This window comes from Medicago truncatula, chromosome 8 (assembly GCF_003473485.1).
Source record: "Medicago truncatula cultivar Jemalong A17 chromosome 8, MtrunA17r5.0-ANR, whole genome shotgun sequence".
Lineage (NCBI taxonomy): Eukaryota > Viridiplantae > Streptophyta > Magnoliopsida > Fabales > Fabaceae > Medicago > Medicago truncatula.
This window is the reverse complement of record NC_053049.1, coordinates 29,055,722-29,123,650: the sequence shown is the minus strand read 5'-3', so window position 1 is coordinate 29,123,650 and position 67,929 is coordinate 29,055,722. Positions and strand designations below refer to the sequence as shown.

The window sequence follows — 67,929 nt, the reverse complement described above, 5'->3', positions numbered from 1 at the left end:
ATATATAAATATATATAATGAGTCTAAATCTTTTTAATTTACCTTAATTATTGAATCCTTTAACAATTGATATATTTTTATTTTTTTTGGTACAGAACAATTGATATATTTAATAATTATAATACTATACTAAGGACCAAAGAAAAATTGAAAATTATAATTATTAAAGGATTAGAGTACCTACACTACACTAGTATCTCTCATAGCTGAAAGTTCATCCTTTAGTAATGGCATTTGAAATCGACAAAATTGTGTGATAGTTTCCAAAAAAGGTCCTAGATGATAATATCAGGTATATAGCTTCCAAAAAAGGTATGTATCTCTCATAGCTTAAAGTTTAACACTCACTCTCAACTCCAACTTTTATCTGATGAAATTAATGTATGTTCAACCATTTTGTGTAAGTTCGATTCTCAAAATGTAGATTCACAATAATTTAAATCAATAAAAAATAAATATTAGAGAGGATGTTCAAAAGAGAGTATAGTTAACATTACTCTATCAGAATGCAAATAAGGAGCGCTTCAAAAAAAACTTAAAAAGTCCCGAACTTAATTGAAGTGTTGTGGTAGATAAACTTAAAAAATCCATACCCAAAACTATTCGTATTCAAATGCAATTTTTCGAGCATTTAATTGGTAATTAGTTTTATTCGAACTAAAACTTAAATTTGTCTCAAGATTCGAAACAAATCATATTTTTCATACCCACGTAATAGAACAAAATAGATGCTCAAACTAGGTTTCAAACCTCACTAAGCTTTACAAAAGTTATTAACTTGTGCTAAAGCTGATAGGTTGTGTTCATAATTCATCATCAATTCATGATGGTAGTTGCCATATTAACACCTTCCCATAAATACTTACCCCTGCAAAATCAAAGTATGATCGAATCAAAATAATGCAGTTTACTTTTACTATTACTTTATATGGTAAAAAAGTAATAATAAATAAATTTTGTTATTATTATCATTATTACAATAGGCTATAACATGAAGGAAACGGCAACAAATATCACGATCTCTTTTATTAAGAAAATATCTTGGACGAATCCGATCGAGAGGCAGTCCATCAGTTGAATAATATGAAAGAAAGATATGATAAATATTTGGGGATGTTTATAGAAATGGAATTGTGATTTGAAAATTGAAAATGCTAGCTACATAATATTTAAAATATTGGTTGACCGACACTAGCATGCCACTCTCTGTTTTTTTTTTTTTATTATATATATGTTTTATTGTATAATATTATATCTAATTTAATTAATTTTATTTTTGTTTAATAAATATTTATGTTATCTGAATTTATCTAGACTTCAGCTTCAACATTCATGTTGTATGCATTTAAATTTAATAATGATTTTATAAAAGAATTGGGTTGATAGGGAAGATTTATCTGGAGAAAGGTTTGGCCAAAATTGATAGTTAATTTTTGAGTACCATTTAGTTTAATGGTATAGATTTGAATTTTAAATTGGAAAGAAATATTGTTATGAAGGACAAATTTGTAAAGAAAATGGTCTGACAAAAATTTGCAGGTATTATTGTTACTTTTAAATTTTAATTTTAATTTGGAAAGGAATTGTGTTATTAAGGACAAATTTGTAAAGGAAAATCCCTTTAACCGGTAAAGATTTTGAGACTGACCAAATACTAGTATGACAAGATATAAAGCATATAGAATGACAAACTAAACTTTCAAAAAAAAATAAATTTGGTTTAAATATGCAAACCGTCCCTGTAATTTGGGCTAATTTTGATTTTCGTCCCTGTAAAAAAAAAAAATTTAATTACATCCCTGTAAAAAAAAATTTGTTTTAAAAATGTCCCTGACCCCACTTCGTTGGTGATGTGGCATGGGTCTTGCCACGTGGCAGTTGCTGACTGTGCAACTTCTGCCACGTGGCAGTCCACATAATAAAAAATTAAAATTATTTTTAAAATTTTTAAAATTATTTAAATTTTTTTTAAATTAAAAAAATATGAAAATAAATTCAAAAATCATTAAAAAAATCGAAAAAAAACTTTTAAAATTAAATTTTCGACCATTAATTTTTCTAAATTTGAAAATTATATTTTTTTCTTCATATTTTAAAAAAAATTAAAAAATCATTTCATTTTTTCAGAAATATCAGATTTTATAATTTAAAAAAAAATAATTATATGATAAAAATAATTTCATAAAATAATTTTAATTTTTTTAAATTTTTTCAGATTTTTTAAAATGCTTTTTTTATATTTTAATTTTTTTTTAGATTTTTAATTTTTTTTTATATTTTTAAAACATTAAAAATAATTTTAATTTTTTAATTATGTGGACTGCCACGTCAGCGCCACGTGGCATGAGTTGTCCAGTCAGCAACTGCCACGTGGCCCAAAACGTTGCCACATCACCAGCGAAGTGGGGCCAGGGACATTTTTAAAACAAAATTTTTTTTACAGGGATGTAATTAAATTTTTTTTTTTACAGGGACGAAAATCAAAATGAACCCAAATTACAGGGACGGTTTGCATATTTAAGCCAATAAATTTTCAATATGTTTAAATTTGTATTTATTTAATTTTTGTATATTTTCAAAACTTAACTATTACGTTTAAATTTTTATTTTTAAAAAAATTTGTTAATATTTAATTAGATTGTAAATTATTTTTATAATATTATGTTTTATTAATTATTTTTATTCTAACCCAGCCTTTAACATGTGATATAATTTGTACAAGATGGACATGATAGGGTAAAATCTAATCTTAACCCTGCCTAAGGTATTAGAAATAAGGAACCCTGAAATTTATATGGGTGCCTGTCAGAATGCCAGCATGTTATGCATCCTTCGACGTGAAAGAAAATATTCTAAGAACCAAAATTGAGTTAATTCAAACCTCCAATACTGCCTTCTCTGCAGCTCTAGCTTATCCAAATCCTCAGGCACAATAGTATCTGATTATGCAGTGTCTCTAAGACTCTGCAAGTGATAACGGGATCATTAAGCATACTATAAGTAGTAAATTCCAAGTTACGAAAGCATGATACTAACGCACATGTAGGTAAATAGCATATTAAACCCCATATTATCATATCATAGGTAGAAGAACACCTTCAGATTTGGAGTCTCTGGATATGTGATGCCTAGATGTGTGATCATACCAGGAGACCTGCATGGAAGTTGTGGCCGCTCCTGCGGAATAGTTCCCCTATGAATTTGAAAAATGTGTACAAAGTAACAACAAAATGTGTTTTTTGGTAGAGAATATTTTTTTGAAATAAAAAAGGAACAACTACTTGAAACATAATTAATTACCACTAGTGAATTAGTGAATATGAGAAACAAATATACCTGTAAAGAGTCAGGAACTCTATTTGCCCAAATAAAGTTAATAATGGATAATACTTGGGCAAACACACTATTATAAATCAGTATTGTCGTTGGGCAGCACAGAATTTACCATTTTTTTACCAACCTTTAAAATGAACTATGTAAAAATCTTCCAAATAAAGGAAACGATATAGTTAATTAGTAATTACAAAATTACAAACTACTTAACAAATTTAAAGCGAACACGAAAAATTTTACCTGATTCTCAATCACTGTATTCACCCTTTCAGTCTACGAAGGTATGTACAACATAAGAATGATTCAAATTAGATAGGTAGCATATTGTATATTCATATTTCTATGCAAACTAGTTGTTAGGAGTATACACTTAGTACTATGAGCAGTATCTGATCACAGATACAGTTATTGTTTCTAGAAGTTTCCATGTATTCTAAATAAATGTATCTACACCACTGTTGTTAACGGATATCATGATTCTGATTTACAGAAAACCTTAGTTTTCGTTTTCTCCTTCTGTTTTTCTTTATTTTAAAGTCTCTCTTTGTTGTTTACATTCTATAATACATAATATTTATTTTGTAAGAACGACATATATCGTCATTCAAATGATAATTATTATTATTAATAATTTTGGTGTAAACCAGGTATGCTCCGAGACCACTTCTAATGATAATTAAAAATCATGCCAAACTTCAAGATATCCTTCTTAATAGCTCAAAACAAGATGTCCACATTAAAATTGATAAGCCAGATCATGAATTCAAACATACCAATATTGCCATTGCACGTTGCACGACGCTCAAGTCAGCATGTATATTTTCAACAGTACCTTGAACATTAGCAACCTGTTTACAACTTTACAAGAGTATTACAATGTTATCCACAGATTTCCTTCCTTACGTACCATCATGTTTATATATTGTAATATGACATTGCAAAGTTAGACTTTCAATTCCATTATCCAAGACTGGAACACAGCTTATTTTGAAGACCTCAATAGCATACATAACTAACTTGTAAAAGTATAGGCATCAACTAAAATTCTAAAGTTCGATATTTCTAAACTGTACCATCCTTAGTGACTAATGCAATTTGATAAAAGTCACTAAGTCAAAGCCTTCCAAGTGATGGTTTATAATTCTAGGATAGAGTTAAGAAATGAATGCTTTGTGATGTTAAGGATTCTAACTTAGGCTATTAAGCGACTCTGTAACCGAACAGGGTGAAATAATTACAATTCAATGAGAGTTATATGGTAACAACTATCAAGTATTTACTAACAATTAGGTATACAAAAAAACCAGAGAATAAGTTATATGGTAACAACTATCAAGTTTTACTAACAATTAGGCTATTAAGCGACTCTGTAACCGAACAGGTTGAAATAATTTCAATTTAATGAGAGTTTATCTGTCTTATTGTACATATATTCACTAATATAGACATCCATATCAAGACTAGAATTTTCAAAATCAATAACTTCTAAAGGAAACCTGATCCAGTTGTCTGCAAAGAAATAGTAAGTGCTAGTCCATATAAGTCCACGCAGATAACAAAAAATGCATGTATATAAGTGCATTTTGTCATGTATGTATCTAAAAATCTGTTTGGTTACAAGTGCAAGTATCAAATCAGTATGTATAAAAGACGTATATCATCCTCAATTTGTCTTGTAATCTTAATTTGTTCTTGCATTTTGTCAACCAACTTCTGAATTCTCTCAGTCAAGTGCTTCTTGGCATCCTGCCATCAAAATCACTGAGAAGTAATTAAAACTTAAAAGAGACATCAATTACAACACAAAGTTAAAAGATGCGAAAATCGTTCTTAAGAAAGGTTCCATAATTTTTGGGCAAAATCTGAAAAAATAAATAAATATGGATAAATAAACATATATTGAAATATAAAAAAATGAAGAATTAAAATTGATAATGTACCATAATTGGATTTGTTAAGTCATTCTCATAAATCTAGATATCAAATTTTAGGATTTCATTTGGATACATGATGCGACTATGAAAAGCTGGAATTTCGGTACATCAAAAATTTTCTCTGAACATTATAACTTTAAAAAGATTATTTTTATATTATCCAAAAAGAATGTCAACATTATCGGAAAAATGATGATATTGTTGGAGTTCATCTCATCCATCCTTCAAAGTAGGATTATATATGCTGATTTTGAATTTGATTTGGTGCAATCCACCATCCATTTTCATAATACTCCATGGGTTTTGGAGATCATCTTTGTATGTTTCTACAAATTCGGGATCAACTTCAACACGGTCCTATAGTTTTATAGGATATTATTAGAGTGAGTAGAAACAAGGTATTAAAAAACAATTTAGAATAAACATGTAACTAATTAATGTGATATTACCTGAATTGATAACTTGACAGCTCTAAAATGATGAATTGGAGGTTTTTGATATAAGACCATCCTCAATGGTTTACACCATTCAACACCATTCAACACCCACTTTTTCAATTCCCAACACGCCACGTCATTTTCTCTCTCTTATTCAACACTCATTCAACTTTTACTCTCTCCAATGGTTTTTCATTCAACACTCTACCCTATCATTTTTTATTTTTTTATTCTTATTCAATTTTTGTTTTTATAATTACATAAAATTATCGATTATAATTAAATTAAAATAATACAATTAACTCTTTTTTTTATTATTTTTGGAAAAACAAAATTTTGTAAAATAATTTATTTTTATTTTCTTAATTTAAAATGCAAGTACAACAAACTAAGCACGCGACACAAAAAATAAGATTAAAATTTCACTTAGTTTGCTAATAGAAAGATAATAATAAGATGAAGATAGTGAAAAACTTGGTTTTTTTCCTGTGTCCAAATCAAATGAACCAAGTCTCTATTTATAGAGAAAAAAAATCATGAATTTTGGTATTTTTTTAAAAATTAATTTACAACGAAATAATTGAGGTCAAATTATTAAAATGATAAGAATCCGGACAACCAATTAAAACGCGCCACGTGCCCCTATCTATCCAAAACGCGTTTTCTCTCTCTCCGCCTTCTGAACAGTCACGCGCCTTATCGGTGCGTGTGATGCACGGGGCGTGTGATGCACGCACCCGTTTTCAAGCAATAGCAGCGCGCCGCGTGGCATCCGTGACAGTATTCAATTGTGTTGAATGCATTCATCCTCTCTCTCATCCATCTCACCATTCAACATGCATTAAACACACCATTGGAAGAAAAAACCATGTTGAATGCTTCATTAAACAAACCATTGGACATGATCTAATGTGATTATATCTGTCATTGTTTGTTTAATGTAATCAAAGGTTAAAATTAATGTTGTTGTTGGTGACACAATTGTAGTGTGTAGCAATGAGTATTTATAGCACCATAATATTTAATAGTCTAAATAATAAAAAATATAAGAACTTAATAGTTGATATGTACTTTCAATTGAGTGTATAGAACTTGGTGTTTGTTGTTTTACTATATGAATCGAATATATACTGTTGCAATCTAGAATTTGATGTTTTTTCATGTAGTAATGTAAACTACTTTAATATGTAGGTTTATGGTGTACATTATTCAATCTGATATAGGAATCGAATATCTACTTTTAATATGGGACGTCATAAAGATGTGGTGATAATTTAATAACTTGGTCTTATAATTATAGACATATGTGTTGTTTAATTGGCTTAGACCAGTAGATGCAATGAACCTCAATTATGCATATAATTGATCAGCTATGGACAATTTAGCAAATATCGGAGATGTAACTTTAACTTAGTGTTTATTTTGAAAAATGGATGTGTTGCGATTTGAATATTTAGTCTACTAACAAATAATATCATAGGACAGGGTTATTGAAAAATGGAATAGGAAAAAAATATTGAAAAGAATTTGGGTCAATATAAAGATTTTTTTTTTTTGGTTACTGTCAATATAAAGATTTGAATAGATATTGAACATGATAAACAAAGTAGTCTAAAGATATTTTGCATAAATATCTTTGAATAAAGCAATTAATTATATATAGTTGTGATCGAATGGACGTTAAAAATACTGAAAACTATTACAATATTGGTTGCCATGATTGAGTCACATTTGAATATTAATCGATCTTTAAGAAGAATATCATTGAGATGCACAAATTTCTTCCAGCCTTTTGTGATTTTGACAATTGAATTTTCCTCGTTATTCTCACTTGGATAATATATTTTGCAAATTGAAATGTTGTTTGAAGGTCCACATAATCGCAATTCTTGATGAATACTTTTTTCTTAAAAATGTGCCGAATTCAACTGGTGTATATATATATATATATATATATATATATATATATATATATATATATAGATTTACTAGAACACACCCACTAGTTTTTATGTGGGAGTGTTTGAGCAAGCTACACCTTAAGGTGCATTTCACTACTTTTTAGTTATAAAACACATCTTCAAAAAAATAAGTGGGTGTATCCTAGCTAAATGTCTATAGGAGTTGCTAACATACACCCACTTATTTTTTAGAAGGTGTGTTTTAGCAACATTCACCTTAAGGTGTATTTAACAACTTTTTAGTTATATCTTTGCTAAAACACACCTTAATAAAAACTAGTGGATGTATCATAGCAAACTCCATATATATATATATATATATATATATATATATATATATATATATATATATATATAATAATGAAAGCAGGGTTTCTAGTTATTGAAGTAGTTTTGGTATGAAAACGTGGGAATTATAATTTTGCACAGGACCGTGAAATATATTTATATGAAATACACTTTGGCCTAAATAAGAGAATGATATAAGTCCATAATCATTGATTTGATAAAATTCACCAATTGTTTCCATCCTCTATAGAGATTAGGAAGTGGTAGACACTTGTTAAATTGGACTTGGTATTGATTGCCCAATCGATCTATCAAAGTCCACATTTCATTTAGTTCTATTGGTTAGTCTAGGGTTGGATTTGTTAAAACATGGTCTTAGCTAAATTTGAATATTATTTGTTCTATTGATTAGTCTAGGGTTGAATTTGTTTTTAAGAATGTGGCCGAATAAACTCATTATGATTAGCCTAGTGAAATCTTAAAAAACTTTAGCATTGTATATCCAAAAAGTGTAGTTTAGTTAACAATACATGGTGACTTTTGGTGAGAAGATTTTTGGCAATAAGATAATCAATGTTTGACCTCCACAAAATGCGATCAAAGGTTCGAGGAGGATTGAGAAATTTCAAGCTTGGCATATTATATAAAAAATTATGCTAAAATTAAATATGATTTTTTTTCAATGACTTTCTTCTATAAATTACTCTATCCGTTTCACAATACGTGTTGCTTTTGAGGAAATTACACATATAAAAAAATCAAATAAATTTTGTTATGTTTGATGAAATTATGTGTTTTTTCTATAAGAGAAATGATATTTGTACAACCACTTTTTGACAACTTTTGAAACAACCCTCTCTCTCATACTCACATGTTTTTTTTATTATCCCTCTTTCTCTTTCTCTCTCTATTGTTTTTGTCCAATAAGAATAAAGAAAAAGTGGTTGTCACAAATGTTGTACAAAATTGGTTGTACAAATATCACTCCTCTTTCTATAATACCCTTACCCATAATTTATTATTTCATTCTATTATTTCTCTCTCTACAATAAATAGGTAAGGGTATTATTGATAAATCAATAATTAATGTTGCATTGAAACTTGAAAATGACAAATAAAGTGAAACAAAATTATTCTCCAAAAGCAACATGTATTGTGAAACGGAGAAAGTACGTTAAAATATGCTTTTGATCATTTATTTTTTATTACAAATTTATTTTGATCTTTTATCTTCTTTTTCATTTACCAAAACGAACTTCTGCTATTTCAATTAATATGCGTTTAGAAATACACACAGGAACCAAATTTTGCAGAAGCTTGCATGAACAAATGGATTTACTGAAATTTGATGTTTATTTACAAATATTCTTTTAAAAATGTTTATTTACAAATATCAATGTTCAAAACACAAGCCACACTTATCTTAGGTGGAAGATGAGCACTCATTTGATTGAGCTAAGAGATTAAAAGAGTTAAAAGTTAAAAGTTTGAGTAATAAATAAAAATACTTATATAACAATGAAGATACTATCATTTTCTGTTAAAAATTGCAACTTATCTTAGTCAAATTAGTAATAAAAAAAACATAGGCAATTCTTTTTTTAATAATAAAGCATCATTTTTCATGTGTAATTAGACGCATGTAAAACAATCTTTTTATTGCGATAAATTGATAATGCATTCTAATTCTAATAAATATAATTTTTATTAGATTAAAAAATATTTCTTTTAAATAAAAATTAGATTAGAGAGATTAGTTGAAGAATTAAGTTAATTATAATAAGTAATTATATTATACTCCCTCCGTCCCTTTTAATAAGTAGTTATATTATACTCCCTCCGTCCCATATTAGATGACATAGTTTGACTCTAATACACATACTGATGCATATTTTTTTATCTTTAATTATCTATTTGAAAAAATTATGAAAAAATTATATTTTAAAAATATTTATCGAGACAAATCCAACAATATCTTATATGATATTATTTATCTTTGTATATTAATAGAAAAATATAGTCAACATATGTCAGGTTAAAAATACACATTGTCAAACAAGTCATCTAATATGAACATAGAGAGTATTAAACCGCCAAATTGGGCCATTACATTCCACGTGTTCCATAATCCATTATTAATAAATATAAACTATAAAAAAAATGATTATTACTTATCTTCTAAATAATTCACACTTTCCATTTTCAACATAACTAACTAACAAAACTGCTTTTCAATTCTCGTTTCGTTCTTGTCATGGATTCCATTTAATCCACCAAACACAGCAACCGTGAACAAAATGTCACCGAGAATGACGACGTTGCTTCCGTCGTCGGCGAGTCCTCACCAAGAAGAGACGTTGTGTCAAAACAAGTTGGTGGTTCTGGTAGCGAAGATTCTGTAGAATGTGGAATCAGAGGTAGCTGTAATCTAAATGCTAGGGTTTTGAATAAAGATGATTTTTAGAAAAATGATCAAGATTTGCATTAAAATGACGAGTTTACTTCAAACACTAAAATGACATACCTTATCCCTTTTTTATTATATTTATAAATTTTAGAGATAAAACATTTTCCAATGAGTAATACTACATATTTAAATACAAGACATACAAGTTTGGTTTAATTGCTCTAAAAAAGTATAATAAGAGTTTGGTTTATTTCTTTTTGACAACTGTTTTGCTCAAAAAACTGTTATCACATGCACATAAGAGTTTCGAATTTTTTTTAAAATATATAATTAGTGCTGACAAACAAATTAGAATAAGGAAAATGTTAACATGTGTTTGGACGGACATGTTTTTATTTGAGAAATAAAACTTATTATATAACTAGAGTACACTCTTATTATCTTCATTAACATGGGAAATAAGGGATCAGGATCGCCTGATGTAGGCATTTCATGCAGTTTCACACGGCAAACGATTTTAATCGTTGATTTAAAATCTGATGGTTTTTATTATGCAATTAAAAATTGAGCTATAAACTATCTCAGCCATTCAATTAAGATCAAACTATCAAAATCCACCACTACGTCCTAGTTACGGCAAGAAATCCACATAAAAAAATAACCTAACATTAAAGATTAGTTGAGAAGTTGAAGATGGAAGTTAATTAGTCCAAAAAGAAAAATTGAAGATGGAAACATATGCATATTAATTAAATAAATGATTATGTTTAGTTGAGATTATACAAAAATGATGGAAGTGCTACCGCTAGATGAGGTGGCTAGTTTGGTATGTAAGCTCGTGAGTTGTTTGCTTACATTGGTCACCAAATCTAAAGTCTATGATTTTCTGTAGTGGATATTTCAATCCATCCATTCTAGTAGCGTAACGTGGCTGATTGATTCTAGAGTGCATCAAGTTTATAAATGATAAAAAAATTAAATTAAATTAAATATAAAATTAGTTAGTTTTTTTGTTGTTGAAAGAACCAGGTTATTTTGCTCACTACTTCTTCACATCTTCTACATTATAAAAGCCGCTCTATTTAGTTAGAAATTAGCTCACTCATATTGATACCGAGGAGAATCTTTGTATTTTCTTTTTAATATCTATCTATAATTTTTTTTTTCTTACACAATATGGGAGATTAGGAGGGTTACTTTTTATGATATTAATATAATATATGTCTCACTTTAAATATTACTCCATCCGTCTCAAAATAATTGTCTCTTTATCCATTTTTCTTTTTCTCAAAATAATTGTCACTTTAAAATATCAATGCAGCATTTATTATTTTTTCCCATTATTATACCCTTATTTATTGAATTTCATTCAACCGGACTACTCCACTAACTACAATTAATAAGGATATTTTAATAAATTATACAAATTTTACCATCAAATTCAACACAATTAATCATTTCCTTAATAATCGTGCATAAACCTTAAACGACTACTACCTCCGTCCCTAAATATAGGAGTCTTTTGCAAAAATTGCGGAGATTAAGAAAGTTGGTTGTAATATTAAATTTGTATAATTACTATTGTTTTTACAATTTTATCCTTAAGAGAAAGAGTTAATTTATGTTTTCAACATAATACTTATTGTTGATTGAGGAAAAAGATGCAAAATAAATAAGAGTAGGTTGGTAAAGAAATAATTAGTGTACTTGGAAATATCAAAGGAGTCTTATAAAAAGGGACAAATTTTTTTCTCAAAAAGGTCTTATAATTAGGGATGGAGGTAGTATTATTTAGAGACGGAGGGAATATTATAGTATACATTAATTTATTTCAGCATATTTTTATAGGTGTTTCACTTTCAGTTGACAATTTATTTTATATATTTACAGAGATGAGTGGTTCTAGTTCTAGTCAAGATAGAGAATAAGATGAGTTAGATGTAGAAGTTGTATTTTTTGATGATGAGCCAGACTTAGAGGTTGTATTTTTCAATGGTGGAGGTAAGATGGATGCAAAAACATGGTGGTTGGTTCATAGTACTTGAGCTCCATTGTTTCAAAAGGTTGTGTTTAAGCTATTTGCGCAAACTTATTCATCTTCATATTGTGAAAGAAGTTGGAGCACATATTCATTTATCCATTCTTTAAAGAGAAACAAGATGGCAGTTGCGAGAGCTGAAGAATTAGTATATGTCCATCGTAACCTTCAATCAAGAAGTACACCCCAATATCATCAAGAGGAAACTAAAATGTGTGATGGTGCAAGAGATGAGTAAATTTTTGATCATTTGATGATAGTGGATTTTTTGAAGTTGCTAACTTGTCTTTAAATGAGCTAGATTTAGAGGACTGTGTTTTTCAATGATGAGCGACTTTAGGATATGATTTATCATTTTGTATTTGACTATTTTTCTTAATATTGAAAGTACTCAATAAAGATAAACATATAAATTTTGCTTCTTATTTCATACTATATAAATCTTGCTCATAATTTGCTTTATTATTAATATATAAAAATATTTAGTGGTGTATGTGCCTCATGTTTTTATATTAGTGATGTAGACGTGTTTGTGTCATGTTTTGTGTTCAAGTCTATGTTTCATAGGTAGTTAATCTCCTTTGAGTTTGTTCTAGATCAATAAATCCAATTCCAATTTTCATAATACAGGATCGAGAAGGAAGAATCAAATAGAGTGATAGAGATAATTAGATTGGTGTTTTATTGGAAAATGAGAAGAAAGAATCAGAGTGATAAGATAATTAGAGTGTTTCCTTTGACCTCCCAAATTCCAATTTCAACCAAAATCAATAAAAAAAGTTGAAGGAAAAACTCCATCACCCTATGGTTATAGAAAGAATCATAGTGAAAAAAAATTGGAGATTAAAAAGTTTACCATTGTGTATGAACTATACCATGAATCACAAAGGCATAAATATAGAGAAACCCGATGGTTGTACGCTGATAGAGGAGATGCAAACAAAATAGATGAAGTTGGGCTGGTCTAATAAGTTTAGAGGTTTAAAAGCAACTTTTCTATTGTGAAACCTTTTACAAATTATAAAAATCATGAAGTCTTTATCAAAAGAATTTCATGCATTCACGTTTATCAACAAAATTAAACTTTTTTTAAGTCTTTTGTAACCAAAATTTTGAGGTCTATAGGGTTAGTTTGGACTTTTTAACCCTTAGATCGACCTTGAGATGAAGAATACAAGGGATCGAAGGCACACCTTAATAAAAGTAAGATCTCCACCATTTATTTTAATTGGATGGTTATTATATACTACTCTCATCTCTCACAATAACACCTCCTATAACATACATACATATAAACACTTCTAATTGAGCGAGATAGTTAAATGACTTTCTATGTGCCTGTTTGTTATAGCTTTTTTTTAAATAGATTTTTGTAGTGTAATATGTTTTTGTTATAATTTTTTGACAAAGAAATTTTTAAGGAAAACTTCAAATGAAAGATTTGTTTGAATATATTATCTTACAATGTTATTTTAAGTACTTCATTATTTTGTTATAATTTTTTTTGGATAATAAAATTTTAATTTTAATTTTTTGAAAGATGTCATTTTAAAATAAATATGTGATTTTGTCTATATAAATCCAACAATGAATATTTAAATTAATGAATTTAAAATCTTTTTTAACTTCTCTCAAAAAAAATAAAATCTTTTTTAACTTATACCAAACGAGCTTAAAATAACTTTTACTATTTTTTTGTAAATTCCAAAATATCCATTTTTAAAAATACAGAGAAAAATCCATTTTTTTTAAATCTAAAACAAACATGCCATATATTTTCAACTAAAAATCTATTTTTCACCTCTAACCAACTTTTTTGACTCAACAGCTTTAACTATTAATTATTTTTTGTCAAACTTTACAAGTAGGTCATATCTTTTTGTGGAATACAAGTAGGTCATATTCTTTGTTGACTGGCAAGCAGTTAAATTAAGAGTGTCTTAATTGAGCAATAATGCTTTGGTCATTTCCTCTTTTTTCATTACTCCTACTACTTTAGCTTTGCATTTACGATCAACAATATGGGCGAATTCTCCCACCCCATGTTAATGTTAATTAAATTCTTCTTTTTCGATTGACCAGCTAGTTTTTTGAAGAGATTAATTTTAAGCCTAATTATCATTATCATGATTCATGAGTTATAAACGTGAATAATTTTCTTCCCTGTTGGTACTTCTGGCTAAAACACGCTGTGATACGGAATCTGTGTAGTTTTGACTAAATGCAGTTCTATCATTCGGAGGTTTTTGGTCATCCAATTATTAGGTTGGATAGTCAAATTTGAAGCTCGTATTTTAAAAATTAAATAAAAAAGTAAAGTATGATTTAAATTTAGATTGTCTGTGACAAGAAACACCTAATTTGGATTCAAAACAGTAGAGTGAATCGTTATATTGAGATGAGAGGAGTCACACAAATGAGTTTGAACATCGCATCTTCTTCACCGGATCTTAAGGATTAAGTATATAATTCTTCTAACATATATGATCGATGCTCAACATATATCTACTTTTTAATTCAATATGGGACTTCAAATTACACTTGACATATATTCCACATGACCAAACTATATATACATATAAAATGATGGGTAATTTGACATATGTTGATGTGTCAAGTGTGAGTTATAAGTCTAACATTAAATAAAATAGTAGGTGTTGAACAACATATAAGTGAGATGACTCGTATATCTAAAGTTTTAATGTTTGAGGTAAGATGTGATATGTCAGACTCACTTGTACGGTTGCTCTTTGCCTAATATGTTGATCCACGCTAATGTTGGCTTCCCTGAAAGTCTCAACCATGGTATCAAAACCCTGGTTCAACTCGGAGGGGAAGCGATAGTGGTTCCAAATGTTGGATCAAGGACGCGGAGAGTCTCACACTTAAAGAAGAGAATGTTGATGTGTAAAGTATGAGTTATAGTCTCACATAAGATTGAAGAATAGATGTTAAGCAATATATAAATGAGAAAATTCATATACCAAATGTCTTAAAAAAATTGGGAAAAATATTTTAACAATTTCATTTGTGAGGTTGATTTTTATCCAATATGTCGATCCACAACAGTGTTGACTTTCCCGAAAATCCCAAGAAGACAGCAGATGAAATAACACACTATCTATAGCATATATTAGAGCATGACATTAGATAGTATGTTTATAACTTCAATATATTTAACTATTGAATCAAATGTTCGGGAATGCATAATCTATGTTCTTTTTAAATAAATCATTTTTAAAAACATAATTCTAAAATATTTCAAAATATTGTTTTCAGTATTTTCAAAAGGAATTTTCTTTCTTGGACAGTGTTATTTACACCTTGAGAGAGATAGAAATAAAATAATAGAAGAGAGAGGAGTGATGAATGTGATAAATAAGTGATGGAGAGAGATAGAAAGAATGAGAGATATTAGATGTGTGTAGATTTTTGGAGGGATGTTTAAAAATCAACATTCTTTCCGAAATTCATTCTCTCTAATAAGTTTTTATTTTCTGTCACATAGCCCTAGTTATAATTAAAAAGAAAAATTCATGGTTAAATTTCATTTTACTCACATAGAAATTAAAATTAAAATTAAAATAAAAAACATTGGTAGAAATAATACAGACCTAAATATGAAGATTTACATTATATTGTTCCGATTTAGATATAAGCAATATACTTCTAAATTATATGCACATATATATTGTATTTTTTTTTTTTGTTGAAAAGGTATATAAATAATGTATCATACAACAACGTCACCAAAAAGGATTTTTGAAGGTAGCTCAGAAATCATGGAATAATAAGTTTTCACTATAACCAAATCTTCCACACAAAAGGAAAGAAAAGTTCAGCTTCTTCAAACTTCAAACGTATAAGTTTTAAGGAAATTTTCAGTGTAAGCTTATTCAGCAAAATCAGACACTTTCCTGCTTAAGAATTTAAGACAAGAAGACGAACCAAAGGACAAAGGAGAAACCATGTAATCAAAGTACACAAATATAATTTAACCTCAATAATTGTTATATATAAGCTCTAATAATTTCTTACCCTCCCCACAGATTAACACATGATTAGTCTAATAATTAAGAAACAGCTCCAATTAAACAAAAACTCCTCAATATAAAGCTCATATATAAATACTAAAAAGTGAAGAAAATTTACACTTCAAAAATATTACAAAATAGACTTATAAAGGCACTATATATATAATAAGTAATATTATGATAATAATATAATGAAGCAATTAATTATACAAACTTTATAACATGTGCTGCACTAAATAGGCTTTGTAATAATCAAACGTTGAATATCTTGGTAAGAGCTTGCAATGCATTAAGTTGCAACCTCAACTGCAAGATATGCTCCGCCGTCCGAAGAAAAAGCTGGTCCGCCTTTAACCCGTCGCCTCCTGGAATTATCCGTTGCAATTTCTTCATCTTCCTTCCTACTGCTACCTCTCTTCTCCTTCTTCTCTTCAACTTCATCTTTAGCTTTGATAAATCTTTGCAAGCCATCAAAAAATTTGTTTGAAAAAATATAAAATATATAGGTGCCTTCACACACCTAATGATATAAAATGAAATTAAATTATGATAAATAGAACAATGTGAATATGATTTTTCGAAGATATTGAGAGAGCAAAGTTGGGAGGGGAAGAAGATATATAGTTGAATGGAGAATGAGAAATGGGGAGGGATATATAAATGGATGTTGGAAAAAAAGGAAATGGAATTAAAGAGTTGTAGAAATGGGCCATGTGAGCCGAGCCGAGCCGAGTTGAAGAAAAAGAAGCTGAATAATTTTGATTTGGTTTTGCACGCATGGTTTTGTAGGACTTAGTTTGGCGTGTTTAGGGGTAGTGGGCCCAGCTAGTTTGGCGTAGGGCGCCCCACACACGTGTCTGACAGCTTCTCAATCTTCATACTTGGCTTGCGCCAGCCATCCCACGTCAAAAATTCAATACTATATTTTGTTTGTGACTAAAATTCACTTTTAGATTAATAATTGAAACGATTATAATTCAAATTCCGGCTCATATATAATTATGTATTAGCTTTATCAATTGAGTTATATTCAATATTCTGTAAATCGGGTGTTAATTCTCCGAGTTTATATTTTTAGATATCGAAATCGTGTTAACTTGGTGGTAAATTCAGTTTCTGATAAAATCGAAAAGTTTGACGAGTTTGATCGAGTTAACACTCGATAAACTCATGTAAACTTGAACGAATTTATTGAGTTTTACGAGTTTACATCTGGAAAAAAATAAAAAAATTGGACTATTTTTTTGGACCCATTTTTTTCAAAACCCAAATTTCTTTTCTGCAAGCCCAAAAACTTAAACGTTTACCAAATAGTTACCTTTAGAGTATTTGCTAACTTCATGAAATGAAATGTTTCTTTTTCTTTTGTCTTTGAGTTCTCAAACCATAAATAGGGGAAATTCCGATTGCGACGTCGGTGATTGCGACGCAGTTATATATTAGCTTATATATGTCATCCATATAATAAATTTTATATAATTTTAATTTTAGGTAAACTCGTACGAGTTCTCGAGTCGAGTTTACGAGTCGATTTACCTAAACAAAACGAGTTGTAGTAAACTCTCGAATTGTAAAACCTTGGTTATATTTATAGAGACGTTGAAGTATTGAACCCTGCATTTATGATCTAATGAAGGTTTTTTTTAATCTTTAAATATAAATCTATATACACCAATGAAATATAAAACTCCAAAGGTTTGGTCGTGTTCCTTAAAAAAAATAAAAAAAAAATGTTCTTGTCATAACAAGGACAATTCTTCAATTTGAGATGTTTAGTGTAAGTTTTTGTTGTATTTGGAGAGAGACAAATATAAATTTGCAAGTATTATTTTAGTTGAAAGTATTCTTTATATTAGATTAGAACACCATCCTTCTCGTTAAATTTTTCTTGTAAAAAATAAATAAATGATATGCGGTATTTTTTTTTCAATTATAGGAGAAAGTATTTTTTTTTTTCAAAATTAGGTTTTCACGAACCATTTGTTCTTGGAGGAAGTTTATTAACTATTTTAGTTCGATCATTTGATTAAGTATTTTGGATAAAGAGGATACCCATAAACCATAACAAACTTATTTCTAATGTTCAGTTTAATGAGTGTAAAAGAGCTTTATTTGATGTGGGTCCGCATAAGGCATCTGGCGAAGATGGTTACCCTGCTATCTTCTTCCAACATTGTTGGGATAAGGTTGCTTACTCTTTGTTTAACTTTGTCAAACAGGTTTGCGTAAATCCTTCTCTCATTTCTTTTATTAATAATACCCTTATTGTGATGATTCCTAAAATTGAGAAACCATAATTTGTTTATCAGTTTAGGCCTATTTCATTATGTAATGTTATATATAAAATTATTTCTAAAGTGATTGTTAACAGGATTAAACCTTTGTTTGATCGTATTATTTCTCCATACCAGTTTAGTTTTATTCCAGGTCGTAACATACACCGCAACATTATTGTGGCTCAACAAATGGTGTATGTCATGTCTAAAATGAAAGGTAAAAAAGGATTCATGTCTATCAAAATCGATCTTGAAAAAGCTTATGATCGTCTTAACTGGAATTTTGTGGAGAAATGCTTAGAGGAGTGTAAGTTTACCCCACAAGTCATTCAAATCATTCATCATTGCATTTCGTCTCCATCGTACAAAATCATGTGGAATGGTGAAAAAACTGATACATTTTATCCCACTAGAGGAATTAGGCAAGGATACCCCCTTTCCCCTTATCTTTTTGTCATTTGTATGGATAGATTGTCTCACATGATAGCCGATCAGGTAGAAGCGAAATATTGGATTCCTATGCGTGCAGGCAGGTATGGTCCACAAATATCTCATTTACTTTTTGCTGATGATCTTCTTCTTTTTGCAAAGGCCTCAATTGAACAGGTTCATTGTGTTTTGCACTGCTTTGATACTTTTTGTCAAGCCTCTGGTCAAAAGATAAATAGAAATAAAACTTCTGTATATTTCTCCAAGAATGTTGATACCCAACTTCGCGAGGATATTTTACATCACACAGGGTTTAATCAGGTCAATAGCTTGGGCATGTATCTTGGGGCTAATCTTGCTCTTGGAAAGAGTTTGAGAGGCAAGTTTAATCATATTGTTAACAAAATTCAGAGTAAGTTGAATGGTTGGAAGCAACAATGTTTAAGTTTGGCAGGTAGGATCACTCTCGCTAAGTCTGTTATAAGCACAATTCCCTACTACCATATGCAATATGCTAAAATTCCCAAGACAATATGTGATGAGATTGATAAAATTCAGCGGGGTTTCATTTGGGGAGACTATGATCAAGGTAGGAAAGCCCATCTTATTAGTTGGGATGTTTGTTGCCTGCCTAAAGTTGATGGCGGTCTTGGATTTTGACAAACTCATAAGATGAATGAAGCTTTTCTCATGAAGATCCTTTGGAATTTGATTAAAAATCCGGAAGACCTTTGGTGTAGAGTTCTTCGCAGCAAATATGGACGTACTAATGACCTCATTGCTAGCATTAGCGCGCAACCTTACGATTCTACTCTTTGGAAAGCCTTGGTAAATATTTGGAATGATTTTAAAGGTCATGTGGTGTGGAATATTGGGGATGGTCGTAATACTAACTTTTGGCTAGATAAGTGGGTTCCTATCAATTGATCACTTATGTCTATAGGTAACCAGGCCTACATGGATACAACTCTATCGGTTAGGGATGTTCTTAGTCCTTCTAGAGATTGGAACATTGATTTCCTCATAAACAACTTGCCAACTGACACTGTTAATCAAATTCTTGCGCTTCCGATCCCTAATGATGATGATGGTCCAGACACTATTGGGTGGGGTGGAACCAATATCCACCATTTCACAGTTCAAACTGCTTATTCTTTGCAACATCAGGATTGCCCGACTTTGGAGGGTGACTAAAAAAGTATTTGGAAGTGGCATGGGCCACATTGTATCCAAACCTTTATTTGGTTGGCTACGCACGAGTGCATTCTTACAAATTTCCAAAGGAGTAGATGGGGTGGTGGAATCTCTCCTACTTGCCCGTGTTGTGGAAATGAAGATGAAACTATTCTTCATGTGCTTCGCGGTTGCATCTATGCTACTCAGGTATGGCTTTACATCGTTCCATATGATTTTATAACTAATTTCTTTTCTTTCGATTGCATGGATTGGTTCTTCAATAACCTCAACAAGAAAGACATTGGGACGAACACTTTAAGTTGGAAGACAACTTTCATGACGACATGTTGGTACTTGTGAAAGTGGAGGAATAAAACTATTTTTGAAGCTGATTTTATTAGGCCGAACAACCCAAATTCTTTAATTTGGAGATTTGTCCAAAATATTGAAGATTGTAACCTGGAGCATGTTCATATTGGTCCAAAGTTGAAGGAAATCATCTATATAGGTTGGAAGCGGCCTCGAGAAGGTTGGATCAAGCTTAATAGTGATGGTGCTTGCAAGGATATGAGGGTTATTGCTTCATGTGGCGGCCTTTTTCGTGATTCAGACGGTAGATGGATCAAAGGCTACACTAAGAAGATTGGAGCTTGTGATGCCTTACATGCTGAGATTTGGGTGCTATATTTGGGTTTGTACATGGCTTGGAGGGAACATTACTCTCATCTTATAGTGGAAAGTGATTCAAAGATTTTGATCGACATGATTTCTGATAATTTCAAGTTCAATGGGAATATTCCTGTTAGTTTACCGGATCTGGAAGCTGCTGAAGATGAGTTGGAATGTTCAACTCAACCATACTTGGCGTGAAGGAAATATGAGTACTGATTGGCTCACTAATTTAAGCATTTCTACAGATCATTTTAATTTTCTAGTGTTGGAGTCTCCTCCTTGTGATGTCAAAAGAATCATTTTTGATGATTTATCCGAAGCTTGCATGCCTAGAAATGTTCGATTAGCTTCTTAATTTTATTTTTTTTGGGTTTTGCCCTCTCTTGTACCAAAAAGAAAATAAAATTGCACACTTTTATATACATAAATATATTCTGAATATTTACAAACAAAATGAACTCAATTTTTGACTCTATCTCTAAACAAACCCTCTTAAATCTTAATCCAACTCATCGAAATTTTATTTTATGAAAAGAAGATTACAAACAACATAAATCGAGTGCGGCATAATAAGCTAAATTCCCACAACAAAGTGAACCAAAATTTGATTATGTGAACTATCAACATTTATTGTTCGACACATTTTGAACAAAATTATAGGAGGGAAATATGACATAGAGTATATTGTCCTAAAAATAAAATTATTCGCTCCTGTCACGGGGATCTGAGCGGTTGCATCATAGTCCAAGTCATCAAATCGTGCGGTTCATGATTTTTTATGTTTGGACCCACGCGTAAAATTTGGTTCCCCACGTGTGGAATCACATGTTATTGTTGCTTAGTTCTAGTGTGTACTCCATCCTGTCCAGATATATGACCTTTGCTAGATACACCCACCATCATATTCTTTCATTCAAATTCTAAATATATTATTAAGAAATAAAAACAGAAGATGAATTAAGTAAGATCCTAGATTCATAGATGAACTCAAAATCTTGAGACCATGCTTCACTCAATCAAATCTCTAAAGCCTTCATCATTGCATGCGCACACATTATTTTATACTTACATAGTACTATATAATATATGAGATGTAATATGTACCAATTATTTCTTTATTCTGAGTCAGAATTAAAGACTTTTTTATTCATTTAATCAAGGGAAAATAAGTTTTTATCCTTACAAATATGTCAAGTTTTAGTCATTCAAAAGTTTTTTATCTCCACTTTTGATTCATTTTTAAAAATAAACATTTAAAGAATTAATATTTTTTTTAATAAAATTTTGCAGAAAAATTTATAATATTATAAGAATCTCTCAAAAGAAAAATTAGAAGTTTTTAACAAAACATGAATTAAATATGAATTTTTCTATTTTTGGAGATTAAAAATTCATATTTAGTTAAAAAATTCTCATTTTTTTAAGTGATTAATATTATACACAATTATGCACAATTTCATTAATTTTTTTTTTACAAAAGTTGACTTAAAAATAGGACCAAAAGCAGTGATTGAAAATTTTATAGAGACTAAAATGAAAAGTTAGTGTATTTACAGGGACCAAAAACATATTAAACACTTTAATCAATCATGTGAGTCGATGATAGACAATTTATCAAGTGTATCAAATCGTTACCAACTAATAAAGTGATAAGTAGAGTATTGTATCCATATGAATTGTCGTTTCAATTAAGCAATTCACGTTACTTAATTAAAGCAAAGAATAAAATAAATAATACTATAAAATAAAGTAAATGGGAGGAGTTTGTACAATTTGATATGTTTGCTAGAGTAACTTGTTTTTAATTGTAGAATGTTAGGGATGCTTAGGATTCTTCAAAGCCCCTTTATTGAAAACATATCAAATGATGAGTTCGTGAGGTTCTATTCAAGGATTGGTTAAATGACTCATTTAAATGATGAGTTCGTGAGGTTCTATCCCTTCCAACAATTGAGTCGCACGAGATTCACACGTGATTTAAGGCGATATACAGTTGTAGGATTATCAATCCTAGAGTGGTTTTGTACGCATTCCTAGCTTGTAGCGTGGGGTCTTACTCTCTTAAAAGTAATTGAAGCATATACTTAAATTAGAGTTCCTAAATTTATCTTAAATGTTCTATCATTTATGAATCTTAGAAGTACATCGGCATATTAAAATTACTTTGCAACGTTCAGATTAGGATTTCGGTCTTATTCTAAGTTCATTCACCGTTTTCTTAGATATAACAATTTCCCTAATTTGAGTGGGTTATCCACCGTTATCTTAGATACTTCCTAATTCGAGTAAGTATTCACCGCTATCTTAGGCAAGTCACCTCCTTAATTCGAGTGATTATTTACCGTTATCTCAAATATGTCCTAATTTGGGTGAAAGTATTAAAACATTTGCATAATAAAATTAAACAGGACACATAAAAGAACTAGATAAAAAAAAGACTTTAATTAAATAGATCCAACAAATAAAATAAGGTTCATCTTAAGACTCTACTCAAATAAGGATTAGTTACTTGTGGTAACTAAAGTCAAATTAAAAATGAAATAAAACATACCCTAGAGACTAGAGTGAGGAGAGAGACTCCTCCCTTCAAGCTCCTAGTGCGTGCCTTCCTCTTGAACACTTCGTTCTGAATGAATAATTGTGAATGAGAGGAGTTGTATTTATATGCTTGTTTTCCACTAAATTTGGGCTGAAAACTGTGTTATTCCATCGAAAAGTAGCAAAAAGCAGTTATTCTCCGAAATAGCACACATGGGGCACGCAGATTACACTTGGGGGCGCATATGAGCATTTTTGCGCATTAGGGGACGCCAATGAGTGTAGTTTTGTGCACCCAGGGCTTCCACACATAATCACCTGTTTCTTTGTCTTTTTTGGTGTTTTCTTCCATATAACTTGTCTTAGGACTTATGAAACATAATTCTTCCTTCTTGTAATGTCTTCAAAGATCTCTTGAATCTTCACTCATTGTCTTCTCAAATTCTCATAAGATGTTTTGGTTTGCCGATTTTCTTGATTTTGCTTTGAATTACATCAAAAACATCCTAGAACTGTTTAGTTTCTGGAAAAATATAATTACTTGACTAGAAATGAAAAAATTACAAAATTTCCCAAATACCATAGGCAATTATTCTAAAATTCCTCTAATTTAGATGAAAACTAAATAAAAATGACTGAAAATATACTTAAAATAATGTAAGATGAGTTGTCATTAGTTGACTATTTCTCCAACTTGCATAAGATTAAGGTCTCTTTACACGACTCACTATTATGTTTTTCATACATATAGAATTGATTGTTTGATTGAATGTTTATATCATATTAATCAAATTTTACATAAATTTAAAATCATTTGATATACTCCATAGTGAGATACATCATGATTTACGTCATTTAATAAAAATGTTTAATTAATATGTTAAGTTTGACACAATTCAATAACTTACTAAATGAATTTATATTTATGAAAAAATTATATATATGTATGTATTATTTTCACTATACCTTCAAAATTGTTTTGATACTATTTACCCTCTATATAATCAAGTAGAAGAATTGAAATGTTTCTCTTAGATTTGCAATTAAGTTTGAGGTTGCTTTTAGAATTAGCAACAATCTAAGTTAGGGGCGGATACAAGAGAACCAAGAGACATCATCAAAATAAGACTCTCAAAAAGAAAAAAAAATGAGAAAAATGAAGGAGAAAGGGACCAAAAATTTCAAATATTGGTCCCTTCACAAAAAATTAATGATCTCTTTGTACCCATTGTGAATTTATTTAGGCACAAGTGTTTGGTAGTTGCGGAAATGCTGAATAGATAAAAAACAGTAGTAGAAACGTAACTCTAATTTAACATTATGTTTCCAAATTATCCAGCCCTTGCCTAAGCCAAGTTAACTTGTGGAAGCCCTCTAAAAGTGTGTGTATATTGTATGTACTTTGATTCTTGTTTAGAATGCTCTCAAATTGTATGGTCAAGTGGCATGTGCATGTCGACAAGAGAGAATACAAGACTCAATGTTTAAGAAGTAGGTTTAGTTAGAAAAAGATTGTGCTTTAGCTATTATCTCCGTGATACTTTCTTTGGACTTATTGACTTGAAGTGTGGTGAACCATGCTGTTATGAGCAGAAAAATGCAAAATGAATTTTTTTTACTCCTGCTTAATTTTAATTTATCTCCTTCATTTACTCTTGCATTGGCTAGCCACTCAAATAAAAGTAACTAATAATAGAAACACTTTGGATGTATATGCAATTTCGATGTCTCATATATTTAGAGATCGGAATGATTATTTACATATGTGTGCTATTGGCTAGCCAGCTTTAGATGCACCGATGCACAAAGACAAAGAGCAAACCATGCTTAATTACTTAGGTTGAGCCACCTAGGTATATACAAAGCGGTCCCCTATTTGAAGTGAAATCTAGCAAAGTTTCAGGGTTTTCAAAGGCTCATTGAACCCACTCCATGTGATGGTTGACGATGACGTTTGTCCATGTAATTAAGCTACGTGATATTTCAACTTGGAATAATTTGTAAAAGAAAAATTGATTTGGAATAGTCAATTGTGTTATTGATAAATAGTTGATTAATATTCTACAAGAATTTGAAATTCAGTCTTATGAATGCAGCAACATTAAATCCTCTTGAAGTTAATGGTAGTGCTATTCCTAGCAAAGCATAATTTCACAAACTTATCCTGAATCCACTGCCACCTTTGGATCTTATCTAGCACAAAGCATGGATGATGGGATAAAAGAATGATGTCATGCTACAGTTACACGCCAAAAAACTACAAAAAATTCGTGATGTTTTTGCTAATATTTTTTCGCTAGAAGCAGCATTACCCTTTTAGGTGATTTAGATCTTTCCCCTTTTTAGTTGTATTTTTGCCTCTTTGGTACATTTTCACTATAATTTATCTTGAAATTAACTTTAGGGTGTAATGCTGCTTTTAGCCAAAAAAATATTAGCAAAAACATCACGACTTCCTTGTAGTTCGCGTGTGACTGTGGTATGACATCATCCTTTTATCCTACCATCCATGCTTTGTGCTAGATAAGATCCAACGGTGGCATTGAATTTGGGATAAGTTCGTGAAATTATGGTTCGCTTGGAATAGCATTGCCCATAGTAAAAATATCTTAGAATATATAGTCAAACTCTTAAAAGTGTAAAAAAAAATACAATAAAAGTGTCTAATATGTTATTTTCAATATAATTTTTTTTCTTCTATTTAGAGCACTAATTAGCAAGATCCGTTAAATTAATGGAGTATTTTAGAACAAGTATAAGTCAACTCAAAAGTTGCTATACATGAGTTATAAAAGATGAAAATAAATAAAGAAATAAATAAAGCCGTTAAGACAAAGATGAAATCCATTGCATATAGATAGATATAGATTGAGCAAATAATCATTCTTTGAATCAAAGAAACATGGAGGTCTTTGCTCCTACTAGCTAGCTAGAGATCATGCTAGCTATAGCTACGTTGTAGTACACTGTCATATTTGCTCGTGGGCTTGAATAAATGCACATTGCACAGCAACTTAACTTGGGTAAACTTGAGTTGCAAAGAGCTTGAAACGTGGCTTGTCGCACATCACTTAGTGAATGCATAGTAGTAAGTAAATTCTTACACTGTGTGATATCTATCCACTTAAACAAAACTTGAATAGTTGCATGTACAAAATCATTGAGAACTTCACATAGATTGCTTTGTCTGTGCATGATTAGGTTCAACTCGAACTGCGTGCAACAAACAATATCAATACGATTTTTTATAAAACACTATAACGTAATTTGATTCATGTAGCATCCTCACCTAATAAGATAAAGATTGATTATTGTTGTCGTTTATTATAAGTTATTTCAGATTGTATAGTTTTTATTAATTGTTGTCGTATATTTATTTGTTGTGAAGTGTGAACCTGTCTGCAACGTGAAAAAAATGATATTCAAGATAAATAAGTGATAGACATGTCCATAAATATAAGTACATAGTACAAAGCTTAGTAGCAAAATACCATGCAAACAATAGTAAACAGACATGTCCATAAATACATGCAAGACATCAATTACTACGTACTTGTTATACAAAGAAAGCTTGGTGGTACAAAATGTTTGTGAGTGAAGTGAATGTCTTAAATGGTGAAGCTTTTTAAAGATGAGAGGTGGAGTGTGGCTAGATTTGGCAGCGTGTTAACCGGAAGTATGGCCTATAGCTCATGGTGTGTGGTCCATTTGGTGCATGTTGAGTCAGTTTTCATAACAGGGCTTTCAAGTGTCTTGCGGTTTTCTAGGCATTGTCTCCCTCGTGGCAATCAAATTATTAATCTCTTTCTGTGATGAAATGCTTGTGCAAATTCACCACATATCATAGAAAAGTAGAAGAGGGGAAAAATATGATATGATATGATATGATTGTGTTACATTATTATGCATGTATATTCATGGATGGATACTGGTTATCTTATTTTTGGACCATGATAACAGTTATCTTATATAGTATATATTGATCGATTATCTAGCTAGCTAGGTGCATCTATTTCTATATATATTTGGATGATGATTTGACAGAGGGCCATATGCATTGAGTTGGTTTGCAACAAGCAGTCCGTTGTATCAATGGTTGTTTGATCAAAATTAAACGGTTTAAATTTTAAATTTGTATTTAGATTTTAAAACAAATTAAAATTTATATTGATATTTAGATTGTTTAATGTTGATCGAACAATTATTAATATGATTTATTGTATTTGTGATTCCACGCACTTTAAATTTCTTATATATATAGGTTGAATCATTTGTTTGGTTCAAATCCGGATAATGGAGAAAAAACTATTTCGAAAAAAGGTCGAATCATTTGGTTGCATTTTACAATAGATGCAGGATACAATCCATGTGCCATGTGGTTGCTAAGGTTATTGATAATGACTATTCATGAGCTACCAAATTAGTTAAACTCTCCACTGAGCTGGAAACTTGAACTGATTTATTGTGAGATGGATATATTTGTTTGATATGCATAGATTAAACTATAAAAATACCTGATGGGTCATGCAGCTGAAAGAGAAAGGAACAATTATAACCTATGAAACACGAACACGGACACCAGACATGACACGGACACCGACAACAATTTGAAAAAATGATATAACTCAGTGTAATTATAGGTGACATGTCGGTGTCAGTGTTCAACACTGGAACACACCTAATCCAAGAAGTGTACGTGTTTCATTGATTTTATCCAATTAAATTAGTGATGGAGTTATTGTTTATGTACTACTTTTGTTAAGGGTAATCCAATCCTTAACAAGGAATTATAATACAGTCGGCTAAAATCATAAATCATCTGCAAAAGTGTTGAATTTTTAGCACAAACCTAATAAATGGAGTGTTGGGTAAAATAGACTTTAGTTGTCAAAGTTTGGGAGAGTTAATGAGTTGGACTTTAGTGCCAAAAGCTTAAGGTACATAATCCAAAACCTCAAATCAATTTGAAATTCACCTCATCTTATTTGTGTATACTTAACTTGTCCTAAAACTACTCATCAATGCAGGACTTGTTATTTAAAAACAAAAACAAAAAATACCACAGTAACCTAGTTTTGTTGAACACCAAGAGCAAACTTTTACAATATTCTATACAAAAATGATAAACTGAAATTTAAGTTGTTAAAAATTACATTAACTTTTTCTTCTGTCAAAAAACAAAGAACATTATTCTGCACAGGTCAAAAAGGCCAAACAAGTGAATGTCATTGACACTATTAAAGAGATGTGACTAATTACGATGATAGATTTAAACATCAAAGTATAATATGTTCCATTTTCATCTCATGATATTTGCACTAAACAATGTGTTTGTGAGTGGTGTACGTGTTTGGTGAGAGTAAGCAAGATGTTGGCAGTGATTGAGAAGCAGGGAGCTGATAGTGTGTAATGCTGTTAGTATAGCCTAGAATTGATTCTTAGCTGGACCTTGTGGTGGGAACAGAATGCACATGCTTGCACATGTTTCTTGTTCTAAGTTTTCAAGATTTTGGTACCATTGCTTCCCTTCTCGTTTAGGCCTTTATACAGTACAGTCCAATGAGTCAGATTCAACTTGGATTCCAATAACAGAAGATTATTATAATTATAATAATAATGCCCTATATCCAAAGTAACTTGAATTTGTCACCATGTCACCTCTAACACTTGATTTGAAGCCATGTTCCTTTGCCACAATTTGACCTTTATGTGCCAAACAAATACTTGTGCCTTCTAGCCAGCCTTACATACCTTTTCTAGCATAAATACACAGCGTGAAAGGTTGTTATAATTAATAGTAGCTCCAAATTGTTAAACACTGTGTAGAGTCCAGCTCTGCTCCATTTACTATGAGTCTACTTTTCCAGAATGTTGCATAGATGTCTAAGTGTCACATAAACTTTTTAATAGACAAGATTAAAACTTTAAAGATGACTATTTTTTTAATTTAATAAAAAAACAGATTGATTGAAACACAATCCTACTCGTGAACTTGGAACCTATTTTGATCTTCCGTCTCACCACGCCATCTTGACGCTCCCTTCTGCTGCACTGTTTCGCCACTTCGTCCTGCAATGCAATCTTGCGCATCATTGACTAATTGAAACACAACCCCTGTTTTTTCACCCAACTAGCTGTGTCGTCTTGCCTCACAGCCTTCCGTTGGTCGTGCCATCCTGCTTCGCCGGTTTCCCAAATCGCTATGCTTTCCCCCTTTTTCATTTCATTTTTTCCCTTCTTCCTGCTGTGGTCTTGCTACCTTGTTAGCACTTTCTTCCTGCCATTTGCTTACTTCTAGTCACAGTAAGAATTAATTTCATTTGACATTAGCGACACATTCTTCCTGCCCTAAGCATTGTTCAGACTTCAGAGACGACTTTGCAGTGAGAACAACACTGAAACTGAGAAACGTTTTCACTCTCTTTTTACATTAGAAAAATGCTGATTTTTAAAGTTTTAATCTTGGCCGTTGAAAGTTTTTTGTGACAAGTGCAGACATTTGTGCAACAAACTGGAAAACTAGACTCATTAGTAAACGAAGCAGATCCAAACTCGCGAATAGAAGCACTAAAGTATAAAGTTTGCCAAAATCAAGATTGCACACAATGATTCTATTTAATTCCTTGTTGATCTAAACATGCACTATATATTGTTCTGTGTTGCAGTGGACACAAGGACTCATTTATACATCACAATCAAATCAAGTTGTGCATCTTGTATTTTAAAAAGAGATTAATAACTATCAATACAATCTAAAAATCTCATAACCAAGATTGATTAAAAAAACAAAATCACTTGAGTAGGCCTAGTTAATTCACTTGAAATATATGAATAATACAAGCTATTTTGAAATATATTAGTAATTAGCCATTTAGTAAATAAATATAAAATAGTATTCATGCCAAAACAGAAGTTAGAACAAAATGCAAAAAGAATGTAAGGCATTGAAGTAATATTAATAAAGCAAGATTCATATGAAACATATGTATGTCTGATCTACATCATAATGGGTATAATATGAGCAATGGAAAAGCCTATTTGTATATTAATAACTTCATAACACTCAACTTGGTAATCCTAATCATTAATTATTTAGTCTTCCAATCGGAAGAAAATTTGGCTTATAAATGACTATCTGGCAACGAAATAAATCTTCTTTAACACCAATCTCCTTGATCATTCCATTACTTAAATTCAAACAGATCACTTCACTATCTTCTTTTATAAAGAATATATCACCCTTCTTCCCGACTCCAACAGGACGATGAACACAAGGTAAAGGTCCAACAACAAAGAGTTTAATCCATGATTCTTTCACACCGAGTTCGCCTAAAACTGATATATGAAAGTAATTTTTATTTGCATGATGTGAGATTATAGCAATGGACATATTTAACACCGCTAGGTGTCTCTCCATCCATTCAAAACTCTCATCCATATCTAGGGGTATTGGCGTTGTAAGGATCACCTCACTACTCAAGTTAAATGATACCAAACATGGTCCATCGTATGCATATCCCCACCAATGGCAAACTCCGTCCATATACACCTCAGCACCAGCATTTCTTCTATTACAAGGAAGCATATCAACATTGAGTTTTCTCCAAGATTCACTTCTTAAGCTATACATCTCCCAGACTTGCCTACGCTCCAATGGCACAACTATGAGACTACCAGCAAAGGCGTTTCTCTGATGAAACTCTGCATGTCGAATCACCTTGTAATCATCTCTAACAGAATCATAACCAAATCCATGAAGAGTGACTGAAGTGGGGTCATGAAGTTGAGAATCAATGGGGCTAGGAGGAATGACCTTAAATTCCCCAATAGTTGGGTTCCAGAGCACAATTGTTCTATGATATCGATGGAGACAAAGAGTACCATTAATACCAGATCCCAAAATATCCATATCAATGTCATCCGCTTGAAATGGAGGTGGCCAATTTAATATCACCTTATTCTCAAAGTTTTCACCAGAGAGCAAATACAATGCGCAATGATAGTAGTGACCAGGCACGGTCTGCTTTAGGAGCAGACATGTATCATCGTAAAAAGAGTGATCTTTCAATATGAAATTGTTACAGAACATACTGATGAAATTAGGGTTTTCAAACAAATGAACCCATGATTTGCGTACACAGGTAAATCGCTTAAGAGCCTTTAGAGAAAGTTTGGACAGAATGAAGAAAGCAACATCATCAGGTATATGATTACTAACCTTATCATCTGAAGAAGCCATAGATTTCTCTTACTCCTCAATGGTGATTAGATGAGATTACTCTTGTTGTAGGTGAATGCCATACAAACTACAAAGGGTTTTATAAACAAAAAAAAGATGAATAAAGTATAACTATTAAAATTATGAAATTTATATTAGTCAACGCAGCAATTTTTTAATTATATTTTACTTTTCACTTTTGGTATGTTTTGAAATTTTAACTTTTAAATGCGACATATTTCAAAACTTAATCGATAAGGAATCGTGAATATTCAGAATTTATATATTTGAGTCATTGTATCTTTCTTTTTAACTTTTTAAATGCGACATATTTCAAAACTTAATCGATAAGGAATCGTGAATATTCAGAATTTATATATTTGAGTCATTGTATCTTTCTTTTTAACTTTTTAAATGCGACATATTTCAAAACTTAATCGATAAGGAATCGTGAATATTCAGAATTTATATATTTGAGTCATTGTATCTTTCTAAGTGTTTGTTTTATTCTTAATTCATTGTATCTTTCTAAGTGTTTGCTTATTATTAACTAGCGGAAGGACGGGCACTGACATGCCCGTATATCTTATTTTTTCTATTCTACTTTGCTTTATATGCATTTGATTTTTTTTAATAATATCTATTTTAATTTTATTCGTTCATTTCAGTTTTCTATGTTATCTAATACTCCATCTAAATGTCAATTTCAATATTCATGTTCTATGCATATTTTGCTTTCATGAAAATCTCAGCAAAAGAATTGTGTTTATTTTCGCATTGACTGGAATTTTATCTCAAACAAAAGTAACCTTAGAGAATATGAACAAAAGCATTTAGGAATGGTTTCTTTCTAATTGGAAATTATTACTCTAGTTTAGTGATACTAGACATTTATTACTTCACACCATTTCAAAGGAGATTATAAACATCATGACATACCTCATTTTGAACCTGCTGGCAAAACTTCCTCAATCGTATATGGTCATCACAAAGTAATCATCAGTATGCAGTTGAAAGAACAAACCTTAGAACGAGTAATTTTTTCTTTAGAAAAGACGCACAAAAACCATTGCTTTGACCGCATTCTAAAACTACGGTGCGCACCATCCTCGAAATCTTCCAATCAAACCCAACAAACAGTACACTTTAATCATAAGAAATTTTGATAATCATAACCATCTAAAAAATCCAAACATTGCAGTAATGAAGTTTGACCGACAAAATTATCAAACAACATAATCCCCTCCTTTAATTGTAGTAACAGTTCGTATATCTCCTTGCTCTGAGGGTGAGAGTGATCTTCAGCATTGAACGCATGCACTTTATTTTTGACTTCTATCCAACTCCAACCAGGAACCTTTTTCACGCCCCTTTCTCGCATCAGCCTAGTGACACTGGCCTTTTCATCCCACATCTTCAAACGCCCATACAGGTCAGAGAGTAGAACATAAGTACTATGATCCTCAGGCTCCAACACTAGCAACATTTTAGCCACATGACTAGCTAATTCAATATTACCACAACTTCTACAGGCACCTAATAAAGTCCTCAACACCATTGCATCTGGTTCAAAAGGCATTGTTTCAACCAAAGCTTTTCCCTCTTCTAGATACCCAGCCCGGCCATAGAGATCAACTGCACAAGCATAGTGCTCCATTCGTAGCGGAATACCAAAATCAGACTCCATAGACTGTATAATTTTGCGGCCTTCTTCTACAAGCCCATTATGACTACAAGCAGTGAGGACTGCAACAAAGGTTATATGATCAGGTTTCACCTTTTTCTCTCTCATTAAGTAAAAGAGTTCGAGTGCGATGTTTCCTTGTCCGTGTTGGGCATACCCAAAAATGATTGAGTTCCAAATAATTGCATTGTCATTGGAAGTTGTTTCAAAACATTTCTTAGCATCTTCTATGACACCACATTTAGAATACATGAAAATCAACGAACTCCCAACATATTTATTGGTATCAAATCCTACTTTAAGTGACAAAACATGAACTTGTTGACCTAGCTGTAGCGTTGCTAAATCTGAACAACATCTGATGACAGCTGAAAAAGTATAGTCATCGATTTCTACAAAAAGAGATCTTACCTGCACAAACAACCTCAAGGCATCCTCACTCCTACCAACCTGCACATACCCTGCCAAAACTGAGTTCCAAGTACAACAATCTTTAACATCCATGGAAAAGAAGATTCTCAATGCATCTTCCATGCACCTATTATCAAATCCAAGATACATGGCAATCAAAGCATTAGAAACAGGCACAGAAACCTCAGCCCCTCTTTTGATCACCAATCCATGTAAAGATTCTCCACGGCTTTTATGCTCTTTTATAGAACAACCACTTATAACCCCAGTATAACTATAATCATCAGGCTCAAACCCAAAACTCTGCATCTCAATGAAAACATCGAACGCAAGATTTTCTTTCTTGTGAAGCAAGTAAGCCGCAAGCATGGAATTCCACGTAACCAGATCACGACACGTCACAGTCACAGCACCAACGAACACTCTCTCAGCATCTTGTAGAGAACAACACTCTGAGTACGCCGTGATAATGGCATTACAGACAATATTAAAAGCCTCCAGCCCATGTTTCACAATTTTACAATGCAGCTGCATTACCAAACTATAAAACCTAACACCGTCCAACAATGTCAAAAGCGGAGAAACCGTGCCATCGTCAATCCCAACACCCTCCAACTCCTGACATCTCATCAACCAGAATGCCATATCAAGATCACCAACTCGCGAATAACCAGCAATCAATGTGTTCCACGACACATAATTGCATTCCGGCATGTACCGGAACACAACCAACGCATCATCAACTCTACCACACTTGGCATACATATCAAGCAGTGCACTCCCCGAAAAGACATTCTCATTTAACCTCATCTTAATCATAACAGAATGTAGTTGTTGCCCGAGCTCAAGTCTCTGAGCTCGAGCAACACCTTTGAGAGTACTACCAAATGTGTGATTGTCAAATGCATGTCCGGAGACTCTCATGGCATTGAGGAGTTGCCATGTGGAATCCAGGTCTGCGGTGTTTACGTAACCTGAAATGACGGCATTCCATGAGACGGTGTCTCGTTGAGGCATTTTGTCGAACAGTTGGAGGGCGAGGGGAAGTTGTGCACATTTTGAGTAGGCTGTAATGAGGTTGTTGGATGTGTAGAGGTCTGATATGGAACCTGATTTGATTGCTAAACAATGGGTTGCTTGGAGATAGGGTAATGTAATGTGTGAAGTTCGAATAAGGGAGTGCAACTTCTGCATTCATTCAAAGTGAAGTGATGATGCAAAAGATTTTATTGAACAAAGGAGAATTTGAGATAAACACCGGAGATGAATGCTGCTTGCTTGCTTATTAGTTGGGTTATTTGTCTCGTTCTAAATAAAAGTGTTGTTTAAAATATGTGTGATTATTACTAGATTACCCTTAATTAAATGAAAAAAAGAATAATCAATGCATTTAGATAGGAATAAAACTTTTTAACTATTTCTATAAAAGGGACGGAGGGAGTAATATTTTAGGTACACACTTAATAAGAGTCGTGAGTTTAAGTCTCAAGAATATTCTTGATCCTCTTTTAAAAACTGAAAATACTACCAAATACGCTTATGACACTTGTTAAAAAGTTTAACATGAAAACTTCATCTTGAACTCTTTAAGGCACCTGTTAGTATAACCCTTTAAAAAATTATATTATGTTAAGATATTTTAGAAACAAGTATACGTGATACATTAGCTACATTAATAACTTTTTTGTGGTATTAACTTTTGAGTGTGAACCTTTTTAAATTCTCAGATTCCATTATCTTCACTATCAATTTAGGTAAATTAATCTAACTTTTTCAAAACAAAAACAAAAAAACTAAATCGCTAACTTTCCTTAACAAGATTGAAAATTATAATATATTCTTGTATTTAGGGACGAAGGGAGTAGTCAATTTAGTACTTGAATTTAATTTTTTTTTTTTATGAACTTAGGGTGTGTTTGTTTCAAGTTTACCAAATTTATTGCTAGAAATAACATTCCTTGAAACATAAAGATGGGAATTTTATTCCAAGGAATTTAGGAAAAATATGTTTGGTTAGCTTTATAATATTCCTTGGAACCATAAAAATAGGGATTATAATAGCTAAACTATTTATGAATTTATTCTCATCTCCATGGGAACTTTATTCCCACCCTTTTCCTTGGGAAATTTTTTCTATTCCCAAGAACATTTTATACCAGGAATAAAATTTAGTAAACTTGTAACAAACATAGGCATATACATTCCTATCATTTTATTCCCGGGAATCAACAATTATAATTTGAAACAAACACATCCTTAATCTATTAAATTAGCATTAGTAATGTGTTTGCAATTTTGATATCATTTAGAGACAATTGTGATAACGCCCCACACACTTGAGAACCAAAATAATTGTTTGCTCGTAATAAAATCTTTTTAAACTGATTCTCATGAACTTGATCAATAAAAACATTACATAACTCATGCAAATACCAGAATTTAAACTCCAAACACCTCACTTATTCACTTAAGGTAAATCTCTAGCCATTAAGTTAACTAATAAAATAAATATTTAAAGTACACTATTCTTGTCCTTATTATATTGAATTTAACTTGAAATTACAAAAGAGTGGAAATTAGAGAACGAAATTGAGTTGTTTCATTCTCTATTTGCGTGTGGCTTTGGTGTGTGTGGCGTACTACGGTGATTATTGTAACAGGAAATGAAACACTCAAAATTCTCAAAACAAACCGAAACAAGCAATGAGAGCATAATCAAAGAGTAATTAACGTCGTTCAGGTACATCCTCTCACTTCAATTCTCATCCAATTTATTTTTTCTTTTTACCACAAATTCAAATTACATGGTTCCATTTCGTTTTCATAAATAGGTATTGGAAGCGTATTTAGGACTCAACTCATCTTCCACTGATTGCAAATAAGTTACGCTTGTTTTGTTTTCTCCGTCGTTCATTCAAACTCAATAATCAAACCAAAGGTATGTTTCTGTCTTATTTGCTTTATATATATATATATATATATATATATTAGTGATTCCAAATTGTATTACCATTAGGGAAAGAGAAGCAAGGGTAAAATGTCATGAAATTTAATAATGGCCTAATCACTAGTTCATACAATATTTGCACCATTATCTTAATTTTATCAAACTCAATCAAAAAGTGTTTGTCCAAATTCATTGCTCTAAAAACTAGAGCTCATTGATTCAAAACAAAATTGACCGATTACTTGATTTATAATATTGTTGATCAAATATTTGTATGTAAAATTAGGCTTGAAATTCAAAAACAAGAAGAAGAAAATGTGTATAAGTAATCATGTTTGATGTCATAAGCACTTTTGGACCTACCATCTTAATGTTAAATTGTTTATAAACACTTTTTAACGAAGTTGGCTGAAAAGATGGATGACAGTGTAAATATTCTATGACTTAAAGACCAATTGGTAACAATTTCTTTTTAAAGGACTAATCTGTTATAAACATATAACTTAAAGGACCGCATAAGGTATTTAGCCTTAAATATTCCTTCATTTAGTGTTCGGTCAAAGAAGGGAAAATATTTTAATTAGATGTTTTGTTTGGTTAATAGAAGGAAGGGAAGTTGAAGAGAAATGTCAATCATGTTGTTTGGTTCAGAAGACAAGGAGAGATATTTTTGAATTAATTTATTACGGTATGATGTGTTTTTTTATTGCTTGGAAAGAAAGGGTATTATGGTTCTGAAAATGAATAATTGGATTCTTCTGGATGTGGTTAGGTTGGTGTTTTAGCTGAAGATGTCTCTGCGGATAAAAGCTGTAGTGGATAAATTCGTTGAGGAGTTGAAGGAAGCATTGGATGCTGATATTCAGGATAGGATCATGAAGGACAGAGAGATGCAAAGTTACATCCAAGAACGTGAGCGTGAGGTTGCTGAGCGTGAAGCTGCTTGGAAGGCTGATCTTTCTCGTCGTGAGGTACCTACCTGGTTCATTCAAATTCTTAATTTCTTTTTCTTTTGAAAGAGAGTTCTCATTCATTCAATGAAGTTTTTCTTTCTTTTCAATTCAATTTCTCTGGTTCCCAAAATTTCCACTTATAATTTTATCTTCGATGTCAGACTATGTGAAAAAGTTAAACTCAAATTATCCTTTGTACCTGTTTATATAAGTATCCTTTGCAAGGTTATAGGACAATTTGTAATCATTAATTAAAAATACTTAAGTTTATAAAATACAGTATAATAGTGTGTGATTGGTCAGATAATTATACTGGTTTTCTTATTTTCAAATGTAGAACTCTAATTAAGTGATTACATTCCTATAGTGACTAAAATCAGTGGGTAGTTCCGAAATCATAAATAATAACAGAAATGGGAATGGCACTGTGTTCTGTTTTTGATGCTTTTCTGTAGATTCTTGAATTACTGTTTACTTTGTCATGTTTATAGTGTAAATGTGCAATTTTCTAAGACTTAATAGCGTCATAGTATATTTGGGAGTAACAGTGTATTTCGTATCTCCTCTTTAATTTTTGTTATCAGCCTGTGACATCCTTTGATCTATGGATAACTTTAAAATGGTTCAGTCAAAGGATAAAGCGATATGGAATGCCAATTTCATGTGACTTTTGATGAGAATCCTATGATGTGCTATTAGCAGTAACTGATATTTCATGTTGAAGGTGTGTTTGACTGACCGACACTCATGGCGCGTGTCAAACACTCCATTCCAGTTTCTAAATGTATTTTTTTTCTCTTTTGCCTCTAACGCATTGAGGACATGACTCCAACACCTGCCAACACTTCCATTCTGGTTAGACTTTTCTGTGTCACGACTGGTACCAGAAGTTTCATTTTTTTGTAACGATGCTGATCAAACTTGAGGGTAAAAGGTCTTAAATTGATATTCCTTTTTAGCTTTTTGGTAGTAAATAAATGGATTGAAGGTAGAACACACAGTTCAATGGTCATTTTTTAAATCTTTTGGTAAAAAAACAAAGTGTTCAAATTTTATAATGGCGTCTGTTAATATTTTTTTAGCAATATCATTATCACAGGGGAAATATAATGCTTCAAGTTCTTTGATATGGAGACGAATATATATATTCTGATTTTAAACATTTCTGTTGTCCATATTTTGGGCATGATTGTTTGTGTGTGTGGTGTCCTATAATTTGGATATTACCGTCCATGTTCGAGTCTCTATCTATGCTTCACAGATATTGTGATATATGGCTTATATTTAGTCTAGATGTTGCACAATTTTTAATTTCTGAATTGTGAGCTTCCATTTACTTTGTGAGTATCTCGAATCTTACCATGCTGGCCCTCCTTGACTGAGAAATGGTCGTATACTAGATCAATGCTGAATTTCTCTTTAGGTAGATATTTAAGACCAACAGATTAATATGAGGTTAACAGTACTGCTGATTTTGGTATTGATGCAGTTTCAATGACCTGCTTCTGAAGTTGAAGAGAAAGGAATTAACTTTTTTGATCACCAGGCATTTTAGGGAGAAATGATTATATAACTATCACAGTTTAGAAAAAAGTAGCCTTGTAGTCCACATAGTTGGATTAAATCTAGATATAAACAAAATGATGATAAAGCACATCATAGGTGGCTCAACATAAATTTAGATATAAAATAAACAAAATGCCTTTGAAATTTGAAGTTAGAGATAACGAGTATAACTGAAACAGCTGCTTCGTGATTGCAAGAAACAGAATAAACAAGTAATTATAGAAAATGAAAGCAAAAGTTACATCGTGACATGGCCAGCCTTTGAATCTGAATTATGCCCTGCATATGAGATCTTTAATTAGAAATTCCTTCACCCTTCGTATACTCCTCTGAGATTTTGGGAATTGGATTCCCTGCTGTTACAGCAGGGTGCTGTAATCAGTGACAGCCATTCGATCACAGTTGGATGACAGAGATTGTTTTAACTAAAAATACAGTTTTCAATCTCACCCGTTCGATCTGAGATGAACGGCTGAGATCAAAAACTGCGTGAAATTGCGTGCTGTTTTTACAGCAGCAAAACCTGGTCCGAGATTTTGTTGCAGTTGTGTTTGTTTTCGTGCATTCAATTTATAAGATGCCACCAGATGCAGTTTTCAGCAGAATTGTTTTTCTCTTTAGATTGGAGTTATATTTTGCAGGCATAAATTCATAGTACTTTCGATGTTTTGCTTAGTAACTAGCTTCTCACACGTTCCCTTCTTTTACATTATGTAATGATTGTGTTATATTACTAGTGAATGGGAACCACTTCTTTTACATTATGTAATGATTTGTGTTATATTACTAGTGAAGTACAATTATTATTGCATCTTAAGAAAAATACTGTCTTCGTCCTCATTGTTTTTCAATTTTGCAGGCAGAGATTGTTCGACAAGAAGCAAGGTTGAAGATGGAGAGAGATAATCTTGAGAAAGAGAAAAGTGTCTTAATGGGGACTGCATCAAATCAAGATAACCAAGATGGAGCTCTTGAAATTACAGTTAGTGGTGAAAAATACCGTTGCCTCAGATTTCAAAAGAAAAAGTAAGACTTTGCCGGGATGACAAAATGGAAAAGTACTTTCTTCACTCCTCCCTTCCCCAAAAGAGGAATGTTCCTGCCGAGGAATCGCTTTGAAATGCCTAACTCAACTAATGTACCTCTAGGAACATGAATCGAAATTTAATTGTTTAGTTTTGGTTTATTATTCATGTCAGATTTGACAAAAGTGTTAATACTTTCTCAGTTAAATTCTTCTACGATTTTTTCTGTGACGATGTTAGTGACTTTGTTTAGCTAAACATGTTTATAAAAATTAACTAGATGTTATGCAGAAAATTATTGTTAACTTTGTAGAAAGTATGTAGTAGTATCTTCTTATCATCAATTAAAATATACAAACTAAAAATTGTAAACACAGTTACAATGCTAACTTTGAAAAATTAATCATGATTGAAATTAAACATAACCATTATTGAGGTTCAACAAAATCATGATTGAAAGCAGCCCTGAAAAGGGTGCATTTCTTTAATGGTGTTAACAATGGATTCAGGACTTAAAGTAGCATCAACTCTAAGTATTCCCTCAGACTCATCAATGTTAAGCAAATCTAACTGAGATTGCAGAAGTGATGCAGGCATGTAATGTTTTCCTTCTGCAGCCCTCTTATTTAATCGAGCGATTAGCACTTCAGCAGGAGCATCCAATAGAATGAAGTTAACAGCACTTGCATAACTCTGCAATCTATAATCAGGGTCGCCTGATCTAAGTATTTCTCTATACTGTTCCTTCAATGCAGAACAACCAAGAACCAAACCCTTTTTGTTAATCAAGAACTCTTTTATGGCATCTCTCAGTGATTCAAGCCATGGCATCCTGTCTTCATCTGTAAGTGGGATTCCCATCCTCATCTTTTCTGTTGTATTAAAAGAAATGAGGTTGAAACAAACAAAAAGATAATTAACCATCACAGAACTAAGAACCAAGGTTTCTCAAAGTCGAATACCATGATGAATTCACGTAGTCAAGACACATTAGTGACCGTTAGATCAAATTTGACGGTCCAAATTTCAGTTTGGTATTTTGGATTTTCAAGTAAATCAAATCTGCATTTTTTGTGAATTGTCCAATCTGAATCCACGGGTCACCAATATATTGACTACGTAAATGCAGAGATATCCCAACTTTCGAAAATCCATGGAAAAAGACAAGGAAATATTTCTTTACTGTAATGCAATTGTACATAGTCATATACACACACCTTTGTTTGATTGAGAATGAAAATCATCAGCATCAAGAAACTTATACTTAATCTCTTTTTCCAGCTTTTGACCAATTGTGCTGTTCAAAAAATATCCAACATATAAGTCATTTAACAGTGTTAAAATTTGGTTTGACAGGTTATTTGTCAAACATATCACCACAGATTTTAAAACAAAAAGAATAAATAAAAATACAATCACTTGCAGAAGCCATACTTAAGAATCATCATTTTTCTTTAATATATCCTAATAATTGTTGATAGTTGAAAAAAAAAAAAAAAACAATTGGCTTAAGCCATGAAAATAAATAAATAACATAACAAGAACAAAAACAAAAATAAAGTGGTTATGTTTGTTATCTAAGGTTTATTGATAGGATAGGCTGAATTGGACACTTACGTTTTCCCTGCACCGCTGACACCCATGATCACGACAATAACAGGACCTGTGAAAACAATAACATTTAAATAATAATTAATTAAAATTGCATACAAAAAAGAATATGCAGGTTGAGGAAGAGAAATTGTAAACCATTTACCGTTGTTGTTTGATGCCATGGGATGCACAGATTATATACGTTGTGTTTTGACTTTTCACTTCTGATCGAAATTGAACAATAGATATATAGAGAGAGTTAAGAATTAAAAACTGAAATGAGAAAAAATGTGACAAAAGAAGAAAGAAAGTAATTTGATATTAAATAAAAAATAAAAACTGAAATTTATTGAAATTATAATTTGTTTAATTAATTTTTTATTTAAATTACAAAAATATGAATATTCAATTAATTTTTTTTAACAAATTAAATATAATTTTATTGCAATGGTAGGTTTGACATTTAGATGTAATACGTTGCATATATTTACATAGTTTATCCAACATATATAATAGAATTATTTAATCACTCATAACTTTTAATAAAAACTTATATATAATTGAAATCATGGGTTTGAATGTTAGGATATTCATTTGAAATCCTGTTGCCTTTTTTTTTTGGTGGTGTAGAGAAACTGTTGCTGATGTAGCATATATGGTTACAAGTTAGTTTTCAGTTTTCCCTTCTAGGATGCTAGTTTTGGCCCTTGTAGGAGGGAGTGGTTCAGGAAAAAGCACAACTATATATCATAAACTGAGTGTTTCTATGAACTACTTCTGGTAAAATTCTATTAGATAGAAGTGATATAAAGGAATTTGATCCAAAATGCATGGCTTAGACATCAAATTGGACTAGTTAATCGTGCTTTGGACCTTTCAGATGCTCACTCTTTCATCAACAATCTTCCTGATGGATTAGATTTCCAGGTAATAAACCTTCCCGATGCTCACTCTTTCATCAACAATCTTCCTGACCAAACACTATAATTTCCATGCAAATCTTCACTCCAAATTACCCTATCATCTTTGTCAACCAATAGGAGGGGAACCGCAAGTATAGCTGCAGCCACGCCATTTGAAAACAGATGCTGGATTTTTGCTTCATCCCACCTCCTTTTTCCTTGCACCATCAAGTCACTTACCCTCAAATTACACTTCTTGCCTTTGAGGGGACTGCACCCCATTTGATTGACTCATCTGTAACCAAGGATCATGCATCACTCACACTCTTGTACCATCACCAATACACCATCTTGTTTTCAATAACCAAGGTGACCTCTATTTAAATGCAATGTTTCTAACAATTTTTTCTTAGTCTCTAGTCTAGTCTACTCTATCTGTAAAAAATTTTTGACCCTGGAAACTAGAGTAACCAAGGAAAATAATTATAAATTAGGAAGAAATGTGTTTTTCATCCCTATAAAATTCTTAAATTTTGGTGTTAGTTCCCATAAAAATTGCCTTCTTTGTCCTCCACATATTTTCTGTTAGTAAATTTAGTCTCAGTGACATAAACCTTGTTGCTTTTTTAATGATATGGCAATGATGACTCAGCAAAATACTAGAAGAAAAGTTATAGAGCTTGTATCTATGAAAACTTCAATTTTTGAGTTTAACTCTTGGGGGGACAAGTAAACAATGAAACTATACTATATTGTGACTAATAAGTGTGTACATGACAAGGGATGGAAAATACTTTTCATTAGCTAAAACGTTAATATTTGATAGTTGATTTTGCTTTAAGAGATACTAAATTTGTTTTGTAGGTTGGTGAGGGATACAATTAGCAGGGGGACAAAAGCAAAGGATTGCAATAAGATATCATGCTATAGTTAAAAATCCATCAGTCCTTTTATTAGACGAAGCACTTAGTGCTTTGAATGCAGAGTTTGAGAAAAGTATATAAGAACCTCTTGTTATAGTGTCATGATTGGTAGAACAACTTCGATAGCTATTGTTGAAGGAGGGAGCATTGTGGAAACTGGAATTCGTGATGAGCTCATTTCCAACTCAAACAGTGTATTATGCATCTCTTTCAAGGCCAACCTTTTCCAGGTGCTTCATTCTCTACCATAATTACAGTTAACATAATTGAAATTAAAGTTCTAAATTGCATTACGGTCACGTCAAGATTCTTGATTTAGAGAAGAATCAGTCGAAAGCGGCTTATGAAACCTTAATTAGGATTGCAGAGATGTGACTGTCTTGGAAGTGATATGGCATGAAAAATATTTATAAGCAAGGGCAATCCTCACCCAAAAATCCTAATTCACTTCTTACTTGTAGGAAACGAAGTACTATAGTACAATTCAGAACAAGATCACAAAATGTGGCATGATCTTGGCCCAGTAATGAAAAGCATCAAAAGAGCACTCAAATCACAGAACATCAGAGGCATCAAAAGTGACACCCCATTAGCCATGGATGTCTTACAATTAACATTACCAACGTCAAGCGGGACATTCCAATCCAACAAAAGAGACGGTGTGATAGCACCAATGCTCAAATTCTTTGACATGACCAACTCATTTTTCTCTATTGATGCATACCCATATTTCCCATGGTCACAGGACCCTCAACAGTATTCCCCTAGATTTTACTCTATTTAGGAGAGACTTTACCACAAGAGACCTTGGTAGGCTTAATCTACATAAACTTGTTAGACGAAATGCTTGATTCCCTCATCTTTGCCATGTCAAAACTCGGATACTCCAAGACATAAAAGAACCTGACGTGAACGTTTACAACGCAGCCACAAACAATCCCAATCTCATCCAAAGAATGACAACAAAACCACCAATCGAAACACCAATGTGCCCTGGTGTCCCCATACCCACCTTCATCTTCTCACCTTTCAACAAAAACCAAAAACCAGGTCCCGGGACACAGCAACACTGGGGTTATTACTACACAGACAGAACCCCAGTTTATGGTTTAGACCTTAACAGGAAGAAAGAAAAAACACATCACAGACTATGCACCATTACCAGCTCCAAAGAACAATGTGCCATACAAGGGTAAGGTATGGTGTATGGTTGCAGAAGGAGTAAATGAAGTGGAATTGGCAGCAGCTTTGTCATATGCTTGCAATGTAGGAAACATGATATGTGATACACTTACACTTTCACCTGGAATTTGAATGCTATGAACCAGTTTCAGTGCCAGATTATTCAAGTTAAGTTTTTGGCAGCTATTGGGCTAAGTTTCAAAGTAACAGAGCTACTTGCTACTACACAAACAACCAAAGACCCTAGTAAGTCTCTAATTTCATATCAAATACACAATTTCACGGTTATGACCAAGTATTTGGGTTCGAGTACTTAATGAGTTCCACCAAGAACAAATTCGGGAGAACCCAAGTTCAATTCTTGGTGGAACTTTACTAACCTCTCAAGAGACAGTTATCAGAAATCAAAGCAATGGTGATTAAGCTTCTGTATGTAATGATCTTTGGATTTCAAGAAATATACCAATTTGCTTTGAAATAATGTTATTAATCACAATGTATATCAAATTTTCCAAATGATACGATATACTTTTATGAATTAGGTTTAGGAACAGATCACAAAAAGAAATAATTGAACAAATCGAAACAAATTGAAGGAAAATTAGGGCTTAGAACAGCTAACAAAAAGAAATAATTGACCAAAAAACGATTAATTTCATTGATAGAGAGTATTAAGCAGAATTACAACATCACAAGATCCTTAAGAGAAATTCATAGAAATAGCAACGGTTATCTACAAAAAACCTAGACATTCTCACAACTCACGAACAACAAGATCAAGCACGCTCGCCACGGATACGCCTAGCAAGCTGAATATCCTTAGGCATGATAGTAACACGCTTAGCATGAATAGCGCAGAGGTTAGTATCCTCAAACAATCCAACAAGATAAGCCTCCGCCGCTTCTTGCAGCGCCGACACAGCAGAGCTCTGAAAACGGAGATCCGTCTTGAAATCCTGAGCAATCTCACGAACAAGACGCTGGAAAGGAAGTTTGCGAATGAGAAGTTCGGTGCTCTTCTGGTACTTGCGGATCTCACGGAGTGCGACGGTTCCTGGCCTGAAACGGTGTGGCTTCTTCACTCCGCCGGTCGCCGGAGCGGATTTCCGAGCGGCTTTTGTTGCGAGCTGCTTCCTTGGTGCTTTGCCGCCGGTGGACTTGCGTGCAGTTTGCTTAGTACGTGCCATTGCTGAAAGATAATAACTGAAAAAACTGTTTCTACTGGAAAATAGTTTGTTATTGTTACTGTGATTTGAGATTGAGAGAGTGATGATGTGGTTGAAGAGATGAAAGGGGTGAGTTATAAAGTGATGATTTTGTGAAGGTTTTGAAATTTGTGAAGAGGGTGAATGGGTTGTGCCTGTGGCCGTTGATTATTGGTTTAATCGACGGGTGTCGTGTGTTTGGAGTTGTTGAGACATTCGGATCGGTGACGTGTCGTGTATGAGGATCGTTGATCTTGTAGTTATGGAAGGTGGAGATTGAATTTGGGAGAGTCACGCGGATCGATCTATTCTTTAGTGGGGAAATGAAAATATGAAAATTCAGAAAGGGAAATTCATTCATCTTTTGGCGGGTTCTGAATACGATCCAAACTATTTGCTTCAACTCCATCTTCTATTAACCAAATCAAATAAATTATTCTAACAAATATTTTAATTTTTTATTAACTATTTGTCCTAACTTTTTTTAAAAATATTTGTCCTAAATTTAATAAATAAATTCATTTTTTTACTGTAACGTTATTTATAATTAAACTATTAAAATAATCATAAAAAATGTTTTAGGGGACATCATTGGAGTAAAATTGCATTGAAGCTTATAAATGTTAGGGAATAGAAATTAAGGATTTCATATCGTTAAGGAGAGATTGAAAATTTAGGGTTTCAAATTTATAGAAATTGGGGAGTAATGTCATAGATCCGTTGGTCATGAACAGTAAAAAAAATTCAATGCTAAAACATTTTGATAAAAAATCATCCTTGCTTACGTGTCAGCTGACATTGAAGTCTGCATCACATGACAATGTTGTTATCGATCCAAGTCGACTCATGGATCAAATTGATTGAACATTATAAGAATGAGGGAATTTTTACCTTCAATTAATTTGAGGATAAAATTGATTGATTAGTCAAAATTCAAAGACAAACATATGTGTCGCGTAACACCCTAAACCCCTTGTGTAATAAATCATGCAAATCTTTATCTTTATCTTTATCTTTTTTATAAACATCTCTTACTCTTACACAAATATTATAGTAGACATGACATCTTAAATTTTTTCTCACTAATTCACAGTTGTTCTCATTTAATATCATTGACATTTACACATCAAGTTTTTCTTTTTTTGGTTACAATGCTAAAAAAACAAGACGGGAAAAAGCAGGAAAAGAAAAAGCAAAAGGAGACTAAGGTCTCAAGAACAAAGTTCCGAGAGCGTCATTCCTCAACAAGGGGCGAAGATCATCAGGAGGAGTCGAATGGAGCAAAAGGATGTCATCTGTGCTAGCACCTAGCTTTGCCAGAAAATATGCACAATAATTCCCTTCGCGGATAGTGTGATGGAGCGAACAATTCATTTGAGAAAGCTTGTCTTTAATGTCTTGTATGAGAACAGCGTGGACGTGATACTTCGAAGAGTTACCGGCAATGAGGTTGAGAGAAATCAGTGAATCGAAATAACAAACCAACTCTTGAAATCCCATATCTTGAGCCACAGTGATGCCGTGAAGGATGGCAGTCAGTTCTGCTTCTAAGATGTCAGCAGTAGGAGGAAGGAATCCCGAGAATCCAATCAGATAAAATCCTGCACTATTGTGGATTAACCCATCGAACCCTGTCCTTGCTGGGGTACCAATACAACTGCCATCGACGTTGAGGATAGTACAAGCAAAGTTACCGTTATTCCATTTTATATGTCTGACAGAAGGAGCAGTTGGAGCAGGCTTACAGAAGCAGATTTTGATATCTTTTATAGCATTATAAATGTGCAATGTCAACCTATGGAGAGGAATGGCCTCGTCATTCAAACAAATGGCGTTGCGTTGTCTCCAGACCCACCACAAACCAACTACGAACAGGATGGTGCGCGAGCTGTTCAGACAGTCCCTTAACCAATCTCTGATACATGCAGCCAAGAAGAAAGATGGCTCTATGAATCCAAGTTGATGCCAAATAATAGTGGAGTAGTTGTAGTCGCGTAAGCAGCGGAACACGGTTTCATCAGAGACGCCACAACGAGTGCAAGTTGGAGAAGGAGTAACATTCTTGTGATGAAACAGCAATAGAGTAGGAATTGAATTCTGACATGCCAGTCAGGCACAGATGCAAGTAGAGGGTTTTGGGGTCAGCTGACCCCACTCTTTGTCAATTTTTTAAACCAATAATACCATCTTTTTATATGTTTGACCCCACTATAATATTCTTCTTTAAGAAAACCCCGCTTTAATTTTTTAGGTTGCTCACACATAACTCAATTTATACACTTGAGACAAACAATATAAACTATTATATTATATTTGTTAAAAATAGTAGTACTACATTTACTTTATACATTGAAAAAAATATTAAAAGAAAATTAGTGGTCACAAACTCACTAGAAGATGAAAAGTTAATGTGCAGATTGGCCTAGCATTAGTATTTTATAATTATACCAAACAAAAAAAAAAGATGAAAAGTTAAGTGCTGTGTGGCGTGCGTGTGCAATTGCAACTTGCAAAATTGCAAAAACCTTCTGTTACATAGCTGAGCGATTCTCTTCTGGTTTCACACCACACCACTATTGTTGTTATTTTGTAGCAATTCACTTCCAATTCCACATCATGTCACCACACCACCAGTATAAGTAGTGATTCACTTCCAGTTCCACACTACTATTGTTGCAAAAACCTTATGTTTCTGTTGTTGTTGCTTTGTTAATAAACAATAATTCCATGTAAGTTGTTACCTTTATTCTTATTTTTGTCTTCTAGTTCTACTATATTATTGAGATCTATTTTTTTCCCCAATTTTTGACTTATACTGTATTATTAGGTTTAGTATTTTTGCCCCAATTTTTATTATGTCTCACTTGTGCTTGTATTGGAATCAAGTAATTAATTAGTTATATTATTTGAATATGCTAGAAATGGAAAGGTACTACAAAAGAACATCAGAGTCTCAAGAAGTTAATGAAGTGGAAACTACACCAACACCAACACATGAACAACCAGGGCCATCATTCAAAAACGGATTTCTAGAGGTTGATTTGGAAAATCTTCCAGCTGATCCTGGAGAAAGGAAACAATTGTCATGTTATCATCCAAATGACAGAGATGAAATTCGAAGAGCTTATTTAGCAAAAGGGCCTTGTCAACCAAAGGAACATAATTTCCCGCAACGACCATTTGGGACTTTTCTTCGTAAGTTTAATCCTGATTGGTTTCTTGAATTCGGTAGTTGGTTGGAATATAGTGTGTCAAAAGATGATGTGTTTTGCTTATGTTGTTATCTTATGAGATTTGAGATTGGTGAAAACAAAGGTTGGGATGCATTTTTCACCGAGGGATTTTCAAATTGGAAAAAGAAAGATAGACTCAATATCCAATGGTGTATTTACTTTTGAAGTTAGCATTACTTTTACCTGTGGCTACTGCAACTGTTGAAAGGAGTTTCTCTGCTATGAAATTTGTGAAGAATCAAATGCGCAAACGTATGGGAGATCAGTTTTTGAATGGTTGCTTGGTAACATACATTGAGAGTGATATATTTGATAGTGTTGAAAATGAAAAAATCTTGCAACGCTTTCAAAATATGACGTCATGAAGAGGGAAATTGTAATTCTTCGCGTCTTTAGTTTTTTGATATAGTCATATCCTTTTTGTAATTTTCACTATTTTGCTTAATGGTAATGACTTCATCATTTTAATGGTTATGATTTTATATATTTTTGTTTAAATATTTATGATAAACGATCTTGACCCCGCTTTCTGAAATTTCTGGATCCGTCCCTGATGCCAGCCATATTAAGAACTTATATTTTTCTGGAATTTTTTGTCTTCCAAATCCATGACCAGGAGATGGTGGTAGCTTGAGATTCTTGAAGGGAGAGCAGCCAGTTATAGCCGCTTTTGGTAGAATAAACTCCATTTTTATTGTGGTGCCAAATGAAAGCATCATCAATTGCGGCGTTGAACCTGATGTTGTTGTTGTTGATGAAATCAGACACGACAAGAGGGAGGGAGGTGTACAACGATTGTGATCTCTGGCCATTTGTTGTTATAACTTCCTTGACGGAGCCAGTTAATCTGCATGTAATATGCTGGAATGGAGGAGAGGATAGAGGAAGCAAGAGCCAATCTACCTGGCCTATTGGGAAGTTTATTTTTCCAAGAGGCGAGTCTTGTCTGCATTTTCTCAATGATAAAATTAAAATCACTTTTTTTTTTGGGCGCCCTTTGAGGATCGGGAAGCCCAAATATTTATCAAGAGGTAAGAGTAGCGATTTTTTGATGAGGAATACGTGAAGAGTAAAAAGCTCTTGATTTGGAGAGATTAATCTTGAGGCAAGAAGCCTGACTGAATCTATCAAAAAGCTCCTTGGTGAAGCGGAGTTGAGAATTCTTCGCTTTGGAGAAAAGAAGGACGTCATCCGCAAACAGGAGATGAGATATGTGGGGGCTGGTTGTAGACAAACGGATAGGATCCCATTCACCTTGAAGGACGACTTTGTTGATGGCCAGAGAAAGTTTCTCCATACAAAGAATGAAGAGGTAGGGAGACAATGGGTCACCTTGTCGGAGGCCATGAGTAGGCTTGAAGGGGGGCAATTTGTTACCATTTCAAAGGATGGTGAAGGTAGATGAAGTGACGCAATGCATGATGAGTTTGATGGCGGCGTCAGGAAATCCGAAATCATGAAGACAAGTATTAAGAAACTCCCAGTTAACATTGTCAAATGCTTTCTCAAGATCAAGCTTGAAAGCAACATAGCCTTTCTTCCTCTTAGATTTCCTCATAAAGTGAGCAATTTCCTGCAAAACAAAAGAGTTGTCATAAGTGCCCCTACCTGGCAGAAAACTGATTTGGTAGGGACCAATAATATTGTTAAGGATCGGTCTGAGGCGATGGACAAGGACTTTGGTGATGATTTTATAGGTTATGTTGCAGAGGCTGAAGTCTTTATAGGTTTTAGGAGGGTCAAGTTTAGGGATAAGGGCTACGAGCGTATCAGCTATGGAAGGGTCGAAAGAGCCTTAAACAAGTTGAAAAATGTCTTCAATCTCATTTACTATATTAGAAAGCAAATCATGCGTTTTTTAATTTTTTACTTTTACTATTGAGAAAGGATCCGTGTTTTAATCGAGTATGGTAGAATCACGGGTTTAATGATTTATCATCAATCCGAAATTTGAATCAAACAAAAAATTCTTTTCCTATATGTATTGTCAGTGTTTCATCATTTTCATTTATATCTTCGATTATTTTTGTTTGTTTTAGCATCGTTTGTTCACAATCATTTTTTCATGGCACCAAATTCAAACGACATCAAAGATAATCTCTGTCAAAAAACTGTAGAGTATAATTTGTATATGTGTCATCCACCATATAAATTAGGATGTATTAAAACTCAAAATATTCATGTATTGGCTTAGGTGGGCCGTGGGCACTGAACAACTTGAAAAGGGGCAGAAAATCTAGGACTCGCAATCTCAAATAATCTCATTTACTATTTCTGCAACATATCTTGTAGAGTGTTTGAAAATCAGTTGAAAACAGACATAAACTTAAATAAATTAATTTAATCAGACCTTATATAGTGGTTGTTGCAGAACTTAACTTGGTTTTTACATTAGGTGCCCAAGTTAACGTTCAAACAACATTTTTTAGAATTTTTTTGATGAATAATACCAGATAGCTACTGTGAGAGGTTTCAATTGTGGTATAGTTCATTCTCTAAGAAGCATTCAACTTCCTTTTCAAAGTATTAAAACAAAGCTACTAGATATATTATCTCGAATTCCAATTGATACACGTAAAGTTTAAAGGTTGCACCAAATAAAATACATTGAATAACATATGAATGAATGGTTTTGAGTAAGAATCAAGATGAATTTATTTTCATAAATCAAAAAGAGGTATGTTGAAACCTTGAGAATCATACATGGAGTATAAGTAAATCAACAAAGGAATAGATGAAAATTTTCTCAAGAAAATAATTGTTACATCCTTGAGTACTTATATAGCCAGTTAGACCAACTAACTCCTAACTAATTTAACTAATGTAACTAACTAACATACTTTGCTCTATTCTTTCTCTTAAATTCCCATTGCAATTCTTTCTCTATAATCAACTTCAATCTCATTCATTCCATTATAACCATGACGGACTTAGACCCAGTAATTAACATTGTTATGCCATACATAACTGATCCCATATCGTTGTCACCAACTCCAAAACTTGGTGATTTTGTGAGGAGAGAAAACCAAACAAAAGTTTGTTTAACATGGATTTTGGTGAGTGACTGTTTGTTTTGAACCATGTAAGGAGAAAACAGGAACACAGTCTGCAGATGAGATTCCAACAAGAAGGACATTTAGAAATGGTGCTTGGCTGATGAGATGATTTTCAGGCGAGAGCAACTTTGTGACAAAAATAATCGTGTGTTCCTGCAAACCAATTTGATTGCTGCAGGCATTCACATAGCAAGGCCAAAAGTTACCAGCATCACCGTCTTGACATTCCGATATAATGCTCAGTTTTACCGAATCCACCCATTCCCAAGGTTGTTGCTCCACATAGTTGTGGCCGATCTTGGTGATTTTGTGAGGAGGCCAAACCAAACCAAAGTTTGTTTGACATAGATTTTGGTGAGTGATTGTGTTTGTTTTGACTTTTGAACCAAGACAGGAGCTTTGACTGTGATAATATGCTCTTTGAACATATATGTGAGTTGAGTTGAGACAAGAGAATGAAAACCAACAATAATTAAGTGAATGAATGAGAAAGAGGAGAGGATATGAGTGAGTTAAATAATGGGATGAAGGAGGGAATGTTTGGTGTGAGATGAGTGTGGTTGAATTCCCACCTACCCAACTTCCTTAGCTTAATCATTAGGCCCCACACTGTAATCATATTATGCAAATTAAAGCAAACCAATTAACCTCATTCATCATGAAAAGGACCCATCACATTGACATCAGCATCTTTTGAACATTTTCACAAATAAAGGGAGGTTCAGTTCAAGGCTAAACACTGTTATTTTTAATGATTTCAATCTAATAGTGCCTTCAGGAAGAGTTTTGCCTTGGTGGGGCATAATGGTTATGGTAACAGCTCAATAATTTATTGGTGGAAGTATGTTTGAACAACTTATGTTCAACTTCTCTTATTCCATTAGTACATACATGATAAATAGAACAATATAGGATAATCTTTCAATAAGAATAAGGCTAGGTTAGACTCCTATGTGCATGTATTATAGAAAAGTCTCATTGGCTGCATACATGTGTTTGTAATGTTAATGAGCTAGTAGTCACTATCATGGTTCTGAATTGTGGTTATGTGTAATGTTAATGAACTTGATGTTGCAGCAAAATGCGAGCAAATGCAACCGCAATTGCTGTTGTGAAGTCGTTGTAGAGACCTCTAAAACATTTATATTGCATCTTCAATAGCAGTTGCTGCAATTTAGAACTTCTCTGAGCATTGACTCATTGACTACATGTATGTGTGTGTAATGTGTGTGAGCTAGTATTCACCAAATGGTTCTAAATTATGGTCGTGATTGTGGTTATGCTGCAAATCTTGATGTTTTGGTGCAGCTGCAATACCGTTGAAGAGATATCTTAAATCTTAAGATATTGTAGGTATAATTGCTGTTGCGGACTGCAATTTAGAATTATGGTAACCAATAATGTAAAACATTCTTGTAACAATGGCACATCAAATGTTTACATGAAAAAGACATCATGGAAATGAATTTGAAATCCCTAAGGAAGCATATAGGTCTTGTGCAATAAGAACCAACATTATTTGCAACATCAGTTTTCAAAAACATTCTTTATGGAAAAGAAGAATTTGAATCAGAAGTGATTAAAGTTGCTAAACTAGCCAATGTTCATGATTAGATTGGTGCACTTCTTGAAGGGTACTCAACAAAAGCAGGTGAGAGACTAGTTGAACACTCTAGTAGCCAAAAACAAAGGGTAGCCATTGTAAGAGCTGTTTTGAGAAACCACCAAATATTATCGTAAGAAATGTTTAGAGAGTACAAATAGAGTTTATTTCAAATTAGCCAGCCTACAAACTACTTTAATATTCTAGATGACATAACAAAATAACTAGCACAATTTTTAGTATTTGCTTCCACCGTTAAATGAAATGATTTTGTAAGTACATGTTTGGTATCACGGTGAGTTTATCAAAATCACGGTGAGACATAATGATTTTGTCAAACTCACCATAATACCAAACATGAACTAACTATAACACATGATTGAACCGGATAATTCAGTTTTAGTACTATTTGGATTGGATTAGATTCACTAAATCTACTTTTAGCACTTTCCCTTGGATGATACCACGTTATGAAAATTTTGCTATGATAAATTTAGGGGATTAAAAAGTTAGCTAGGAATTGACATAGTTTAGTTAGTAGAAGAGGTTAGACTCCTACAAAATGATGAACAAAGTTTGAATCACAAAGAACTTATGAAAATAAGCTGAAATCAACTTATAAACATGCCATAAGTAGTTTCCGTAAAATAGCATAAATAATTTCTCAATGGTTTATACCTATTCGATAAGTTCAAATAATTCAACTCATGCAAACTATTGTTATCAATAATAAAAAACCAAAATTCTAAACTTGGTTCACCGATTATCAAAGATTAGTAAAAAAAAAAAAGAATTTTAAGAGGTCGGAGGCTAACCTGCCTTACTCGTCCCTTTTTTGACAGACTTATCGTAACATTTCAATTCAAGGAAATTGGCTTAACACCTACACTTAAAGATGGTTGTTCAATATACACCTCAAAATTGTTCGATTGAAAAAAGTCGATCAAAAGTTACTACCTATTTTGATTTTATACACACAAAAAATGACAAAGAGTTACAATGTATCGAGCAAAATTGAAATATATATTCAACAATTTGACAATTTAACATCTATTTTATTTTTCCTTTCAAAAAAAAAACATCTTTTTTATTTTTTATTTTGTGATTTCGTTGTCTTAGTGCGATGTTGGTTTATTCGTCGACTTTGTGCATTGTTGTTTGTTTTCTTGTTTCGTTCGGATATTTGTTCGATTCAGATTGTCAGATCAGCTTCAATCTGCATATCTAATCAATTACTTTAGCATGATCCACGTTGCAGATCCGGATACATGAGTATTCTAGAGACTTAAATATAGACTTTTGTACTTCGTCGTTCTATGGTATTAACATGGAGGCTATGAGCTTATTCGCATATTCATCACTTTTATTTTTAGCGAATTTATATTGTATCAACGTGCTATTTCAATTATTTGAATGAATCAATATCACCTATTCATATTTTTTTTTGGTAAAAAAAATAAAAATACATGTTGTTAATACGGGTGGACCATGAGTCCGATTTCAACCCGTAATTTATTCCCCGTGATAATAATAATAAAAGGGAAATTGAACAAGAACAAGAAAAAAATAAATACTGTAAAAAAGAAATAAAACCCTATATAAATAAATGGGAAACCCCTCACTCCCTTCACTCGTATTCTCACAGCAACCCGAGAAACGATTTTGGATTTAGGTTTTCGCTCTCTCTATCGCCGATTGAAATCATTCAATCTCCTCCTCCGATTTAGGGTTCCGCCGATGACTTTTTCCCCCAAAATTGAATCATCGTTTTCATCTGTTCGTCACCGTTCATACTTTATGAACCTTGGCAAGCTTTGGTGTTCCTTCAAAAACTTCTTTCGTCACTGGACTTGATCACTAGGGTTTCACTTTTCTCTCTCTTCAATCTCTCTCTCTTTCTGCTTTTACAATCAATTTTCTCTCTTTCGATTTCATAGTAACACACTTGTTCACGTTATTGTAATCGTTTTCTGAGTTACGAGGTTTCGATCAATTTTTTTTCCGACTGAGGTTGTTTGTTCGCTACGACAACAAACAACCTCGGTGTTGGATTCTGTAATTTTGTTATTGATTTGATTTGATTCGATGGCTATACCGAAATTGGTTCCGGGGTTTCGATTCTCTCCAACTGGAGTTGAATTGATCAAATATTTCCTCAAAAGGAAAGTGATGGGGAAAAAGTTTCTTAACGATGTCATTGCTGAACTTGACATATACAAATACGCACCTTGGGATCTCCCAGGTAGTTAATTTCACAAATTTCGTATCATAGATTAATTTCTAAATGTGCTGTTATAATAAAGTTTTGTTTTTTTTGTTTGTTTTTTCAGATTTATCTTATCTCCAAAATGGGGATTTAGAATGGTATTTCTTCTGTCCCATTGAGAAGAAGTATGGAAATGGGTCGAGGATGAATCGAGCTACGGAAATAGGGTTTTGGAAAGCTACTGGTAAGGATAGAGCTGTTCAACAGAATAATCAAACTGTGGGGATGATTAAAACACTGATATTTCATACTGGAAAAGCACCTCGTGGGGATCGTACTGATTGGGTTATGCACGAGTATAGGCTTGAAGATAAGGACCTAGCTGATAAAGGAATTGTTCAGGTGTGTGTTCATTTATTTGCTATATAATCTGTATTATGTGCTTTATTAGCGAGACAGATATGTGTAAGTTAGCATTTTGATATGTGCCAGTTTTGTAGTTGTTGTACCTTTGATTGTGGATCCACATAAATATTGTACCCTTAGTGTTGATGCTATTGGCATCTATTTTTTAACTGTGTAGACTGTAGTAGATAGTATAATACATTAATCTGTTTTTTATGCATAGATATTACATTAGCTTTTATGTCTCCACCTACTATGTCACTAATGGCATTGACCTCCTCTGAATGCGAGGGTTGCATTTTAAAGTCTGAACTGTGGAGTTCTCATTGACTGCAATTTAGTTCATGATAATTTTGCATGCACATGTATAGGCGAATCCTTGAAATAGAAACATGTTATTTCATTGGATTAGTTCATATCAATGAATCGTTGATTCTCCTTACCTTATAAAGTGCATAATTTACTTTTGTTGAATCCTTGAAATAGAATATGTTATTCATGTTTTGACTAACACCCAAAATGAGATTTTCTGTTTTTACATGATGAAGTTGGTACCCCTTCTTGCATATTTTAATCATTTGATTGATAATTTTTCTGTCATGTTCTCAACGTGAATACATTTTAACAAGCTCTTTTGGTTTGTCTTTTTAAATCACAGGATTCCTACGTAATCTGTAAGGTATTTCAAAAGGAAGGTCCTGGTCCCAGGAATGGTGCACAATATGGGAGACCATTTAATGAGGAAGACTGGAGTGATGATGAAGTAGGAACACCGTTTGCTGAGCCGGCTGCACTAGCTCCCACTTTGCCTGTGACATCTAATAGTTTTGTTCTAAATGACCAGAATCTCCATGCTATTGGATATAATGGTTCAATATCCATGCCATGTCAATCCGGATTGGTGCCTTCTCCCGATCCAGCAAATTCATGTCAAACAGGATTACCGCCTTCTCCTGACCCTGCAAATTCATCTCAAATAGGATTGACGCCTTCTCCAGATCCTGTGAATTCATGTCAAACAGGATTTATGTCGTCTCCCGACCCTTCAAATGCATGTCACATAGGATTTATGTCGTCTCCTGACCCTTCAAATTCATGTCAAACAGGGTATATGCCGTATCCTGATTCTGCAAATGAATGTCAAATAGGATTTATGTCTCCCGACCCTGCAAATTCACATCAAACAGGATTGGTGCTGTCTCCCCCTGACCCTGTAAATTCACATCTAACAGGTTTGGTGCCTTCTCCCGACCCTGTGGATAATTCATATCTAGAAAATCAAGCTGTTAATACTGATAACATTTTATCAATGCTTGATATGTTCAACGACAACGACATATTGCCTGAGGTATGTTTATTTGTTTCTTCGACCTGCTTGTGTGTGTGTTTTTTTTGTTTGTTTTGGGAACAGTATGATGTTTCTTTTTTATGTCTGGTTTTAGTGTTTTCTACTCTTGCAGGCTTTAGTGTTTTAGTTATCCCCTGCAGTTTGCTAAATGATTGTGATGTATATAGTTATTCTTGATTTCTTGAAGGTTAACTGAATGCCGACATTATTTTGGCCAGGAAAACATTGCTGAAGGTGCACTATCAACCGACTTTTTTGATGGTTTGGGAGACCTGGATTGCCTGGGACCTGTTGGCCAGAATGCTGACTTTAGCACATACGGTATGGCTTCTACGGGTGATGACTACTTGGATTTCATGGAGTTGATTGATCTAGACTCCGAGATGTTCTGGCAGAGTGCTGCTGAACCTAAGTTGGACCCAAAATAAAGAATTTTCATTGGTCCTTTTGGCATGATATTTTCTGACGACTGAGCGTCGGACTTAATACTTTGGCACTATTGCTGCAGTGCTGGCCAGAAGGTGATTCGGTCATTGGCACATAGACACATTGTTTGAATTTGTCTGCCTTTATATATATTTTAGTGGTTAATAAATAACTGAAGTAAGTAATGTATTATTGTGATTTGGGTGCCTTTCCTTTGATAATTGTCTCAGAAAATCGTGAATGGACACGCTCTTGGTGGCTCAAGATCAATGATTTATAGGTGGCATTTAACATGGGAAAGCCTAAAACTTTTCCACCATGGGAAAGTTCACTTTAACCATTTGATTAATTGAAAGAGCACAATATTATCCTACCCTTCCAACACTAGATTATTTCTTTCACACACTCCACCACCCTTCTCTCCTCCCCACCACCAGCAACACACACACCCTTCTCTCTCCTTCACACTCTTCTCCCTTCCTTGTTAATGCTTTTCTCAATTCCTTTCTCTTGAAACGTTCCTTTTCTATCATCCTCCAGCTGCATCACTCTTCTCTAGCTGAAAAACCATCACTGATTCATTGTGGGTGGTTTTCCCACTCAACGATGCTGGTGATTCTCCGTGAATCTAGTACTTGAGTCAATAACATACATCAATCGTTAGATCTCATGCATGTTGTTTGGGTTTCCCTTGGGAAATTTGATCTTAATTTGATACCTTAATTAGAATTTGATACATCTGATACATTTTTTTGAAGGATTACAAGTTAGTTTTTTAAATACTTGAATGTTTGTTTAATGTAAGAAAAATTATAAATTAAGTTTTATAGAATGAAATTACTAGCACTTATAAACAAGATTAAGAGTTCTCAGCATGAAATTTATTGTCACTTATATATTCTCCCTCATTCTCTCTACTGATTGCTCTTTGCATGCTTGAATTGTCATGTAGTTCAACACGTCATTAATTTTTTTTACTCAATAACTTGCCAGTGGTTTCAACCATTTATTATTTTTTGTTTTTGACTAAAAAATACAGCTTTTCACCTTTCTGTGTACTTCAACCTACCAACCACCATCTTCTCAAGTTCAAGGATTACATCCACAACCAACAACCTTAAAAAAGAAGACTAACTCATCACTTCAACCCGTTCCTTTTGCCCACTAATTCACCAACTGCTGCAAGCAAGTGCATACTCGACAAATAGGATGCAGAAGAGAAGTAACTTTAGGTCAAAGAAGATGAATCCTTATTGAACTCAAATAAATTCATTTAATCACAAACTTCATATCGACGTTTGAATTAAATCCAGTTTCGGTTATGAGCATATATAAGAGCATTTGAAGCAAGTGAGAAGCTGAAGATTTGGAACAAGTTCTAAAAAAAAGTCAATCAGATGTCAACGTTTGAATTAGAAGAGGAATTATGTTCAGAAGCATCTGAAGGATTGAAGGCTCTAAATTATGTTCTGCATTTCAAGAAACCAGGTCTCAAAACTGAAGAGATTAGAATTCTGAAGCAAAACAGATTCAAGATATGGTGCACAACATCAACGTTAATAGAAACAGAAGTTTTAGTAGATGTTACAGAAGTTGGACTCTTGAATGAACCGAAAAATTTCATTGGTCTTTTGAAGGGAAGTTTTGGTCTCAACAAAAGTGTTTCTTTGGATATAATCAATTGAAACCACAAGTGACTGACCCGTCACTGAGTTTCCCTCCCCATCGACGTCCCTATGCCCCGTCATCGTTTAGTAGGAGGGTTCACCGCCACTCTCTCTGCAAACGCTACTGGTTATGATTTGTTTGTCTAGTCAGACCCTATTTGCATTGTCAACATATTTACACAACAAAAAATATAAAGAAAAAAAAATCAATGATCTCATTCATACATTTTATCAAAATATTTGGAGTGCAAAATATGCATTTTTGGTTCACTATGCTATTTCAAATTTTAAAATACCACATTGCACTTAAACTAAACAACACTTGCGGTGTAAACATGCAAGCATTTGATCATTGATTACCAAAAAAATCAACAATTTCATAAACCTTAAACACTAACATATGACCAATTTAAACAAAAAATATCTAACATATAAAACTAAAAATATGGAGAAATGTCATTGTCAATGTCAATTTAAACAAGTAGATTGGTGAGTTGCTTGATTTTGAAGAAATTATATGGAGGTTGGTTTGTGCTTTAACCAACAATAATAGGAGTTGTTGTTTTGGGTGTAAGACCATTATACAACGACAGTAGACTCGGCTCAATCAATAAGTCAGCTGTTATAAACATAGCGTTATGTTGTATTGTGTCCTGTATGGGACATTAATAAATCCCAACATGATATAATACTTAGTTTCTGTCATCAAATTTGTGTCTCAACTATCATCAAAATCAATTGTATTGAATCAAATGAAGCCAATTAAATAAGAATCCATATGATGTATGTGTATTTTAGTCTAAAAATAATTAAAGATGCATGACAAAATAAAAAGAAGAGTTAATTAAGTGGATGGTCTCTATGAATATCTTTAGTTTCATTTTTGTTGGAATAAAATTGAATTTATACAATACCTCTAAAGTTTGATGATAATAAAATATCAAAGAACAATTTAATATGCTAATATATATTCAAGTGTGCAGGACCTTAGATAAAGATTCTTAGTATAAATCAAATTTCGATCATGAAGAATATATATACAAAGAGCTTTTGGAAAACAAGGGAAGCTCAAGATTTGCAGACTCTGAATACCACCCGACTCTGAAGGCTATCAGACTCTGAAGATCACTAGACTTTGAAGATCATCGAACTCTGAAGACTGAAAACCTTGAGGGACCTAGAAGCGACATCAGACTTGTCTTCTTCTGTAGCTGTCTCTATCAGACTCCAATAGTACAATTTTTCTTCTTCTAATCTCGTGCAGATACAAACAAAGAACTTCAAAGACAAAAAGAATGAACAAATAATTCCAGTTGCAACAAAGGAATTTCAAATATCCCATCAACGACATTATTTATATCAGGCAAATATACCAACGTCCTTGATTTGAAGCTTCTCAACGACTCTTAATGCGCTGGAACCTCTGTAACGTCTCTCAAATCCTTATAAGAAGCTGAAGACTTACAGAATAAAAACGAGACTATGCAATTCTAAGTTCATATCTTAGAAATTCTAAATTTTAAGAGTATGCTCTGTTTGTAATTGTTTACACCTCTGATTGTATATCAAATGTAAGAAAAACTCTATTATTTGTAAACTCTAAGAAGTCTCTTTCAATTGTGATTTAACATTTAGAAGTCTCTTGATTGTGTGCTTGTGCATATGCAATCTCTTCGTTGTGTCCTTAAAGCATTTGTAATCAATTGTGATTATAGTGAAAATCTGTTGGAAGTGTAAGAGGACTACACTACTCTTGAATTGTAGGAGGAACCGGTATAATTGATTTGTGTCTGCTCTTTCTTTATCATTGTGTTTGTTTTACACTGCTACTATCAGATTCTGAGTCAGACTCTTAACACTTCATACTCTGATTGTTAAAACACATTCGTTAAAGTTAAAAAGATGAAGAATTCTATAAAAGTGAATCATACTCTGAAAACTTTACATTTTCGTATAAAAGATGAATCAAGTGTGTTTGGTTCAGCTTTGAATAGAATTGATTCTGACAGAATTGATTTTGATAGAATTGATTCTGATAGAATTGATTTTGAGAGAATTGATTTATGTTTGGATACAATAATATAGAATTGATTAGATAGAAGGGATGTTGTTTGGATAGTTTTGATCAAAATTGCTTTTGAATGTATAATTACTAAAATGGACATAGCTAAATACAAATAAATGGACATAGTTGAATGTATATGTAGATTAATACTAAATATTGATATATTATTTAATTTAAATTAATAATTTTTTTATATCATAATTTAAAAAATAATAATATGATCATTAAAACAATTTTTTTTTTGACAAAATATTTGTTTTATGTATTTTATATTTTTGGATCGCATCAAAATTGCAAAAATCATGAAATTCATGCAAAATCACATTATTTTAAAGGATTTTGAAGGATTATGTCCATTTTGTTTATACGGTTCAATTTTGACCTGCCGGTTTGTATCAGTGACCCGGTTCTATAAATACATAAAATACCAAGTTTCTTTTTATTCTTTCACACCACACTGCCTCTTGACCGTACATCGAGTTCAAAATGAACTATACCTAACTAGATTGTCTGTTCCCTTTATTCCATCACCCTTTAATTGACGATTTCTTCATGATTTATGATTGCATCTAGACTTTGCTTTATGTATTTTGTTAGGCATCTAGTCTTTGGTTTGAAATTAATAGTCACTTACTCACTTCACTTATGATTAAGTATTTTGCTAGATATCTAGAAGTACTTTGTTTAGGTTGTTTAACATTATTATGACAACTAAAGAATATTTCATATCTAGACTTTATTCATTTATGTATAAGTATTTTGTGGACTTTAAACTTTGAGTCATTTATGATTATATTCAATTTAAAACATATTTTTAGCATCAATTTTGTTTTGGTAGAATCCATCGATTTTGATTGCTATTTTACGATTTTGCTATCCTATATGAATTCTACATAAATAGTTAGGTAAAATCCTTCAATTTTGATTGCGATTTTACGATATTCAATTTTTCTATTGTCTTTCTACCTGAAGTAAAATATCCATTCTGACAATCTTAGTGAGAATAATATATGAAGTTGTTTACTATGTCTAAAGAAATTAGTCTTGGATTGGGAGGGAAGGCTTTGTTTCACTTTGCATCTCTGTCTATTTCTTTCTCTATCAGTGAAATGAGTTTGTGAGATCAGGGAGGGATATACATATCAGCTCCTATTTAATTCATATGCTGCAAGATTTGTGTGTGTCTAAATCATATTACATTGCATCAATTGTTACATTTTTTTACAACAATGTGGTGTATTTGTTTGCAGCCAAAATAGCGATGAAAACGCTGTATATATTTCCTATACTAAGTAATCCGATTTTATTCTTGGTACCTTTATTTCATTAATGGCATCTAAAATATGGAAAGTTATCATTCCTGTTTCTGTTTTATGCCAGTAATTCCTTGAGTGAGAGTGTCAAGCTATATGAGACCTTTACATTTTTTATAAGTGAAGTACTTAGAATGGGAAACAGGGAGTGTCTTGTGTGGTTGGGTTGTTTTTTGTTGGGTTGGGGGGTTGATCAGTTGGGTTTTTGTGTTCTTGCTTTGTGGTGTTTTGTTCTCTCATGTTTATTCCTTTCTGTACATTTGATCAAAACTATTTGTAAACACAGTTTGAATTTTATAATTAGAAAAACGTTTAATATTCTTCGGGTTATAAAATTCAAATAGAGGTAAAATGGTAAATTTAGAAGCCGCACGAGAAGTTATTATGGTGGGAGAATAATTTCTTTGATTATAGAGGACCAAAATGAAGTGATTTTTAAAGGGAATATCTAATCAAAACTGTGAGATGTGATGAATATATAATTTGAAATGTGAGTTGAGTTTGATCAAGACTATGTAAACACAATTTGGATTTTATAATCCAAAAAACTTCTAGTACGCTTCGGATTATAAAATCCAAAAAGAGGTAAAATGATCAATCTGGAGGGTGTGGGAGAAGTTAATAGGGTGGGGAAAAAATTTCTTCGCTTTGAAGTGATTTACAAAGGGGATAGTTTATGATTTTAGTGATTTATAATTTGAAATGTGAGCTGAATTTAATTAAAACTGTGTAAACAAAGTTCGAATTATATAATCTAAAAAAATGTCAAATCCGTTTTGGATTATAAAATTCAAACAAAGGTAAAATGGTCAATTAAAAAGGTGTGCGAGAGGTTCATAGGGTGAGAAAAGAATTTTTCTTCGGTTATAGAGGACCAAAATGAAATGATTTTTAAAAGAAATATATAATCAAAAAACTGTGAGTTGTGATTAAGACTATAAAATGCGAAAAATATTAGATACACATTAGAGTAATATTCCTATATCAACTTTTCTTATTATCTCAATAAAGCCGTAATATTCCATCTAATATAATAAACTTTGTTCGAGTAAGAGTTAGACTATAATAGGTCGGGTTCCAAGTTTCATAATGCAGATAGTTAAGTTTCACTAGGAATACAAACTCATTGCCTAATCAACTAGGAACGCGACCTGACCCCACTTAATCAGTTTGGATGTCTTGTACTGAGACTATAAAATTCGAAAAATGTTGGATACACATTAGATTATAAAATCTAAAAAGGGTGTGTGAGAAGTTTCATTATACAGAGAGTTAAGTTTCACTAGGAATACAAACTCATTGCCTAATCAATTAGGAACGGGACCTGACCCCACTTAATGAGTTTGGATGTCTTGTACTGAGACTATAAAATCTGAAAAATGTTGGATACACATTAGATTATAAAATCTAAAAAGGGTGTGTGAGAAGTTTCATTATGCAGAGAGTTAAGTTTCACTAGGAATACGTACAAACTCATTGCCTAATCAACTAGGAACGCGACCTGTCCCCACTTAATGAGTTTGGATGTCTTGTACCGAGACTATAAAATCCGAAAAATGTTGGATACACATTAGATTATAAAATCTAAAAAGGGTGTGTGAGAAGTTTCATTATGCAGAGAGTTAAGTTTCACTAGGAATACAAACTCATTGCCTAATCAACTAGGAACGCGACCTGACCCCACTTAATGAGTTTGGATGTCTTGTACTGAGACTATAAACTCCTAAAAATGTTGGATACACATTAGATTATAAAATCTAAAAAGGGTGTGTGAGAAGTTTCATTATGCAGAGAGTTAAGTTTCACTAGGAATACAAACTCATTGCCTAATCAACTAGGAACGCGACCTGACCCCACTTAATCAGTTTGGATGTCTTGCACTGAGACTATAAAATCCGAAAAATGTTGGATACACATTAGATTATAAAATCTAAAAAGGATGTGTGAGAAGTTAATAAGGTGGAAAAGGAGTGCATGTGAAAGAAAATAAATTGAGACATTTGAGACAATCAATCTATTGTCTTTACATTCTCCCAAACTTGTAAGGACAATTTAAACAATTATAAACATAGTGTTATGTTGTATTGTTTTTGATGTGGAACTTTAATAAACCTAACATGATGTTAGTAGTTACTTTCTGTCATAAAATTTGTCTCAAAAATCATCAAAATTATTTCCAATTATATGAATCCCTATAATGCCGGTGGATAGATAATGATAAGCAATTTGAGACCTAATGTTATCTTTCATTAGATGAACAATGTGAGACTGAGTTGGCTAGGTATTAATTTGCAAGGAACCTGCAAAGACCATTTCCAAAGTCTCATTGGAGGAACAAGTTGGCTAGTTACCGATTCGTGCTTTCCCAACTGTCTACTAAGTGAAAAAACAATTTCTCTGTTTTCTTGATTATAAGGTTATTAGAGATAAACACAGAAGAGTTCACATACTAGTTAATCAACAATACAAAAAACAAAATCAAAATAACAATTCAAAGATAAATATAAATATTTGATGCGCATGTCACGGCTCCCATCTATAATATCAACATTACTTTGGAAATATAATGAAACACATGATAGCAATCTTTCATTTCCCATGAAGCTTTGAGACCTATGCATTCCAAATATGTCATGAAGTTTCATTGTTTTATTTCTCCATCAAGTTTCATTGTTTTGTGAACATCATGAAGTTGTCATTCCAAATATGGATGATACCTATCAAACATTTAAAAAGTCAAAGCACAACTCGGAGAAATTTTCTAATTAACTTACATTACTTTCAAGTTCAATTCTTCTATCAAGTGATTGATCGAAGTGAATACTGAGTTGCTTCTTTGTGTAGCTTGTTTAAGCCCAAGAGACAACTTTTCTGCATTTGATAAGGAGAGGTTGATTCGTTTAACTCAATTTTATCTTTTAGAATTTTCTCCTGTTCAACTATTGAAACTAAATTCTCAGCTTGAAAGTTATTTCTTAGATGTATGCTCTGAAGATGCATTTTTGGAATTAGATGGAATTAGTGATTTGAGTATAAAGATGGTGGAGACAAGGAAACATATATATTGTATATCTGTTGGTATATTTGCTTTTAAAGTTATCTTTGATACTACATGTGGCAAACTACAACAGTTGAAAGAGCTTTCTCGGCTATGAAGATTATCAAGACTGAGTTGCAAAATCGGATAGATGATCAATGGTTTAAATGATTGTCTAGTTACTTATATATATAGAGAGAGGTTTTTATTGAGATTGAAAATGAGAAAATCATTCGATATTTTCAAAAAAATGACAAGTCGTATAGGACAATTGTAATTGATATTTTTGATTTAAAAAATAAAATGTAATATATTTTTTAATGTTACAAATTATATATATGCCTCCACTAGTTAAAATTCTTGACTCCGCTACTGGTTACCACCTAAAAAGAAAATATAGCGATGATCACTCATCTAATTTAAAAACTCTTGTCGTAGATCATTATAATTTAGTATGAAAATCAAACAAAAGATTGACAATTAGACTTAGTGGCTACTAATTTAATTAAGGGTGAGAATATTGTGGAACACAACATAAAACAAGCTGTTACCCTACAAGTTTTGACATGTGCACTTATATCCTTTTATTCTCTTAGTATTTGTGAGAGGTAATATAACCAAGAAGATATGAAGCCATGCCTAAAAGTGACTTATATTCTTGAACAAGCAAGGCAACACTTGATTCCATTGTTGACAAGATCAAATTCAAAAGTGAAAATCCAATACAACCTTGTAATCAGTATACTATGATTGATTTCAACAATTTTTAAAAAATTCTATAATTAAGAGATTGATCATCATGATGATTCTCAACAAATCCTCAACTAATTTATCCTCGTTATTTTTTTTTGGCTTTCACATCGGTTTCCGACTCATCAAAGGTGGACGACTAATCCGGCTCATGCGTAGATGCATACACACTGGCCAAGCGTTGTTCCCCCTAGGAATTGAACCCGATATTTCCCAGATACATCCTTAAAAGTCGCTCCTTGCCACTAGAGCCCAAACAACTTGGTTTTTTACACTCGTTATTTAGGTGAATGGAGATACATGGGAATGAAGTTTGTCATTATGACAAGATGATAATTTGTTGAGAATCAACCTAAGCTATTTAATATCCCATGTTTACTTGTCTTAACTAAACTAAGAAATACGAAAACGATAGATTTCTAACTTGCTTTGCTTGGATTAAAATTCATTATTAACTTAAGATTATTAAATTAAATTGATATCTATATTTAATTCGACTATATTTGGAAAGACTTAATTGATATAGTAGAACTCTAGTACAATATCATGCATGCATAAAGACTGACCCATGCATGCCTACTTGCTAGCTCTTACAACATCAAGAATGGAACTAATCACACTAATGTTCAATTGCTTCTATTTAAAGTCATTTAGGCCCGCTTCCATAAATTCTCATTGTTTTGCTTTT

General features: G+C 32.5%; 7 protein-coding genes and 1 long non-coding RNA gene across 12 annotated transcripts; 3 read left to right on the top strand and 5 right to left on the bottom strand.

Annotated features, from left to right (window-relative positions):
- Positions 1-28,670: 28,670 nt before the first annotated feature.
- LOC11446484 (putative pentatricopeptide repeat-containing protein At3g25970) lies at positions 28,671-35,179 on the bottom strand. Of its 3 annotated transcripts, none has more exons than XM_039829676.1 (3): positions 32,681-35,179; positions 31,742-31,829; positions 28,671-29,279 (listed from the first exon to the last, which is right to left on the bottom strand). In XM_039829676.1, the coding sequence occupies exon 1, from the start codon at positions 35,028-35,030 to the stop codon at positions 32,892-32,894; it is 2,139 nt and encodes a 712-aa protein (XP_039685610.1). In that variant the 5' UTR covers positions 35,031-35,179; the 3' UTR covers positions 28,671-29,279; positions 31,742-31,829; positions 32,681-32,891. The 3 variants fall into 3 exon arrangements, with proteins under 3 accessions (XP_039685610.1, XP_024628089.2, XP_039685609.1); XM_024772321.2 differs by having other exon boundaries at positions 28,671-29,274; XM_039829675.1 differs by lacking the exon at positions 28,671-29,279 and having other exon boundaries at positions 30,461-31,829.
- Positions 30,608-31,762, bottom strand: LOC11446483 (putative F-box protein At3g16210). Its single transcript, XM_003628637.2, has one exon. The coding sequence runs from the start codon at positions 31,760-31,762 to the stop codon at positions 30,608-30,610; it is 1,155 nt and encodes a 384-aa protein (XP_003628685.1).
- A 1,230-nt stretch (positions 35,180-36,409) lies between the features above and the next one.
- LOC11444249 (uncharacterized) lies at positions 36,410-40,579 on the top strand. Of its 3 annotated transcripts, XM_024771771.2 has the most exons (5): positions 36,410-36,576; positions 36,668-36,774; positions 37,388-37,471; positions 37,556-37,754; positions 40,162-40,579. In XM_024771771.2, exons 4-5 carry the CDS (start codon positions 37,575-37,577, stop codon positions 40,330-40,332), a joined length of 351 nt encoding a protein of 116 aa, XP_024627539.1. In that variant the 5' UTR covers positions 36,410-36,576; positions 36,668-36,774; positions 37,388-37,471; positions 37,556-37,574; the 3' UTR covers positions 40,333-40,579. The 3 variants fall into 3 exon arrangements, with proteins under 3 accessions (XP_024627539.1, XP_003628687.1, XP_024627540.1); XM_003628639.4 differs by lacking the exon at positions 37,388-37,471; XM_024771772.2 differs by lacking the exon at positions 37,388-37,471 and having other exon boundaries at positions 36,411-36,576; positions 37,569-37,754.
- Positions 40,580-40,651: 72 nt separating this feature from the next.
- Positions 40,652-42,204, bottom strand: LOC11445286 (gluconokinase). The gene is made up of 4 exons (XM_003628640.4): positions 42,084-42,204; positions 41,945-41,990; positions 41,545-41,624; positions 40,652-41,199 (listed from the first exon to the last, which is right to left on the bottom strand). Exons 1-4 carry the CDS (start codon positions 42,100-42,102, stop codon positions 40,775-40,777), a joined length of 570 nt encoding a protein of 189 aa, XP_003628688.1. The 5' UTR covers positions 42,103-42,204; the 3' UTR covers positions 40,652-40,774.
- A 341-nt stretch (positions 42,205-42,545) lies between these two features.
- Positions 42,546-45,405, top strand: LOC120577660 (uncharacterized). Its single transcript, XR_005643629.1, has 3 exons — positions 42,546-43,191; positions 43,687-43,975; positions 44,207-45,405. It is a non-coding gene; the product is annotated as an uncharacterized lncRNA (long non-coding RNA).
- Positions 45,406-45,561: 156 nt separating this feature from the next.
- LOC11437960 (histone H3.2) lies at positions 45,562-46,234 on the bottom strand. The gene has a single exon (XM_003628643.4). The coding sequence runs from the start codon at positions 46,112-46,114 to the stop codon at positions 45,704-45,706; it is 411 nt and encodes a 136-aa protein (XP_003628691.1). The 5' UTR covers positions 46,115-46,234; the 3' UTR covers positions 45,562-45,703.
- Positions 46,235-47,335: 1,101 nt separating this feature from the next.
- On the bottom strand, positions 47,336-48,319 carry LOC112417397 (uncharacterized). Its single transcript, XM_024773030.1, has 2 exons — positions 48,308-48,319; positions 47,336-48,229 (listed from the first exon to the last, which is right to left on the bottom strand). Exons 1-2 carry the CDS (start codon positions 48,317-48,319, stop codon positions 47,336-47,338), a joined length of 906 nt encoding a protein of 301 aa, XP_024628798.1.
- A 7,317-nt stretch (positions 48,320-55,636) lies between these two features.
- On the top strand, positions 55,637-58,673 carry LOC11423684 (NAC domain-containing protein 82). Its single transcript, XM_039828812.1, has 4 exons — positions 55,637-56,266; positions 56,355-56,632; positions 57,294-57,983; positions 58,202-58,673. Exons 1-4 carry the CDS (start codon positions 56,110-56,112, stop codon positions 58,409-58,411), a joined length of 1,335 nt encoding a protein of 444 aa, XP_039684746.1. The 5' UTR covers positions 55,637-56,109; the 3' UTR covers positions 58,412-58,673.
- Positions 58,674-67,929: the final 9,256 nt, after the last annotated feature.

Bases quoted from the DNA above. Each gene is read 5' to 3' on its own strand.
- LOC11446483 (XM_003628637.2), bottom strand. From the start codon at position 31,762: ATGGCTTCTTCAGATGATAAGGTTAGTAATCATATACCTGATGATGTT.
- LOC11446484 (XM_039829676.1), bottom strand. From the start codon at position 35,030: ATGCAGAAGTTGCACTCCCTTATTCGAACTTCACACATTACATTACCC.
- LOC11444249 (XM_003628639.4), top strand. From the start codon at position 37,575: ATGTCTCTGCGGATAAAAGCTGTAGTGGATAAATTCGTTGAGGAGTTG. The intron at 37,755-40,161 runs GTACCTACCTGG...TCAATTTTGCAG, and splicing joins CTGATCTTTCTCGTCGTGAG to GCAGAGATTGTTCGACAAGA.
- LOC11445286 (XM_003628640.4), bottom strand. The intron at 41,625-41,944 runs GTAAGTGTCCAA...TTTTTTGAACAG, and splicing joins GTCAGCGGTGCAGGGAAAAC to CACAATTGGTCAAAAGCTGG. The intron at 41,200-41,544 runs GTGTGTGTATAT...TTAATACAACAG, and splicing joins TCATTCTCAATCAAACAAAG to AAAAGATGAGGATGGGAATC.
- LOC11437960 (XM_003628643.4), bottom strand. From the start codon at position 46,114: ATGGCACGTACTAAGCAAACTGCACGCAAGTCCACCGGCGGCAAAGCA.
- LOC11423684 (XM_039828812.1), top strand. From the start codon at position 56,110: ATGGCTATACCGAAATTGGTTCCGGGGTTTCGATTCTCTCCAACTGGA. The intron at 56,267-56,354 runs GTAGTTAATTTC...TTGTTTTTTCAG, and splicing joins CGCACCTTGGGATCTCCCAG to ATTTATCTTATCTCCAAAAT. The intron at 57,984-58,201 runs GTATGTTTATTT...TATTTTGGCCAG, and splicing joins ACAACGACATATTGCCTGAG to GAAAACATTGCTGAAGGTGC.